Source organism: Ziziphus jujuba, chromosome 2 (assembly GCF_031755915.1).
Source record: "Ziziphus jujuba cultivar Dongzao chromosome 2, ASM3175591v1".
Taxonomy (NCBI): domain Eukaryota; kingdom Viridiplantae; phylum Streptophyta; class Magnoliopsida; order Rosales; family Rhamnaceae; genus Ziziphus; species Ziziphus jujuba.
In genome coordinates, this window is record NC_083380.1 from 26,903,888 (window position 1) to 26,969,963 (window position 66,076).

Consider the following 66,076-nt stretch of genomic DNA (forward strand, 5'->3'; position numbering starts at 1 on the left):
TTAAGATAAATTTATGTTTATTTTTCATTGACTTTTCATGTTTTTACTTAGGTTTACACTAAGGATATTTTGATTTGTTCTTAAATTATTTTTCATAATTTTTTGGAAGTCAAAACCATTCTTCTTCTTGGGTTTGAATGGGGAAAATTTTGCAGCACCACCATTGCAAACCAATTGAGTTTTTTTTACTATATTTGTGAGTTTTAGACCTTATAAACCACTCATAAGCAAGTTTCATTGATTATCTAAATTATCAACAAACCTAAGTGGTTGAACCTTGTATACATTGTCATGTAAAAGCCCATGTAAAAAGGCATTATTGATATCCTATTGCCATAAAGACCACCTTGATGCCAATGCTAGACATAGAACCACTTAGATTGCGGTGGGTTTGACCACGAGGTTAAAGATATCATGCTAATCTAAATTGGGCATTGATTGAACAATTTCTCTATCAAGTAAAAGTTTATACCCATAGAGAATATATTGAGGACGCAATGTTCCAAAAAAGTATCTGAAGGGTTTGAACCACAAAACCTTTAAACAAAGATATTATTTACATAAGAGCATTCATACAACATAAAATATAGGTGGCTCCAAGGAATATACTAAGAATATCCTATTTGATTACAATTGTATATAAAATGCTAATAAAAACAATTGTCTGCCTCGTCATTGTGTTCTAAAGAGTTCTCTAGCTTATCCTGATTATGAGTTTGTTTATCATCTCCTCTCAAGTGTGATGGGGAAGCCATGATAGTGAGCTTGGACTGAAGAGAGTGAAATAGAGAAGTTCATAGAGATTTAGTAAGTACGTCCACAATTTCCTCATCTATGGAAACATAGTAGACTATAAGAGCTTTGCTAAGCAACTTTTCTTCAACAAAGTGAACATCAATTTCAATGTGTTTGGTGTATTCATGTTGAACAAGATTAGAAACAATACTAATTGCTTTGCAGTTGTCACACCATAAAACTAGCCAAGTAGGCAAGCAAACATGAAATTCTCTTAAAAGTGAATGAAACTATGTGAATTTAGCCACACCATTAGCAAAGGCATGATACTTCGATTTAGTGCTCGAACAAGACACAACTTGTTGTTTTTTGGAAGACCAAGAGACAAGATTTAGGCTAAGAAAAACATAATAACTAGCATCCATAATACTATGAGCATCACTTGATTAGAGGGATGGAAAATCAAACCACTGGTGATAATACATTACAAGTAATAAAGAATTCGCTTGCGATCTTGCCAATGGGGAAAATGAAGAGCTTTGAGAAATTGAGTAAAGCGACTGACAATATATGCAATATCATGATAAGTTATCATCAAATATTAAAGAACTTCAATGGTGTAGTAGTAGAGAAAGGCTTGTTAAGAAAGATCACCATTATGCACAGATATGTTTATGATTGGACTAGTCGGAAAGGGGCCAGACTTGGCATTGGATACAATGGTTTTATGAAGTAGATCAAAGATATACTTGGTTTGGCAGAGATGAATACTAGAGGGAGACTTATGATCTTCAACATCGAGAAAGTAATGAACATGTGACGATTAGTGTAGGTGGGTACGAAGCACTAACAGACTATTTGATATCTAATCCCACATCATCTGGATATAGCTTAAAGGATGATTCAAATATAATAATAGTCACTCTTATAATGCCAAGGCCTTTTCAAAGTGGTTGGTTTTAGGATTTAAAAGAATTTCAAAGTTAAATGTGCTCAGGTGAGAGCAATCCTAGGATGGATAATCTCTTAGGAAACTCTAAACGAAGAACTTTATATCAAACTCGGTGGCTAAATTGGGAACAAGAGAGTGATAGCTTTGCCAATGAAGGTATGGTGTTACAAATGGTATAAAAGCTTATACCCAGTTGAAAATGTGCTAGTAAGGATGGTAGACCTTAAGTGGGGTGGATTGCGACAACTAGTGTGGGCGAGTATGGGGCACGAACATGCTACATGGTGTCCAATTATACAATGCTATGGTGTAGATCAGGGAATGATTCAAATGTAATAATAGTCACTCTCATAATGCCAAGGCATTTTTGGAGCGGCTGACCTTAGAATTCGAAAAAACTCTAAAATTAAGCATGCTTACGTGAGAGCAATCCTAGAATAGGTGATATCATGGAAAGTTATGGACAAAAAGCCCCATAATAAGTGCGGTAGCTAAATTACGGACAATATCGAGAGTAATCCTAGGATAGGTGATCTCCTCGGAAGCTGTGAGCAAAAAATCTTATGCTAAGTGTGGTAGCTAAATTGGGGACAATATCGGTAGAGTATGAGAGGTCTGCTAGTAGAGGCGGTTCTTATAAGGCAAATATGGCTTCATTAGCATAAATAATGAAATAGAGCAGAGTTAAACTTGAATGAGAAACAAATAAAGATGTGTCGAACTTTGTGTTAGTGAAGGCCCAACAATGAAAGACAGATGAAGTTTTCATGCCAAAAAGCCCTATGGTCGACGCATAAGACTAATTCATGAAGAACACAATTTAAAAACGTATTATTCACATTTAGTTGCTTAATAGGCCAATGTCGAGACACAACAAGAGATAAAATAACTCTGATAGTAGATGGTTTTATTACAAGAGCTAATGGTATCACAAAACTCTATCTCCAAAATTTGGTGGAAGCCTTTCATAAGCAACTATACCTTGAGGCATTGAATAGTGCCATCAAGGTTGTATTGTTTTTTTTAATGCCCACATATTCCCAATGATATTAAGATTAAGATCAAATGGAACCAATGTCCAGGCCTTATTACATTGTAATGCATGAAGTTCCTCCTCTGTGGTTTTTTTTTTTTTTTTTTTTTTTGTAGGAGCGATAGCTGGTGAATGGAAATCTCCAAGTGTCAAAGCTTTTTCAAATATGTGAGACAGTTTCACGGGTACTTAGTTGCAAAGGAAATCAAATCCTAATTTTATGGTATGTATGGTATCATAGATCTGCAAGGATTTTGGAAAATAAGTAGTGTAGTTGAAAAAGAATAATGAAGGTCAGTGGTGGTGGACTTTGTCTTTTGAAAATTGTGGGGAAAACTAAAATTAAAGGAAACGAGTCCTTATTAAAAATACAATTTTCTGAGATAAAATTTTTACCATTATGGTGAACAAAATTAAAACTCTTTATGGGATAAATTATATATGAGAAACACGTAAGCATTATCATGAATTCTAAATTTATGGTAATTATGTAGACAAAACTGGGATAGTATTCATACTAAAAAACATGCAACAAAATAATCTGGTTTAATTTCAAATAAATGATGGAAAAGAGGTATCTTGATTGAGTTCAAGTGTGGGAAGCCATTGATGAGATGAATCAAAGTTAACAAAGGTGCCCACCAATAAGTGAGAGGCATGCCAGCATGTGCTAAAAAAATAAGTCTCATTTCAACAATGTGGTAGTGCTTTCTCTTAGCACAACCATTCTATTGATGGATATAAAATTATGGGTTGGTTCAAGAAAAGAAGCAAAGATTGATACTCACCTCTCCGATCAGTTTGAGACATTTAATTTTTCAATTAGGTTGATTTTCTACCAAAGTTTTAAATTGAACAAATGTTGTGAAAACTTCTAATTTAGTTTTGAGTTGGAAAATCCAAGTGAAACAAGAATAGTCATCAATAAAATGCATATAATATCTAAAGCCTTTGATGGTCCCCAAACATCTTAATGAATTAACTCTAACTAAGCTTTGCTTTTAGTTTTAGATACCGAGAATAGTTAAGAGTACAACTTACCATATTAACAAGCTTTGTGGAAAGAAAGATGTTGATTGCCTATCAAAACGCTTGTAAAATTTATGAATACAAAGTTTGGAACTTTTTTACTAGGATGGTAACTTCTTCGGTACCATTGATTAACATCATATTTTCACATAAATAGGCACTAAAACATGGTTATCTAAAGTCAATTGTTCTACAATAGTATTGTTTTTAACAATAGGAAGGGCATATAAAATATTGCCAATATGTAGAGAACATAAATGAAAGGATAGAAAAGAATTCCCAAAATGGTAAATTTTTAAACCTTTTCCATTGCCACCTATAAGCTTTTTGATAATCAGTTTTTTGTTATAAGTTTCCTTGTTCAGAGGTCACATGGTTTGTAGCTCCACCAGCCACAAACTAAGTTAGATCAGAGACAAGCTCTCCATAAGTAGCAGCATGGGTTTCAAGAGGATTTTGCAAGGAGTGGTAAAAGGGATGGTAACCTTTCAAAGTAATATGGGCTAGAATACCACAAACTTAGCAAATTGGTTGATTGCAGGCTGGGGTTTCTTTTCTAGGTTGATGGCCTCAATTTGCTACTCCACTGCTTCCTACACGTTCAAGGTTGGTGATGGTGCTGTTGTTAACCTAAGTAGTTGCTTATGGCTAGGTTAGTAATAGTTTTTATTTCCTTTGCCAATAGTTTTTTTTTTTTTTGGACCAAATTAGTTGTTGATGATTAGGTTAGTAAGAGCACTAGAAAGATGCAACATAGATGAAACACTCAAATGTTTAAGCCGAATTTCATGACTCAAGAAAATAATAAAGATATCCTGTAAAAAGGGAAAATAAACTCTAGATTTTACTCTAACCACTTTTAGGTCATACTATACACCCAAACCAGCAAGAAAATAAAGAATGAGGTCATTCTCGAAAATTTATTAGCCAATTACAACAAGAATATATGCAACTCCCTTCATTTAGCAAAGTAGTCATTGATATTGAGGGAACCTTTCTTGCTGGTCTGGATTTGGATTTTCAGTTGTTAAATCCTTGTTTTGGATTATGACACATAGAGCTTTTCTAGCATTTCCTACACCTTATAGGAAGTTTTGTGGTGAATGACCAATATGAGCACATTAACAGTCATAGAAGAGTGTAACCAACCAAGAATAAACTAATCCAATTGAATCCTGTTGATATACTCTGGGTTTATAGTGGGATTGACACCTTTTGCAGAGGTTGCAATATCCTCAATAGGAAAGTTAAAAAAAAAAAAGAAAAAAGAAGATAAAGTCCCATAGAGAAACCTTCAAGCCATGGCCTCTAATAATAGGAATGACTTGTGACTTTCTCACTTGAAAGTTTGAATGATCCAATCTTATTGAGAGTTGTAATTAAAAGGACTAGAATAAGTAGACATATTAAGGCCTTGGGAAGTAGTCGCTGAAGGAAGAAGGGTTAAAGTTCTTGTAGACATGACCTTGGTCAAATATGGCTCCAAATCCATAACAAGGTTTATACTCACTAAAAAAATACTGACAGCACAATGTTCAAAGAAGGTGTCTGTAGGGTTGCAACCACTAAATCCTCAAACAAAGACTTTATTTATACAATTTAGATCATATTAAAATAAATATTGTATTAACTTCTAAACAATATAAAATATCAAATTTGATCTCCTATGAGACATGCTATAGACTAAAATTTGTCCATGTCACTTATTCAATAGGCTATCCTCTGCGTTCACTTACCCATATTAGCTTTTAGTTTTAAAAATATACAAGAACAACAACAACAACAATAATAATAATAAATGAATGAATGAATAAATAAACGATCAACATGTAAAACAAAGTAGGCTAGAAAAAAAAAGGATTAATTGCATTTTATTATTTTTGTACTTTGAAAATGTTGCATTTTCGTGAAGTTATGCATTAATATTTTTACCAGTGTTTAAATCGTTACTAGTTTTTATCATTTTCTTGGACCCAAGTCTATATATATACAAGGGAACCCATGTTTAGGGGTTAACAAATTTCAAAATGCCCATCTTGCCTCTCAAATCGTGTGAAACCTGAGAATCCTTCCCCTTAGCTAGTGGTAATTATAATAGCACAAGTCATTATACTGACTGAACTTTGATTCAAAATTGCCCCCAATTATGACCTAATTGATCATCATCACCATGCCAATAAAATATCTGTTGAAAGGTCAGCTTAAACCTAAAAGATCTCATTGGAATCTTACCCCACATGCCAAGATCATTTGATTTCCCTGCAAAAGGCAACTTGCTATGCTTAGCAAAATTTGATAGGTTTCAAGCCTTGGCATAGGTTCCTTTCCTTTATTTTTGACCCTTTGAGTTCAAACATGATGTACCCTTTGCTTAACTCCTCACCATTTGAGAGATTTATCAACTTGAAGTTTGGTTAAAACTTTTTGCCAAGATTTTAGCCAACCACAAATTGGCTAACAGTTTTTTATTAACATTTAAGTATATTTTCGTTTTTGATCCAATTAATTCAATGTGTCAAAAATGTGTTTTTAGATATTATTAGAATCTCCTAGAAGGTTTAATATCATAAAATTTGGTTTCAGGTGAAAAATCTCAATTTTAGGTACTAGGTCTAAAGTTTCGCAATATAATTAGACATTTTGGGGTCTAATGATTTAATCTTAGAGTTGTATATAAATTAAGATACTTGATATGCATCAATGTCTTCGATTTAAATTTTGGAGCCTAAGAAGTATTTTATTATATTATAGGCACCCGTATAGTGTTCGAAGACGATTCTATAGAGGAGAAGGAGTAATCATCAATGGTATCTGCAAGTGGTTTTATATGTTAAATGGTTTTGGGCATATTTGTATAATAATTATGTGGTTTGAATATTTTATATGGTTTCAGAAATACTTATCTATGCATATATGGTTATTTATATTTACATACTTTTGTTATTATTTCATATAATTTTTAGAAAGATTTTAAATTGTTCCAAATTCCAATAGGTTCATAGTGAACTTGTGAATTTGATATTTAAGTTGATGTTTTCATCCAATTAGAAAATAAATGGTTTTGAGCAAGTGGATTGGAACTAGTATATTTTTAAACATATTTAAGTATTTTAAATTTCAAAGTACCTAAAATGGTTTATAGTGATATATATATTTCATTATTGGTATTTATGCCATATATATGTATGTACGGTTTAAGTATGAAATTATAAATTGGAACCTTTGAAATGTTTAAATAAATAGTTTGGTTTTTGGATACTAAATTTTTAGTTTATGTTACAGTACTCATTTTGAGAACGAAAAAGTATGATATTAGGAATATTGTTTATAAATAATATACCATTGAGTTTTTATTGGATAAATGTATTATACAGTACTGGTAGAAATATTGGATATTGGCTATGACAACTGTACATTTATTACCCATTTTCTATTGCAGAGAGTGATGACAGTGATTTTCCCCCACGATGCCTTTAGGATGCTAAAAAGTCATGGAAAGCTTTTCTCCCTCCCCCTCTAACATGCTATGCCTTGGAATGCTAATGGTCACTCTACACATTAAGTGTATCGTATGGTTTATAGATCTTAAAAATAGATTGAGATTTATAATGATATTCTATTTATGAAATTATCTATGATTTTGATTGTGAATTTGGCCATGAACTTGACTATGAATTTATAAAAGTTAGACTTAGTTTAATTTTGGATTTAAAAATATGAATTTATAATTTATTTTGGTTGGTAAAAATTTTGTTTTCACATGCCGTAGATTTAAAGAAATGCTTGGATTATGGTTTTAAAGCTAATGATCCAGCTGCATGTGTTACAATGATAGATAATAATATGGACTATAAGTATGTTTTAAACCCCTAATTGGCCATAAGATAGGAGAGTAATATATATATATACTCATCTTCTGCCTTGATTGTGATGCAAAGCTTGCGACCTTTGTTCCCATTAGTTATGTGATAGAAGGACGATATGTGTACTCATCCCCTACCTTGTTCGTGTTAAATACCTTTACTTGGTCATGTGACAGGAGGGTGAAATGCATACATATCCCCTACTTTGATCACATGATAAAAAGAGAGAGTTGTATGTTGATCCGGTAGTTGATATGACACATAGGTTTTTATATCAATCTTGGTGTTTGTTTATGATGATTTTATTATTGATATATTTACATTTTTAATTAATTTAATTATGTTCATTAGATTATATGGCATAATATTTTAATTAACATTAATTGTCAGATCTTAAATAATTTGGTGTCCAAGTTATACATTGTTTTCCACATCTTATCATGATGGTTAATGGCGATTATTAATTAATTCATTTGAATTATTTTTTTATTATATCAATCAATCCTTTGGCCAGTCAATTGTTTAAATGAAATATATTTTTGTTTTCATTTATAGTATTATATTGCAATTCTACCCATAATTTTAATATGTCGAATGATTTTCGGAGCATAATTTGGGTTTTTGAAATGATTTTAAAATGGAAACTTTTCAAAAGAGTGGTAATGTGAGGACTTGAGAGAAAATATTACAAGAATAAATTATTATTTTCTTATAATATCATAACACTTCTTGAGATATCTTTATCCAAAGTTTTATTTGTTTTTAACTCGTTCCCTTAAGTTCAACTAGTTATTGGATAGCCTACCTTGCACATCACTTATTCGTTTCAATATCCTGTAATATCAGCAGTATTTATATTTCCCTTGTTTTATCTTTATCTTACTAGACTCAATCCTTGGCTGTATAACCTAAATTTACAATTAATCTTAGAATGATCTTATTTAAATTATGGATACAATAGTGACTGTATTTATATGTGTGGTAACGATCTATAGTATGATTGGCTGTAGTTGTTCACTATAGTATTAAGTTTTGCATGTTGAGTGGATTTATTTTATTATATTGGAGTGTTGCTTTATTTGCATATCTCAGGACCCTCTTAGAGTTATCTATCATTAGGATAGCTTCGACTAGGAAAAATTCTGCCCGAAATTCTTCTTTAGAATGGTGCCCTGGTCAAAATGAAATTTTTTTAGTAGCAAAAAATCAACTATGGAATCCACCTGGTCAACCGGGTCAACTCCAATCAAATTTGGTCAAAAATTCAAATTCGAAGTATTTTCTCGAATCGGGCTGTTATAGCATGCACCCGGTTGTCCATGATTTTGGTGATATTCTGTTGAATTTTCCTTAAAGATTACTTAGTACAACTTCCCTAAATGGACTACTCGGGATACCTGAATGGATTTTTTGGACGGATCATATAATTAAAACTAAAAGGCCTAAATTATAACAAAATTATATTTACATATTAGTTAAATTTGATGAAACCATAAATCACCACTAACCAAAAAATTCATTTATATCAAAATGCAACAAAATGAAATTTTAAGTGTTGAAATAGGAAAGTTGTAAATTTAAAGGCCCAAAAGTTCTCCAAATTATAACTACTACAGTGCAATTAACATTAAAAAATAAGTAAACGAAAAATAGATCATTATGCGGCTTAGACATCATAGCATGACTTAATATAAACTACATATCTCAAAGAAATTACTTCAATGTAAAGGAGAAAATAAAAGGATATGCCAATCATTTGCATAAAAATATATGAATTTTTTATTTTTTATTTTGTAAGTAAAAAGATTTCACTTAAAATAAATATCGTATTCCTATATAGACAATAAGTTTTCAATTAGGCCAAACTGACAATATTATATTGCAAGATCAATTATATATATGATTAGGTTTATATCAAGTCTATTTGATGGTTTAGCATCAAGTTTTTCTTTATTCGCTATTAGATCACTTCAAAATGTAAGATTTCAAAATCAATTAATAGTTTAATATGGATTTAATAATATACTAAAATTTTATTTAGAAAAGTAAATTTTATAAGACTTAATAAATCATAAATACATTTTTAAATCTCAACTTTTATCCAATATTTAATAAAGGTAGCCTTGATAGTGAAAACATTATATTGATATAATGTAAACCTAGTTATATATATATATATATATCAAAGGACTCCAATGAGGACATCCTTAATATAAAATGTGAGGCCAATTGGTTAGAGGGTAAGGATAGCATGATTAATTGGTTGTGAGTCCTATGGATCATGGCCACACTACGTGAGTAGAGACCGATGAACATCATTTGGACAAGCGGGGGCTATATGATCTTAGCCTTTCGAAGATTGTCATTTTTTTGGGGCTATTTGGACTATTCTAGTTATGTCGATAAGTGGGTATATTACCACTTATTAAATTCAAGGACTTTCTATTTATCCTCAAATGCTTGAATTCATTTATCAACTTATTAAATTAAAAATGTTTTCATTGAAGCTTCATTGTATAGATATATATTTATCATTAGACTAAAATAGATGCAACTAAGTTTTTTCATATTTTATATATATATATATATATATATAAAATAGTAATTTCACTAATTGATCAAATGTTATCTTGTTTTATTTTAGGACAAATTCCATTTAAACTCTACCAGTTTTGCCATAATTATAATATATCCATTTTTTTGGAAATCATCATTAATTTCTCTTTAGATTCATATTAGTGTTAAGCTCATGCGATGCACCGTAATCGTAATAGATGATTTCGATAATTGTCAATAAAAAGTTAATTAATTATAATCAAATCAAATATTAAAGTATTGTATAAATCGTGTTTCACAAATAAAATTTTTAATTGGAATATATGTAAATTTAAAAAATTATAAATTAATATAACTTTTGAATCTTTTGGCATGATAAGTATGATAACTTAACCATTAATCTCACATAAAAATTCACCCACAAAATATATTTAAGTTTGTTTTATTTGAAAAAATGAAAAAATATATATAAAAACTTGTCCAATAATACATGCAAATAAAATTATAATTTAACATTTAAAATAATTATGGATAAAATAACCTCTGACTCTGAAGCATAATATTAATGAACTTGCTCGCATTTTCATAAGATTCTTAGCACTTAACATTGATTTTAATAACAACCTCTTCAATCAACAAAATTGACCAAAAAAACAAATCAATTATAGAAACATAAAGTATTGCATAATCAACTTTATACTTATCAAACAATCCGTATTCATCATGTTTAATCACACTTAAAATATCCACAAACAATTTGAAGATAAAATTTTATATCAGAAAATCTTCATCTATAGTATCGACAACTTTAGACTTTTGCATAATACCTATATCTATATCAATATTTTTTTCTATACTTTTCCTTTCTTCCTTTTTTTTTTTTTTCACTCTTTCTATTCTTTGTATTTTAAAATTTTTTCTGCTATTTTTCCAACATTTTTTTCTTTTTTGGTTTCTTCCTCTATTCATAGAGTTGTGAGATTTTCAATAAAACATGATTTTGAATTACAATTTTTTTTTAATTCAAATTTTAACTTTTAAATTTTGACTCTTGAAATTTATATTTTAAAATGTAAACTTAAAATTTATCTTTATTTCTCTATCAAAATATAAATTTCAAATATACCTTATTTTTCCATATAAAAGATTTAATTTGATTAGATGAAGAATTCGATTTAAATGGAATAATTATATTCCCAAAAATCTTTTCCGTTATCTAATATATTTTTTCTTTAATTTTAGGGATATTTCTTTTTTATATATATTTTAAAATGTTCTTAATAAAATAATTATTTTCATTAAATTTTTTTACTCATTGTTTATATTTACAATTATTTGTACCATATATAGAATGCTTTACCTTGCACATATTAGTCAAATCTGCATAAATATGTATATTCATGATTAATAATAACCATAACTTGATATATTTTCTAGCAAATCTTCAATTATTTTTTATATTAAATATTAGATATTAGATAAGTTAATATTGAATATTAAACATTAAAATCATAGATAATTATCAATTTTTCAATTTAAATTTAAATTTAAAAAATATTATTATGATTCAAGTTTATCTATTTTTTATATTCAAGAATATAATAATATAACTAATTAATATTATCATTATTGTTAATAAAATAAAATTAGCATGGGATAACAATCAAGATTTGAGATCATAAAAATCAACTGTCACAATTACAAATCAAATTGATGGTCATTAATCTTATATAATTTTCATTATATTGTGTAGTTACACAAAAAAATTACATTACCTTAAACGCTAAACCCTACACCCAAAATCCAAAAATATTCAATTATACTTTTTAATATGAAATCTACATTTTATATAAACTCGATTTTATATTACTCTACATTATTGAAATCTTGTCATATATATATATATATATGTACATTTTGAGAACTTTTTGAAAAATATAGAAAAAATGCATTATTCATTATATAATGTTTTTTTTTTTATCTCACCTTTAAAAAATTCAAAAAGAAACTAAATAAGGGGAAAAAAAATATTCCTCTTGCAAAGTTTCATTCCATCACCAAAAATAAAATCTTTATACCCACATAATATGGAAATTTTAAAAAATGAAGATCAAATTTTTCCTTCCAAGCTTTATGAATATATATATATATATATATAAATATATAAGTACATGTAACACCCCGTACCAAAAATACACATAATTAAATAAGTTTGACTAAGTTTGACCAAGTGAACAATATATGGGTCCGACTTGACTTTTTCAACAGTTAATATTTTTGGTTTGACTGAGGTACCATTGTATAGATCTCGTCGTTACAAGTTCATAGATTGGTGGCACGCCAAATTCCGAGTTACGGATAAAAAGTTATGGTTCTGAGAAGTTTTAAACATAAGTTTTATATCAGTGTCCAAACCAGTCCCCAATTTTTGTCTGTTAGTGATTTAGGCTCTATATAAGCCTTGGTAAGTGTGCCAAACAGGAAGAAAAGCCCAAAAATACCCATTTCCTCTCCAAAAACCCGAGAAAAAAACACCCCATACCCACGGGCTCCAACCGACCGTTTTAACCTCCAACCGGGTTTACGCCGTTTGACCCATCTGTGGCCACCACCTTGCTACACGTGCCGGACAGAGAGGAGTGGGGGACAGAGGTAAGCACGGCCGCAAAATTTCACAGCCATCGATCGCCGGACGCGCCCAAATTGGGCCGGAGAAGCCCGATGGCCGGAAATTTTCTCCCTCCTCTTTTCTTATGTTTTCTGGCCAACCCAGCTCAACCCATACCTCTATCCCGCCATTTTCGACCCCTTCTGAGTCCATTTCCGTAGTTAGATTACCCAAAATCCCCACCATTTGAGAGATCTCTCAAGTTCAAGTTCGGCCGAACCTTTACGTCAATTTTTCGGTCACCGGACCAAGACACTCAACTTGAGCCTGGAGGTGATCCTGTAGGGGAGCAGGTGTGAGCATCTACAGTACTGTGAGTGGTTATATTATTTTTAAATTATTTGGGTATATAGTATAGTATATATGGGGTTTAAATATTTTACGTATATATCATTTGATTGAAATGTTGTTTTATGCGTATATAAATATTTGCTTCACATATATGTGTTATCATTTTATATGACTTTTGATAATATTTTAAGTGATTTTAAATTTTAATGGGTCCATAAATGGACTTGTGGTATTTAAATATCTTGGTAATTAAATTGAGATTTTAAATCATTTTGGAAACTATTTGGTTTGAGAAACAAGATTGAAAATCATATAATTTTAAGCACGATCAAATATTTTATAATTTTATGTGCTTAAAATTGGTTTATGGTGAATATATTTCACTGTGGTATTTCTGGTTTTCGTATGAAATGATGTTTTGAGATTTTGAAGGATTTAATTAAGTGGTGGAAGTTTAAATGTTAAATTATGATTTATGATACAGTATTGTTTGGAAAAGTATATATACAATCTTACAAGATTGTTTCATGTATACTGTATTGGTTATTTTAAATTGATGTACCATGTAATGCCAATACCTTGGATCAGTATTATATTATATTATATTATCGCACGCTGGGTTTACCACGGTGCCGTGAGGTTGGTTTCATCCAATGGTCATCTATTATTACCACGGACTGTGAGGTCGGGTTTATCCAACGGTTTATTATTATTACCACGGTACCGTGAGGTTGGTTTCATTCAACGGTTATCTATTATTACCACGGACTGTGAGGTCGGGTTTATCCGACGGTTTATTATTATTGCCACGGTGCCGTGAGGTAGGTATCATCCAAAGGTTTATTATTGCCACGGACCGTGAGGTTGGGTACGTCCCAACGGTTATTTATTATTTCCACGACACCATTCATATATTGAGGGTCGTGAGGTGGGTGTATCCAACGGTTTGTATATTTGTACATTGTATGGTACATTGTATATGTTTGTATATATTGTTGATTTACAAATATTGTGGTGATTTCTACATTTTCATATTTATTTGGTGGAACTGTATTTATTATAGTGTATGCTCAAATGTTTATATCTTGATTTGAAACATTTCAGAATATTACAATGATCGTTCATTCATATTGTTGAGCATCAGTTTTTATGATATTAATTGGGGTACAAGTTTGGATTTTGGTGAAATGATTTTAAACGGAGAACTTTTCAAAAGAGTGGAACGAGAGGTCTTGAGAGAAATATTTTTCAGAAGTAAATCATTATTTTTCTATTATACTATGCCACTCACTGAGATTCTTTATCTCATGTTTTTATTATTTTAAATTCGTTCCCCTAGGCCCAGGCAGCTAGTAGCAGTCTACCTCGCGCACAGCTTTCCGCTTGTTTCCTTCCACTACAACAGTCGTATTTATCCTTTCTTTACCTATTGTTATCTTCTAGACTTATTTATTACTTATTTGTACTCATAGACCTTGTTGATACTTTTAGAATGCTCTGATTTTAAATATGGAACTCAGTAGAAACCATAGTACTCATGTGTGTTGTTATGGCCTGTACAGTAGGTCGATTGTGGACTTATTTATATATATATTTATATGTTTGAGGTATTAATGTTAATGCTGGTGTTGATTATCTACGTTGTAAGGTGAGGTTCCATTGGATATTTTCTAGAGATTGTCCAGTGGGACTTTACTAGGCGGGATCATCAGGGAGGTCCTGAAAGGGTTTCCGGGGCGGGTCCTGTTATACATTTTGAGCACTTTTTGAAAAATATAGAAAAAATATATTATTCACTTTCAATTTCTGATAAAAAGATTAATCTTATTATTAATTATTATATATTAATCTTAGTATTTTATAATAAAAATGTATTAGTATATGGAGTTTTTGTGTAAAATATATTTAATAATAATTATATATTTTTTTTTATCTCATCTTTAAAAAATTCAAAAAGAAAACAAATAAGGAGAAAAACATTCCTCTTGCCAAGTTTCATTCTATCACCAAAAATAAAATCTTCGTACCCATATATTATAAAAATTTTGAAAAATCAAGATCAATTTTTTTTTTCCAAGCTTTATGAAGTTTGTGGAACTATTATTTACGAATTATTTGTGGAGTTATTATTTATATAAATTATGTTAAAACCGTTGTACACATTATTGCAAAAATTTATAGCCAAATCTTGATAATACTCACATGTTATAGAAATTTTCAAAATCAAAATCAAATTATTTCTTTCAAGTTTTATTAATATTATGAAAATTTTCAAATAATTTTATTTTTGGATTTTAACTTTTTCGTAATGCCTTTGGAAGGAGAAAAAAAAAATGAATATAAGGATGATACATGGTAATGATTTTAAGATTGTGGAATTTTTAAAACAATTTCATTTTTAAATTTTAGTTTTTTTTTTTTTTTGGTAATATTTTTAGAGGGAAAAGAATGAATATAATGATGACATGTGGTAAAATGTTTTGCTCACTATCTTACTTTAGATATCTATCAAAACAGACTCATATATAAGTTTTTACTTGTTAATTTGAACATTTAAGTATTAAAAGGATAAGTAAAAAAATTAATATTTTATGATTAAATAATATTATAAAAATCAACATTTTAATTTTGATTTTTAAATTTTTAAATTAACTAGTAAAACCTGACATATAAAAATTAATAATGATTTTTTTAAAAAAATATAGATTGAAATTTAATTAGGGCAAAACTGAAAGAGTATGAACCAAACTTTCCCCTTTATTTTATCAACAACCTAACAACCAAGGCATTATTGATTGAAAAAGCATCTTGAAATTATAATTAAAGCTAAGGCCATCAATGGCGTACGTAACGAAGAAGAAAAGGTCTTTATACAGTACAAATAGAAACTAAAACCGGCCGGTAGGGATAATGAACTCATACTGAATCAAAACAAATTACATATATACCAAATACATTCAATTTTAGAAGAATGAATAATTTTAAAGGAAAGTCAGGTATTAAAAATGAATAATTTTTTTTGGGAGAAAAAATTACAATTAATTAATGATTCCTTTTGAATTGGGGTAATTATTTGGTTAATTAAAATCATTAAAAGTGTAAAGAATTATTTGAGATATATATTTATATAAGAGCAAATATATATATATATATATATATATCTATAAGTAACTCATCTTCTTTAAACATATATATAACAAAATTTCAAATTCTAGTACTTTCTAATATTTTAAGGAACATATTTTTCAAAGAAAATAAATCTAACCATGTGGTTGGTAATATTGACTCATAAATCGTACGTTTAAAAGTAGGCATACAAACAACAAGATTGTGTCCTTTACGTACCGTTCAGTATCCAAGTTATTATTATATTTTTAATTGTAGAAGTTAACTCAGATTTTAGTTCGAATAGTCTTGAGGATTTTCAACATTTTGGTTGAAGAATATTAATTATGATTGGAAAAACCCATTATTATTTAAGCTTAGGGTACATGTATTTTTTGGAAAGCAGAGTGCATGTATTTTAGGGACAATATTTTCTTCTTCTTCCTTTAATTTTGGCAGGGCTATATTATGTTACATACGTTAATATTTACAGGTCCAAATTCGTACGAAGAAATTAGAAATCAATACATTATTTTAAATGGAGAAATCGTATCAAGACCTAACATATTTAAATTCACGGTACGTTTTGATGTCGACTAGAGCTAGCTGTAAACAAAGAAAATTGTACCACAATATAATAAAACACTAACCAAGTCCCTTAAATATATGTCAAATAACATTATACAAAATAATGAACCTCTTATTTTTTTTACAAAAAAAAAAAAAAAAAGGGAAAAGATAATGAAATTATTAGATTCTTATAAATTTTCTATACCTTTTCTTTCTCGTCCAATATAAATTAAGACTTCCATGTAAATTTCATTTTTTGCGATCGAAGATATTGTATAGTTTTTGATAGTTTACCAGCTTTTTGAAGCATAATTAGAACATAATTTTTTACATAAAAATTTATTATTTGTGTTAACTTATAAATTAATTTTCAGATAAAGCTTTGGAGTCTTTTTTTTTTTTTTCTTCTTCGCATTGAATAATGAATTGTAAGTATGTATATGAGTTCATATGAAAAAAGCTAAAACCAAAACCCATCCGTATGAGTTCACCTAGATATTGGCTTTTAATATTTACTGACCAGGGGAGTTTTATTAGAATATCCTTATATTTTTTCGTTAACTATCATTTTTTTTATTAGATTATTTTTTTATTATTTTTTTTGATTAAGTTTTACTTAATAAATTTGGAAAAATTTATTCATACAGGCTATAAACAATGAAATAAGATAGGATAAAAAATATTGAAATAAAATTTTTTTTCTTTATTCTAAATAAATTTAGTTAGATGAGATATGCATAGCAATGTTACATATATTTATAGAGATATACGAGGATTTTTATTATTATATGGCCTTTATAATTTAGAACGTAAAGTCATTATATATCGATGAAAGAGATTCACCAAAAAATAAAAAGATCAGAGAAAGACCATTGATAATATTATTGGCAAATTTTTATTTTGTTAATTAATAGATATTAGCTAAGAAATAATTAAAATAAAATACATTGTATTATTCTTTTTTTAAATCTTTCTTAAAATCCATGTATAACTATTTCAAACAACTGATTTTTTGGCAAATTTACTAGAATAAGTTTATATACATTGGTTCCCTCATCTGCTCTCATTCTCTTATCCACAAAATCAAACAAGCATAGATTGATTTTCATTGTTTCTTTACATATTTTCTTTCACATTTTCTTTTCTTCCACCCATCGAATTCCTTGTACGAAAATTAATTGGAAGATAAATAAATAAATAAATAAACTAATACTTTTTTTTTTTTTGGTTTTTCTTTTTTTAAACTTAAATGTTAAAACCACTCAATAATCATGTACGTAATATGAACCCCGCGTGGGAATTAATTATATATTTATGGCTTTTATTTTCATTGTCTCTGTACGTATAGTAGCTAATGTGTACGTATAGGTAGTTGTATCATATCAAGGTTTGTGTATTGAAGAGATTCATCTCTCCCAATTGTGGTTGTAGGTCTCAATCACTTTAATCTATAAAAATTAAAAATTAAAATGAAAATGGAAGAAAAATTGAGTGAGGCAGACAGATATGATATAATAAATTATACTCTTTTGCCAGAACATTTACAGACCTCTGTCATGGATTTAGAAAAGACATGCTCGTGTCATGCACCACATACGTTACCTTACTAAATACTTCACTTATGGTGTCTATTTTGTATCTTCTAATGAATCTTTTTTATTTCAACACCTGCTCCATACAATTTTATGTGTTCATTGAAAATTCATGTACTCGCTTTCCAAATCATGTCCCTTTTGTATTTATTATTATTATTATTATTATTATTATTATTTTTGTGGTGTGTGTGTGTGTGTTTGTTGGGGGGGAATCAAATTATTTCTAGGTTTTTACAAAGAAATAATAACAATTAAAATTTTATGCCAACTACAAGGATATTAAGAAAATTACTAAAGTAACATCAGGATAAATAGATAACAAGATGATTAAAAAAAAATAAAATCAAGATAGCTAGTATATTTACTTTCTTTCTATTAATGAAGTTAATTCATACTTCAATCATATACAAGCATTACAAGCATTAAAAAAATTAAAAAAATAAAAAAGAAGAAGAAGAAGAAGAGGAACATATATAGCCTTGGTATACAAAATCTTGAATGTTATCATCAATCTTTTTCTATGTTAGTAATTAATTTTGATATATTTGTGAAATTAACAGATATTTACTTGAAATTTTGGTTTGAGTTGATCAAGACGGTGGTAAATTGGATTCATTCATTATTTATTTATAAATAAAATAATGCCACATGATTTAGTATCTAAAATTTTGGTACCAAATTCGGTGACTCTAGCCAGCATTATTGCTACAAATTTTTCAAAAATTTGGGAGTGGTAAGTTGGAATTTGAATCTTCATTGGTGCAAATAGTTGGTATAAATTAACCAGGAAAGGAAAAACAAACATTATATTAACATTCCAGTTGCCGACAAGAGAACGCAAAGGGAGTTGGAATGTGCAAAAATGATGAAACCAACCAATCCAATCAATTCAATCAAATATTATTAGATCAATCTAATTATATTGGAATTAACTGGAATGAAAATTTTCAAATCTAATTGAATTGAATCAGTAATTGATTTTGGTATTTTAATATAACCAATATCCAAACGAATCAACCAATATGTTTAAAAAAAATTTAGGTATATTTATTCTATTTATATATATATATATATATATATATATATATATATATATATATATATATATATATATATATATATATATATATATATATATATTTGTAGTATGTGATTGTGTTGATGTAGCAAAAAATTCGTTGAATGGTTATTGGCTGTCTATGATTTAGCCTATTTGGACCATATTCTTATTGTTAGCTTATGTTGGAATAAAGTAATTCTGATAGTATGTGTACGTTATTGATATATTAACTTATGTGTTTGTTATTTGAACCGTTTGATACTTCCTTTTCTAAAAGAAAATATTTAATTTAGATTTTAAAAATTTTTTATAGATTTATTTTAATTAGAAACTTTTGTAGACTTCATTACATTTTGTAGAGTTTGTAAAGTATGAATGATTTCGAGTAACTTTTGCAAACTTTCTTCGCAAAGAAAATAATTCAATATAAGTTTACAAAAGTCACTCCAAATCATTTATATTTTTATGAACTCTACAAAAGTTCATAAAAAGCTATTAAAGTATACAAAATTCTATGATTAAAAAAAGTGTATAAATTTTTTTAAAATTTATATTGAATGCACCCCACTTAGATGTCTTTTCCTCTTCTCTGGAAAGTATTTTTGAAAGTCTATGAAAGTTTTTAGAGAGAGTGTAAAACAAATTATAACACTGCATATATATACCACTCATCCAAAAATCTAAAGAAATCTATAAAAGTCCATTCTCTACAAAAATAAAGTTTAGATTGAATACTTTTAGACTTTGTAAACTTTTTAAAAGTTGTAATTGAATATCTCAAAACTGTTCAAGACTTTTTAAAAATTTATAAAAGTTAAGATTGAATACATCATAACTTTAAAAAAGTATTTAAAATGTTTAATTAAATATACCCAGACTTTTAAGTTTATAAAAAATTTTCAAAATTTAAATTAAATACATCTTTAAATCTTTTTCCATCTATTATTTTATTTAAACTGTTGGCAAAGGAAGCTAGTTACAGCCCCTCTTTTGTACCACGTTTTAGGCCTCCTTTTATACTTTTAACGCAATAATGTTAGATTTACCAAAATATTCATTAAATTTATTTATCAAATAATGTAACTGATAATAAGGCAACATTTAATTGGTTTATTTATTTTTTTTAATTTATTTATCCATTTAATGATTTACTTTTTTATATTTAAGTTATATGAATATACTAACTAATAATATTTTAACACATAATATCTATAGGATTACTGTACTTTTTATGTATGTTATCATTGGTATATTATCTAATTTGTAGACTTATATACATATATATATATATAGATATATATATAATTAGGCTCATATTAAAACGATCTGATAGTTTTAATATAAGGCCTTTATTTATTAGCTCTAGAATTTGAAACTCAAAAATCGATAAAATAAGGATTTAATAACATGCTAAAACCTTATTTAAAAAAAATGAATCATATTGGTACTCGGTGATTAATAAATATAATTTTAAATAGCAGATATTGATGTGATATAAAAGCTGAAAAATAGAAATTTTGATTTTAGCTTTGATATTAACAACCTTATTTGGGTCTAACTATATATATATATATATATATATATTAGAATAAAAGTTTACTGGTGATGAAATTTTTGGCATAAAATTTATTCAAGTTTAAATATTGAATATTTGATTGGACTAGATAAAAATTACATTGAATCCACATCAATAAAAATGATCAATCCAAATGAACCAAGGCTGGATTGGATTTTTTTATTACACTTGAATTAGATTGAATTAAAATATCCAAAAGCCGACATATATTAGATGGGTTAGAATATTGGCTAAAGTGATTGGATTTGTTCTAATGTACACCCTTAATTAAGAAGCATCCTTAACAGGGCTACATTTTTTTATTTTTTCTTAACAATCCTTAACAGGAGTAAGGTGGCTCACAGTGGGGATTACTAAATTCCTAATTTGAAAATGCATTAGTTTTGTGCTATTTCAATACTTTGTTTTTTTTTTGGGGGGGGGGGGGGGGGGGGGGGGGGGGGGGGGGGGGGGGGCGGGCGGGGGCTAATTACAATTTTACACCTTGACTTTAGGTTTTGCAATTTGAATCTTTAATATTCAACTCAGCAATTTAGATGTTTGATTTTTCAATTTGTTACAATTTGAATCTTTCTAATTTTTAACTAACAAGTTTAACATCCCTTCTCACATTACTAATATTATATTGTGTCAAATTTTAAATTAGAAATTACGAAGGAGCAAAATTTTAAAACTAAATTTGCATTTTGATATCTAATAATTTACAATTTGATACAGTTCAATACAATTATATAAACTGCAACAATCCTTTTTCAAAACTAAAGGTTACTAAAATTTATAATTTTAATATTTTGTACTTTAGTACATTTAGTTTGAAAATCGATACAATTTAATATGAGCCATGTGAGATGGCCATTAAATCCAGCAGTCAAATTCAAGTAGGACACAAATTGTAGTAAATTGAAAAATTGAGATCCAGACTGTGAGTAGAAAAGTTGAGAGCCTAAATAGCTAAACCATGAAAGATAAGACACTAAAATGTAATTAACATCTTTTTTTTTTTTTTAAGTAACTTTATTATTTTGCTATTTCAATACTTGATACGGAAATATAAGCAATTATGACACCCTATTTACTACCAACTTTCAAATCTTTTTGTAGACCCTTACAGTAAAGATATTTTATGTGGCAAGCAATGTTGTTTATGTTAATTGCCATAGAGAATAAATAAATTATTAATCATATTTAAAAAATATCGAATTAATTCTATATAACAATTATTGGTGAGTCCCATGAAAACTTGGGTAGTTGTTACTTTTGCAGTTAGGGTTTATTTAAAAACAATTAAAACATGTTTAAATGATGTATTATTATTTAGATGATTTTTCTCCCATAATGTCCTTACTCTAAAGTTGTTACTGTGTTCTTATTATTATTATATATATACAGTTTTGATCTAGTGGACTATTATACTTACCACTTTTTTTAATCAAAAAAAAGAAAAAAAAAATTGCCCCTTGGTAGTATCATAGGTATCAGACCAACGACCCTGCCATGCCGCATTGTAGCATGGGACATGTTGAGCCAATAGTTGGGAAAACCATGGCTCAAACCACAACTTTTGAACTTGTAAGTGATGGTTGAGTCTTTTTTTTTTTTTTTTGTGAAGCTATCACCTTTCAGTGGTATAACCTATTTTATGGTGTGTGATACTAATGTGGTACAAAACTAAGTCTGGATAGAAAAGATAAAGAATAAACTTTTATTTATTTTTTAAAGACAAATCCTATAGGGACCTAAACACCATATACCAAGTTAATTAGCCATAACTAAACTAAATGATTCACTTTTCTATATAAGGTTTCTAATATTAAAAAATAAAAATAATGATACATTGCTTTAAATTAATATTACCATCTATTGCTTATTTTACCTTTTTGTCATACACCATAAAGTAAGCTAAAGTAGCTCACTAGATTATAATTGCATGTTATAGCATCTCTAATAGCTCTATCAATTAGTACTTTTTTTTTGCCATATCAAAAAAATAGATAGTCATTAAACCAAAAAAAAAAGAAAAAAAAAGAAAAAAACACTCCAATAGGTTTTGTCTAAACACCATGTTAAGCTGATGTGGTCCAGAAAAGAAAAAAAGAAAAAAAAAAAAAAACAGGCATTGTCAAGGTAAATTTCTACTTTTGGAGGTTCACATCCAAAAGTAATCTACTGTACTCTAAACAATATAAGATTTTTGCTCAGACTTCTCAGGGGATCATTCATCCTTGAATCACTTCCATTGAAGCATACTTAACTCCAAATTTCTTTCGAACCCTAAAGTCAATCCCTCTAAAAAGATATTGCTTATTAAGAGAGTGACATTTGAACCATTACCATTCCATACTCAGGGATTGTGGGATTACTCATTGGTCTTACCCTTTTTTGTTTCATATCCTTCAGGATTCACAAGCCTTACAAGCCCCCTTCTAATCGCTCGTTAATCTTGCCTCTTCTTGTATTGTATTATTTAGAGCTCACAAGTCATACAATCTACATCTTTTAGGACCAACATCCTCATTGACACATTTTTGATCAAGTACAAGCTATAATATCATATGTAACATCCTACCATTCTAGCACATCCTATCACTCTCTTACTTCATCTATATTTTCTCCAATTTATCCACCTCGCATCCTTCAAAGCCCACAGATCTTACAATTTACCTCTTTTAGGAGCCAATGCACATATTCTCTAGGGGCCAATGTCCTCATCGGCACATTTTTGGCTGGGTATAAGCTCTGATACCATTTGTAATGTCCTGCCACTCTAGTGCGTCCCATCAATCTCTTACTCTATCAATATTGTTCTTAATTTATTCATCACAACTCGGATGGTATGGGGATTTTGTTCAAACTTTCCACGGGGTCACCAATCTTAGGTTTGCTTCTGTTGAAGCATGCTTAGTTCCATAGTTTTTTTTTAACCCTGAAATCAACCTCTCTGTAAAGGCTTTAGTTGTTAAGAAAGTGACTATCTTTATATTTAAACTATTACCATTCCATACCTTGGCGATGTGGAACTACTCACTGATCTTGTCGCTTTTTGCTTGACATCCTTTAAGGCTTTACAATCCACCCCTTAACTACTCACTAATCTTGGCCCTTCTTGCCTAACATCCTTTAGGACTTGCTGGACTTACAACTTACTTTATATACAATGGGCAAGATGAGGGTAAATTTGGTACATCATGGATGACAATATTAATTTTGCAGCATTTATTTGTATTTTTATTTTTTAAATATTAAACATCTAATATAGAAAAGCAAACTCTTTAATAATAACAACTAAAGCTACTATATATATAAGTTTTACAAATTAAAAATGACAAAAAAGGTATAAGATAGCTACATATATAGTCATTTTCCTATCAAGAATTGATGGTTTTTCCATCAAGATTTTTAATATTTGCCGTGCTGATATTTAAAGACGTTTTAGTAGAATATATGAGTTTGGTAAAATATTGAAAAGCAATGCTACACTTACTAAATTTGTCTTCTAAAATCTTGCTAAACAATGACGCGATAGTATATGGGTGATTTATATATTATTTATGCCATATAATCATGGAAGGAAAAACCAATTGTATACTGTCATGTTATTGTTTACCAAAATTTTAGTAACGTAGAATCACTGAATAATAAAATGCTTAGAGGCCAAAATAAAACTTATATTGACTCATTTAAACTTTAAATATATCTTTAAATCTTAACCCTTAAAATAGTTTAGAGACTGATAAGTGAAGTCCCAATAGTAAAACCATTAAGACATCCGAATAGAAAAAATTCAATATATATATATATATAGAAAGAGAAATAAATCAATGATGCTTTTATAACAAAAGTTTAACTATTAGATAAAGTGACAATTAATATTTTAATTCAAATCTAAATTCTAAATGAGATGTAGTAATTATCATACAATTATCCATTATTTATTAAAGTTATGGAATCCTTAATAAGAAAATTTTTTTGTATATATATATATATTATATATAAACAATTTTGATATGGCAAAGGACTTATAATAAGGGATTGTGAAAAATAATCATCCATAGCTGTTAGCCGTTAGATTTGCATGATATATACATATTTATATATATATATATATATATATATATATATATATATATATGCAATTTTGCTATTACGGAGGATATCGACCAACTCCTGGTAGGAGATGACCGTTAATTATGTGCAGTTATGTATAGTTATTGTTAGATCACACTTAACTGCATTGATTGGACAATGATAGATAGTTATTGCCCACTATATGATGGGGGATGTTTCCCATGGTTATATATGTGTATATATATGTACAGAAATAATATGGTAAATGATTTATAGAGAAGGATTGTATGGCACAACATCCACAGTAGTCAAATCTGTATAATTTTTGTAATCTGACAACTGTGAATGACTATCTTTTATAGTCCCTTTCTATAAGTTCCTTACATGTTAAAACCTTATATATGTATATGTAAATATGGGGTAAAGACCTTATAGTAAGGATACCCTATATGGAAGGCATATCATCTATGTTGATTGCCACATAGGAAAAATAAATTATCAATCAAATTTAAAAAAATCCAATTAACTTTTTATTACAATTTTTAGTGAGTTCCACACAAATCTAATAGGGTTTTTACTTTCTTTTTATAGATTTGATTAAAAAAAGCATATTTAAATTATGTGATATTAGTTAGATGATATGGCTTGCCATGTAACCTATCCTTATCATAAGATCCTTACCGAGTTCATAATATATCAAAACTGTAGTGTGTATATATATATATATATATAGAGTCAGCTTTAGTTATGGTCTAGTAATCTACCTAGCTCACTTTATGATTAGCTATATAACAATAGTATAGGCAAATTATAGATAATAATGTTAATTTTCAATATTTTTTATTTTTTAATACTAAAAATTAAATAAGAGAAAATTAATCCTTTAATGATAGTCAATTAAATTGCCATACAATTTGTAGATCACAATGGATTTTTCTTTTAAATAATTAAAACTTTTATGCATTTTATTTTTTTGTCTCCAGTCAGTATTGTGTCACTTTATTATAATACATCATAAAGTGAGCTAGGTGATTTACTATATCAAAATTATATATATATATATATATATATATATATATATATATTACACGGAAATTTTATAGTGAAGACGGTCCGTATGAGAACCGCAGTATTAGTGACGGTTTTTCATAGTATTAACGACGGTTTCTTAAAAAATCATCACCAATACTGTGGCTTGCATAAGGACCGTCCGCACTATAGACGGATTGATATATTATATATATGAAAAATTTTGTGTGTGGTTTATATGCTTGACTCTTCTCGAACGTGTGATATAGCGGTCACAGCTGACCCACTTGACCACCGGAGTTGAAGGTTATGCTATATATATAAAAATGTTATTTGTCACTAATGATGGATTAATTATAGAATTTAGTGACAATTTAAATAGTTATAATTAAGGGGTTAATTTTTTCTTTTCAAAATTTTAATATTAAATAAATAAATAAAATTAAAAAACTTCCAATTAAAATTTGTCATACAAGCTACAATTTCACCATTAATTATCACAAATAATGATTACAAGTAAAACCCTATATACATATCTATTGCTGTGTCAAATCTTCTTAGACATTTTTTTTTTTTTTTTTTGTTTTTGTTTTTTGGGACATGCACTAAATTGCAGAATAAGACTTAACGCTTGGTTTAATCCAGAATATGGTAGTTTTCACATAGGCAAACACTTTAAATGGAGGCCGTAAAGGTTCAAGAGTCGAGGTGGTTGTCCACCCGATTGTTGAAACTTTACAGTTAGAGATGAATACTGAAATAGTTTTTCGAATAATATTATGAATACTACCTTATTCACCAAATTTATCAATACTCTTTTATTTGAACTCGAGTACGATCATTCTATCAGACCAACAAAAAGGCAAAGGATACAAAATATACGCAGTTTCCCTCTATTTGTTGTTCATCTTTTTGACGCCGCTGGTCTGCTCCTATACTCAAGAACCCCAGTTTGATCCTGAAAGTTCATTAAAATTTCTTTTGGCAAAAACCAGAATCAGAATCCATTGCACTTCTTTTTATTTAACCACTAATACTATTTTGGCAAAAACCAGAATAAGCATCCATTACTTAAGTACTTCACTTTATTTTACCACTAATCCCAATGGTAAACACTAACACATTTATCAGAATGTCCTGTGCAACTCAGCAATGAAGTTAACTATAACAAAAATGTCTTTCACAATGTTTTACATCAACTGATTGAGGGACTTTCAGTCCAAACCTCAAATCATGTGAAAAGAAAAGTTGAAAATTTTCCCGAGTTGTTATGCATATAAATAAATGTTTACACAGATTCTTATTCTTCAACATACTGTTTCCTACGGGTATAAGTTCTAGATTTGAAGATTTTATATGACAATGGGAGTAGAATCAAATTAACTTGAGTATAAAAAGTGTGGTGTCTACAACCTGAGCGAAAAAGTATATGTAGAAAGCAAACCTAAGCCCTAGAGTCGAAGTTTTCTTGCAAGAACCGGTAAAGTTCTTCTGCAACCTTGATGGGATACTCCTCTTGTGGAAGAAGAGCGCCTGGAATTTCAATAAACTTGCTCACACCCTTGGCTCCCCTGAGAGCTTCCATCTCGGCTTTTGACCTTTTTGGAGATCCCTCAGTTGATAAAACCGCAACTGGTATCTTTCCCTCCATAGCTGCAAAGAGATCAAGAAACTCTTCTCGGGACTGTACAGGGTCAAGTAGACCAGTCAAGAATGCTGCAGGTGCATAGCGAGCACCTTTCCGTTTTGTTAATGCATATCTGGTTTCAATAATGTCAGGAGTGACATTTTCAGGATTTGCATACACATGGGATTTGTATTGGGATTCAATGGCCTTCTCATTGCTGACAAGCATGTTATACATCATCCAGCCCACAGCCGGAGCCCTTAAGGTGCCCCTAAGCAGTCCATACCTGGTCAGTTTGATAAGAAATGGGAATGAAAGATCATTAGAATCAAGATCATCGACCCAAAAATTCTGGTGCTTAGGCCAGGAAAAGTAGCACCTTAAATATATCTATATTGCTATCTAAGTGATGGACCAACAAAAGCACAAAGCAAAGGTTATTAAGATCACGAGATAGATATAAGATAGTGGAAGGGCCTATCATCTAGCATGATGGTCAAATACAGGCACAAATAAGTTCTAATGACTCTGAACTGTTTTTGTTCTGCACTAGAGTTCAATTACTCCGAATTCGGTTTTCCAGTAAGGAAAGAAGTACGCATTCACCATTCAAAATCACTTTGGAAATTCAACAATTACAAAGGAGGTATTTATGTTTAGAATACCTTGTTTCCATGCTTGAATCTCGACCAAACACAATGGGAAGAGGACCAGCCCAGGTGGGTGCAATGGCAGCGATTGCTTGTGGCTTTAGGAAACCCTGTTTTGCAGCACGAATAGTAAGTGTGGCTGCATGACCTCCTCCAAATACCACCAAGTCATTTTCTGGTTTGAGATAAAAAAATAATTATTCAGAGAATTAATTTTTCAATTTAAAATAAAAAAATGCTGGATGATATTACTATTACATGTCAAAGTCAAACAATTCGTAACAAAGTAAACAACCTAGAAAGATATTTTTTACCCATATTAGATAGGGCTAAGGAAAGATGTTTGAGGGTTTCAAGCACAACCATCCGCTAAGAGTCTTTACTACCATAACATACAATTTGTAGAGATAAAAGTAGCCTAAATTATGTGAACATAATACAGATCGAAAATGTGATAAAATAAATGCAGGAGAGAGGGGGAAAAAAAAAAAAAAGAAAAAAACAAGGGGAAAAAAAAAAAAAAAAAAAGAGTGTGAAATACTCGTCTTCTGTTTTATGGCCTGCCTATTTGTTCACATATCTTTTACCATGAATGGAAAAGAATCCTAAGAACCCTAAGGGTAAAACATAAGAGTTTATTTATTTTTAATTTTTTTAAGGTTCATAGGAAAATAAAGAAATAAAAGGAAACAAACACTCAGAGGCACCTTAAGAGAGAGAACTAGCCAGTCTCAAATGAACAGTAGGAAGTTGCACTAGGAATGTGTCATATTGGGAATATTGGATAAGTTTACAACAAAAAGACTGAAGGCACTAGCATGCACAATGGTTGCCCTGTTTTACGCCCCTCACCAACTTCTCATTCCAGAAACGTAGTATGGGCACTAAAAGGCGCGTCCTACAGACAAGAGAAAATATGGATGGCCAGAAAAACAAAATTGTATTACAAGGACAAAGAGAATGACTGCATCCTTCAGACTTCTCAATAATCAGGTGAAGCTGTACCAGAATGAGGCGTCCATTGGACCACTCTAGAAGAGTCATATCCTACTAGGGAAGTTTGGCCCCTATAGTAATGATGACCATTGGTGGGCCCGTCAAACCAGAAACCTTGAGACATTTTAACAAGACATCTCAACCCTTAACCTTGTCAAGTACGAAATATTTACTCATGGGTGGGGCAAGCTCTTCTATTCTGGTTCATGGTTTCTCTTGGCTATATGGTTCATCCGGGGGAGAGATTGAGCTTCAAGAAATAGTGAATGGTCTTATCAATACACAAATGTATAGCTCCCCAGGAATTTCAATTTTGCTTATATTCATCACTGTAGGAAAGGGTCTGACAACTGAACAGAAGATGGAAAGAAAAAAAAAAAAGGGGGGCCATTTCAGGTGTAGGCATTTCTGCTCTAGAGAGTTGGGGGGTGGCCCCTTGTGGTAGTGGCCCTCCTAATAGGTTGGAAATGTACAAATAAACAACAGAAGAGGCAACTGGGACCCTCATAAGTTTTGGCCCTAGAGGACCCACAACAATGACAATGACAATGACATGGGGGTGGTGAGAGTTGTCTTTAATTCATTCATTTCCATCATCTCCTTGTTCTTTGTGTTACACCATTCAAGTGTAAATGTGTAATCACTATTCTATGATTCTATCCTTAACAAATGACCATTTCTCCCTTAACCAAGTCTTAATACTTTGCATGCCGAGTGGCTCTAAGATCATGTATATCGTTTAGCAGCCTCAACTCATGTTAACAAGTCTGAAAAGCATAATGAAGATGTCTTTGGATATCTATTTAAAGTTACAGGTAATGTAGTCTAAGAAACTAGAGCAAGAGAAAACCCCAGTACCTATAAAAAAGTAGAGTAAATAGTAATCCATAAACCTCCAGATGAAGAATCAACGACTCAATAACCAGCAGTGTAAAGAATGATAGTTTAATATATATGTGGTAGAGAGGCAAGAGCTGGAGAATAAATAACAAAACAAATGCCTATCTAGGATTATAATGCCAAATAAACGCAGGTGGAACTTTTGAACCACAGTTAAGGCAGATGAGTATCAGGGCACTGAACAAAACACCTGATGATTTGTTCCATGAAATGTCTTAGGAACACGGGCATCACAACAAGAAAAAACATATTTTCTTTCCTTTTCGCAGAAGATTTGAGAGGAGGGGGTGCTGTGAAAACAAGCACAGGGATGCTTTATGGGTGGGACAAATAATAATGGTGCAATAAGATTTACTCTTAAAAACTATTGGCACAAACAAAAATGAGACTATATTAACAAATGTATACACATTATTAGTGGGAATTTTAATAAAAAGAAAGAAAAAAAAAATACTTAGTTGAATATCATATCATTGTTAATCATTTCCATGAATAAACATTAAATATGAAATTAAGTAAATATGATGATTAACAGAGATATAATCATATAAACACAAGAATAGTTGCTAATGTTACTTAGACTATTCAATCTATCCCACCATACCCATGTTGGATACTTGGGCACTGACAAGGGTATGGCTGTTGGAAACTCCAAATACGTGGAAAAACTTTAAAAAATAGACGGATCCAACACTTGGACACATATCCACACCTGACACTGCACCCAAGTCCGAGCAAACATAGGTTGCCATACTCACCTAAGCCATTTATAGGACCATCAGGTGCATTGATGAAATCGACCAGGAATTTCTCCATCACATCAGCATTGTACTCCAGCTTAGGTCTATCTGAGTACCCCAGACCAGGCCAATCAACAATGGTGGCTCGCCAATTGAATTTACCAACTCGCTGAACTATGTCTCTAGCTACTGATCTCCACTCTTCAACAGTGCTAACATCTGAAATGGTTGGTACCATAAGGATATTTTTCGAAGAATCATTGTTGTACTTTTCATGCTCCTCATAATAGATGTTAATCGTATTGTCTTTAAATTTCCACTGCCAATTATTTGTCTGAAACAAAATGTAGTCACTTGTGAAACAAAATGACAAATATAGGATACACATACTCAGAGAAAAATTTTATTAAAAAAACAAAGACAACAAATAAAATAAATAGAATAGTTTAACAAATTCTATTGACAATATGATGCTTAAAGTCAAGCCTTCAGAGACCCCTACACCCTTAAATCTCACTTTGCATACAAGGCTGCTAACATACATCAATTATCGAGCAAAACCTCTCCCACAAAGGGATGTTGAAAAATTGCAAGAAGATGGATTCCCTTTTTCATAAAATTATTAGTAATAATATCTTAATTTCAATTCAAATGAACGTCTTTGGTAGCACAACAGTTGGAACTTATTCAAAATTTCTGGCATTCATTCAAATATTTACTAATCATCTGATGTTCCTCTGCTTTCTTCACTACATATCCATACATCAATCAAAATATAAGAATAAAAAGTCTAGCCAAACCAAATCAAATATTTCATATGTTTTGTGATCTGCCATGACTTAAATCACACGTTCAATTAATTCCCTCGTATACATCAGAATCCAATACGTCAATTATTCGTACATATAGAAGCATATAACCACAAAGATAGAGTAAGTTTCATACCCATATGCACACGAACGAAAATTACATCGAATAAGTGAAAAAGGCAATAGTAAAAATAAAATGGCAACAAAAATAAACTATTTTTAGAAGTACCCAAAAAGTAAATAAAATGGAGAATTTAGTGGGTAACCTTTGTTGGGGCTAACGCTTTCTCGTCTACAGAGACCTTGGAGTAGTCCAGAGTGGATGAAGCTTTGACAATGAGAGATTTTGAGAAGTATGCAGCATGAGAGAAAATGGGTCTATGGGTTTTGCAATGAAGAGTAAGGGAAGGTGAAGATGTGTAGAATATTGCAGAGAACGCCATGGAAATGGTGCAGAATGGGATGCTGACAAAGGAAACGAGCTTGGGTCAAGATTTTTGGGCAATGGCGTAGAGTAGTTGAAGACGCTGACCACTGGCTCAAACTGAGATTTTTTCGTCTTTGTAAAATATCAGAAAAGCTCAGCTAACCAGGTTCATGAATTTCAGTTTCCACCCCCTCAGTTTTTGAGAATATCGAATAACCCATCCTTAAATTTATTTTGCTAATTTTAGTCTTGTCAATTTTCTTTTTCTTCTTGTAGAAATATTATCGAAGAAAATGGAGTCTGATGAGTAGAAAGGCTATTTTTTAAATTTAATAAATATTCAATATAAGTATTATAGAATATACTATAAATAGACGATGAGATATATTAATATTTTTTCAAAGTATGTCGAAATCAAGCATAATTAATTATTTTATTTCTCATATTTTCCTAATAATGATCTCTAATTAACTTTCAATTCGATACACATATACTGTTATATGGTAACTATTTTAACATTAACCAACAATAATTTTTAAAGTTTAAAATTTATTAGCTTTCCATATTGCTTATTCTTTCAAACATTGTCCGAGCACTTTATGAAATTGATATTCACAGTTAGCAAAAGAATGATTTTATGAGGAATATTCTACAGTCGAGTCAGCAATAATTTACAAAGTTCACAATTTATCCATTCACATTAGCAGCCAAGTATCATTACTTTCCCTTCTGTTCTTCAGGGCATTGCTTCAACATTCTGTAAATTTAGAGGAGATTTATACTATTCCAAATGCTTCATCAGTCTATTTACCAGTAATCTCTGCATGAACAATAGCCATCTCTAAAAGAGTGAAACCGACTTCTATCTCTCACCACTATTTCTAATCCATAAACCTTAGAAATTAGCTTCATCACTGTATGACAATCACCACAAACGCGCAAATTCTTTACTATTCTTATACTCTTTCCTTCACGCAGTCTTGCCATTCCAAAAGCTACGGCAAGTTTTTCGCTATGCCTGGTCACTGAATCTTCCTTTTCCTCCTCTTCTATATCATGGTAAACACTCCCAACCTGAGGAATATATCCTCCTTCAATCCTAAGCTTCGTCATTATTTCCCTCAGCTTCTCATAAGCCTCTTTTGTTATCTCATTTTGTTTCTCACCAGCCACAAAGCTATAAATTAGCTTGTCAACTTCAATCATGCTCCATCCCGGAGTTTTTCTGATTCTCTGCTCATTCATTGACCTTCTTACACCAGCAGCATCCTTCCATTTTCCTGCAGTGGAATATATATTTGACAAAAGAACATGGTCACCACAATTGTCGGGATCCAGTCTAGAAAGTCTTTCCTTCACTTTCTCAGCCAGCTCAACATTTCCATGAATGCTGGAAGCCCCAAGAAGAGTCCTCCAAATGATAGCATTAGGGGGTATTGGCATTTCACATGCAAATTCATAAGCCTTTTGCAGTTCACCAGCTCGACCATACAGATCAACCATACAACCATAATGTTCAATGGTGGGTTCAATTCCATAATCTCTCATCTTCGAGAAATATTGACATCCTTCTTCAATCAAGCCGGCATGACTACAGGCATATAGAATTGAAATGAAGGTGATCCCATCAGGCCTAGTTCCAGAATCTTCCATCTCATTGAAAAGTCGAATGGCTTCTTCACCATAGCCATACATGGCATGTGCTGCTATCATTGATGTCCAAGAAACAATACTTTTTTTCTCTGGCATTCTTTCAAAGACCAACCTAGCCATGCCCACATTCCCACACTTAGAGTAAGTATCCAAGAGTGCGTTATTCACTGAAACGATCCAAAGAAACCCAGCCTTTTCCATGAATCCATGGATAATTTTTCCAAACTCGAATGCTCCAGCCTGTGAACAAGCGGAGAGTATCCCTGTCAAACTTGTCTCATTTGGCCTCATTCCCACTCTATGCAGCTCCCTAAAAAGTCCAAAAGTATCATCAAAACAACCATGCTGGGCAAACCCAACAATCATTGTACTCCAAGACACGTCATCTTTCACGGGCATCCTCGAAAACGCCTTCCTTGCTAACTCAACTTCACCTGCTTTCATATACCCCGAAAGCACCACATTCCAAGATGTCAAATTCCAAAAAGGCATCCGCTCAAACAATCTTTCTCCATTCTCTACATCCCCACACCTAAAACATGCGTTGACAATCGCATTCCAAGCTACAACATTTGGCTCCAACATTTCCTCAAACACTTTCCTCGCAAAACTGACACACCCACATTCAGCATACATGCTTATAGTTGTCGTCCCAACAAAGATGTGGGTGTCAAGCCCATGTACAAAACCTTGACAATGTAGCTGAATCCCAGCTCTGAAAGACCGCAAATTTGCCGCCGCCTTAAGTAAAAACGCAAAAGAGAAGCTGTCCGGAGGGGCAATCGCTCTCCGACGCATATGGGCGAACACAACGAACGCATTCTCTGGGGTGTCGGATTCGGCGAGTCCTCGAATAAGCGTATTGTACATGAAAACATCCGGTTTCGGGAACCGAAAAAGTAGGCGGCGAGCGTAGTCGAGAGCATCGGAGACCGTGACGACACAGTGGAGGAGAAGTTTTCCGGCAACGAAGGGATCGGTTTCGAGGCCGGTCTTGCATACAAAGGCGTGGATTTGCTTCACGGTTTTGAGAGTCTTGCTCTTGTTCAACACCGAAAGACACAGCTGTTCTGCAGCGACGTTCATTTTTACGGGGTTTTTACCAAAGGCGCGAGATAAGTCCACGGTTTTTTATTTTAGATAACGTACCCATCCCGTAAAACCTCAAAACGAAGTCGTTTCGTTCAAATTAAAAGGCCAAAAATTAAAGATTAAAAAAGAAATATAAAAAATTAAAACCACCTTAGGAACAAAACGTAGAGAAATCTGAACCTTTAAAAAAGATAAAAGAGAGCACGTGAGCACCGTAGGATCTAGGGCATGTGGAGCATGCGAGAGGCTGTTAACATTACTACAAAGAGCAGCTCAGAAGCAAAAACCACACTAATAATTGTGCTTCTGGTTGTGGTTGGAGATATAGATTGATAAAGGGATTTCAAAAATGGTTCAGAGACTCACATACCGTAAACGCCATAGTTATGCTACCAAGTCCAACCAGCATCGCGTCGTCAAAACCCCTGGTATGTTTACCTAATCATTCACTCATATATATATATATATATATATATATATATATGTATTACTATTAGGCAATGGTTCGGGTTTGGATCACTTTTTTGTTATGGTGTTTCTTGTTGGATGAATGTGTTCTTTCAAGTGTTAATGGTGGCTTAATATGGTTCATATCTGGTCTGTAGTTTCCTAGGGAAATGACATCTGTAAGATGGGAAATTACCCAAAAACAGAGTCAAGTAATCTCCCTTTTTTTTTTCCATTTATTCTATTGCCTTGCAAATAGAGTCAACAACTTGTATGAGCTTTGGAACTTCTTGTGTTTGCTGATTACAGTTGGAATTTGTAATATATTGAGAAGTATTTGAAGGGAATTTTCTACTTGCATTTAGAGAATATGAATTGTTTAAAATAATTGCCATTTTTAAAAAATGAAAATAATTATTTTAAGCATTTTTTAGTTACACATTAATATATCGGTCTGTATTTTTAATTTATAGTTTAAAAAAATAACTTCTTCTTTTTCCCCCTTTGAAATGGTATGCCAGATGTTCCTTTTTTAGTTTATTTTGCAAAGATATAAACCTGCATTTGGTTTGAAATGCATGTACACTATTAGTTCGCTCATGTGGCTTTTGTGATGGAAAACGAAGGACTTTGGAATGCCTATCTTTTATGAAAAAATCTGTTGTCTAATAATGTTAGTTTATGATAACTGATGTAAAATTGTATAAGACAACTTTGCAATTAAGTCTAAACATATATTATCGTTGTATTTTATGTTCCCCTTGTACTAATTATTTGTTTTTCTGGTATTTTTAAGGTTTGTATTTTATGTTCCCCTTGTACTAATTATTTGTTTTTCTGGTATTTTTAAGGTTAACCATATATTTGAGTCATGGCCTTCAAATTAGGATTTGATAACAATGTAGGACTGTCAAAAACGACATTAATTGGTTCATACAGGAAGAGTAGCAAGAGGGTGAAAGGAACAAAATAAGGACAGTGGAACAGAGAGAAATGTGGCAAACTGAATAAACGAGTGATATATAAATATATTCATCTAAAAGAGATATAAAGATAAATGAAGATAATGGCTTTTTTTCCTAGTTCTTTTGTCTTTCTACCCTATCTTCTCTCTCTCTCTCTCTCTCTCTCATTTCCTTTTGTTATTGGTTTTTAATTATCCGTCATTTAAATCACATTTTAATTTGAAGGTGTTGTTTGGAATTTTTCTTATTTTGGAACAGGGGAAAATTAGACTGTGTTTATGTGGTTAGTTACGTTTTTTGTTGTCCGAGTTTCATATTATTATGGGTTTTAGATTGATAAGCTATGTTTGTTGTTATATGTTTAGGTGGGAAGCTTGTGTACCAGACCACTAAGAAGAGAGCAAGCGGACCCAAGTGTCCTGTGACTGGAAAGAGAATCCAAGGGGTAAGCTCTGTTATTTAGGACAGGAAAATGTTTAATGCTTATTTTGAAGTTGTCACAACCAAAAAATATTGCTTTGAGGATAATGTTGGTGCAGTAAAAGCTAAATTGTAAGCTGAAGTTCGCTTAAAAGTTGTAGTAAACTGATTATGTTTTAAAACTCGCTTCTTATTAATATCTATAGTTGTCAAAAAGAAAAGCGTAGTTTGATGAACTTTAATACAGGTCCCACCTTAATGATTGATGTTGATTTGAAATGTACGAGTCTTTTGTTTGAGGGGTTGTATTTAATTTAAAATTTAATGGCTTTAAAATAAGTTATAGATTTTAAAAGATTTGATGGATTGTAATGGAATTCCATAGATTTCATACAAAATTTATAAGAATCCAACGAAATCATTGGGATTAAGGCATGATTTTATATTGATAATTTTCTTCATAATTTCACTGTTAAAATCTTTTTAAATCCATTAAAATCCACCATTTTTTAAAATCTTTTAAAATTAATGACTTTTACAATATCATTAGATTTTAAAAGAATTTTATAAAATTCTAATTGAATACATCTGGATTTTAATGGGTTTTAATAAAATCCATTAAAATTTGAATTGAATATCATTGGACTTGTACATACTCCTTTAAAATCTAAATCAAATACCTCCAAACTTTTAAGCATTTTTAAAATTCTTTAAACTCTAAATTGAATTTATCCTTCTTAGTTTTTTTTCTCATTACAATTGATTTTCTTTGGTACTGAATGTCTCTGATGTTTCTTTTCTCATTACAATTGATTTCCTCTGGTACTGAATAACTCTGGTGTAAGTAATGTTATTTGCTGATGATAATTCCCTATAGATCGTAAAAATGTTTTAGTCTTGTAGAATAAAATTTATTAAGGTTGGAAATTCCATATTGAATTTCAGCATTTTATGGTTGGAGTACTCTCCCATTTTGTGGTCACATATACTATTTTAATTAAATTTTGTTTGGATTAAACTCCTGTAGTACCATATGTTCTTCTAAAATCTGTTTGACATCGAGAGTTCAGCATAAGTTTTGTCTTCAGTTGCTTGTGCATGAGTTTCCATGACCTCCAGCTTTTACATATGTCCTTTGGTAGTTCTTATTAAATCTTGTTTGCAGATTCCGCACTTGAGACCTGCTGAATACAAGAGGTCTAGACTATCTAGGAACAGAAGAACTGTGAACCGCGCATATGGTGGTGTGTTATCTGGTGGAGCTGTTAGAGAGAGGTTCGTTTACTAGAGTTCTGATCATAAAATTGTTCCATCAAATATTTTTGCACTTTATTGTCTTGTAAATTTCAACATTTTAATTTTAACTTTATTTTTGGTTCTGCAGGATTATTAGAGCCTTTTTGGTGGAAGAGCAGAAGATTGTGAAGAAGGTTTTGAAGATTCAGAAGGCAAAAGAAAAGCAGGCATCTAAGAGCTAAGATGTGACACTAAGAAGCTCATTTAAGAGCTAAGATGTGACACAAAGAAGCTTTCTTTTTGTGTTTTAATTTGGTAAAATGTGACAGAAAGAAGCTTTCTTTTTTGAGGTGATTCTGAATTGTTCAAAACCATATTATATTGAGTTGTTTTGCTATAATTTTGAAGGAGTTTTTAGTAGGAATGTATTTTGGAAGTCAACATATGGTTTCTATAACACATTTTATTTCATCTTAAATTGAATGAATACGAAACTCGTATCTGTGGTATCTGTATCTTGTACTTCCTGAGTGCCTTGATTTGTTTATTTCTTAGGTTGATTTGAAAAGTATGGGCTAGATTTGTCTAAAGGCTTCGTTGCTTGAAATGGGTGTTTATATTGACTGGGAACATTTTCTAATTGGTGGATCAGAAAGGTGTTCCTTTTTCTTTCTTTCGTGTTTGTTTTTTTTTTTTTTCTTGTGTGTTTTGTGGAATAGAGTTTTTATGCCCGCTAAATGTTGTAACCTTCTTTTAAGACCTATTTGAAAACGATAAGATTATGCTTCTTTTTTTTTCTTTTTTTTTTTTGGTATGTTTTCAAACAATTTCAATTCAAACTGTTCCTGTTTGATGTTATGTTTTATGTAGCGAAAAGGTGGGAAATCATGGTAAGGTGTTTGCAAAAGACCATTACCAAGTTATTCTTCTCCAAAACCAACACCCAAGTCATCAAAAACGTAAACCCGAACAACGAAATAACCCTAAAAAAACAAAACTCCAAAAGGGCCAAAGGCGATCCCCAAAACTATTATTCCCATGGTGGGATTATACATTTAACATAAAAAAAAATAAAATAAAATAAAATAAAACTTTATTGTGTTTTCATTACATTCCAACAACATGGAGCGGAGGCCAACATCTCTTAATCGCGTGGAGGGATTATACTATTATAAGGGAAGGAAAAAAAAAAAAAAAAAACTTTATTGTATTTCCATTAGAGTTCCAATAACATGAAGCAGAGGCCGACAACATTCTATTCAAATTCACAAACTAATCTGAAGAGACAGTCGGATTCTGTCTAATAAACTGAAGAAGTCCGACAAGCTTGTCGTGAGGAGGGTTTGTCTCTTTCACCAAAGGGTGCTCCTTCAATGCTGTCACCCATGAGAACAATAATGGATTCTTTTCTGGGTTCAGGATTTTTATTCCTAATACTTCTTCTTGAGCTTCATGGGGGCTAAATGTTGCACTCATCAATATGTCAAGTAATCCTAAGTTCTCGCCATTCGTGAACGAAGAACCATCCGGGAAAAATTCTTTAATTCCTACTTCGATCACGTTTAGTTTCTCCATCAGTTCTTTGAACACTTTCTCTTGTGCTTCCCCTTCACTTGTGAACATTTTGCCCAAGTTCTCAAACAACTACATAAAAAAATTTAAGCAAAGTCTAGGAATGGTTAGTTGAAATGAAATGAGTAAAGAAAAAAATCAAATCACTTTTTATCATGGAGAAGTTGAGGCCAAATCACTTATAGTTACCAAAAATTGGCCATAACCAAAAATGTTCTTATGGCCACAAACGATTAGAGAGCATAATTAGTTGTGACCAAAACTTTTTATCCATTAATTTATTATCACAATCTGATCATGGATATTCATTGCTACTATTAATATGTTTAATCATGAAATTTTACAGTGAGCACAAAAATGGTAGTAATAAGGAAAAGCTCAAAAAACAAAAAAGATGGAAAGAAAATTATCAATTTCTATGACTGACTATACGAGGTAATATAAAAATTCTTGACCCAAAAATAAAAGAGTAACATAAAAATAATATTAGACCAATGACAAAATGGTGCTAAAAATAGCATTTCTCTAACCTGTTGCTGAATAAAACTAGCCCAGAATCTGACTTTGGCTCTTCAATAAGCATCTTCAGGTAGGAGCTTGGGAGAATTCTTCCAGGTTTCATCAATATATTCAAGGATGACATATGATTCGGCGATGGGTTTTCCATTATGAACAAGTACAGGGACTTTCTTATAGACAGGGTTATATTTGAGGAGTAATTGACTCTTGTTGCTTAGATCTTCTTCTATATATTCATAAGCTATGCCTTTGACTTTGAGGGCTAGTTCAACCCTCTTAGAGTATGTGCTAGCCCACATTCCATGTAGCTGTGCTACTTGGTGTTTTTCTCCCATTTTGTTCCCCTCAAGTTTTGCCCTAATCTTTTGAATTATGCTTGTTATCTGATACTCATATATATCAAATTATTTTGGTCTTATTTATTAAAAAAAAAAAAAGAATGGTCATTCATCTTTGAATATTTTATTAAACACGATTTCATGACGTTTATTGAATTGAGCTATGATTGGTAGCTTCTTACTTGATGAATAAGTAATTAATTTTTTTAGGATTATGGAGAGCCAAATTAGAGAAGAATTGCTTTACAAGATTATTGCACAGATTTCCTTGTTTCCCAAGAATATATACATGGTCAAATATCACGGAATGATTCAACTTTATATTGCAAGTTGGAATTAATATTTGTTAGAATTAATAATCACCTAATATTTTCATTTTAAAAAAAAAAAAAAAAAAAGGGCCATACAAAAGGCTTTTTCCATTCTCTTTGTTCTCATCTTCTTGAATTTGGGCTAAGTCATAGTCAAACTCATGCTCAAACTTAAAAAAGAAAAAAGGAAAAAGAGAACTTTACAGAAAAATATGTGTATGTTGATGATAAAATTTATATCGATAGTCAGTCAACATCCATATGTTTAACTTAAAAGAATATAATATTGGGAAATTCACGAATAATATAAAAATAAAGTATAAATATTCAATAAATATTTAATATGATGTACAATAAAAAAGAAGAGAAGAAATATTAATATACAGCAAAATAAAATAAATTAGAAAAACCTGTGTTGAAGAGTTGATAATAGAATCTTACTTGTAGTAATGTCCTAAAGATAATATTTCTCCCCTTCTTTGTGCTTGAAGTTTTGTAGGAGATTGCCTTTCAAGTTTAAACTATAAGATATTTGAAATTGAGCACTCAATCCCAAACCCAATACTAGAACAAAAATATTTTTTTCCTCTCTAAATGTTTTACACAGATTGAATATATTAAAAAAAAAGAGAAATGAAATCTATCCTTTGTTTATAGGATAATTCGTACTCTTTCATAAAACAATACAATTCCATGAAAAAGTGGAAGTTGTAATAGGAAATAACATTTTTTCCTCTCTGAATGGTTTACACAGATTGTATATATATTAAAAAAAAAAAAAAGAATGAAATCTATGCTTTGTTTATAGGATAATTCATACTCTTTCATAAAACAATACAATTCCATGAAAATGTGTAAGTTGTAGCAAGAAATAATTTATGTTTTCCTGAAAACGTTTTCTAAAAAAAATTAAACTAAAATAATATTTTATTTTAATAAAAATATGTATACCTTTGATTTTATGTAATTAATGGGTAATTAGGTAGGCCCATGTTGGGAGCCCATGTTCAAGTTTAAATGTACATGATGGGTAATCAAGTAGGCCTCTATTAAGGAATCCATGTTTAAGTTTAAACCACATCACTTATGCTTATAAAAGTATATAGGTTTCTCTTAAACTTTCTATGTGGGACTATGTGTTTTTGTTTCAAAATACTCATAACTTCAACATTACCCCATATTTTGAAATAAAACATTATAATGTAATGAATGTATGCAATGCAACCAAAGAGGAAATAGATGTGTCATTCTTCAGGAAAAGTGTCTTTGGACTTGAACTTACCTTAGTGATACACATTCGATTTACACAGTGACACAGTGGATATAAAGGATCTTGAACTGTTTTCTTTATTTAATAAATCAAGACAATATGTTTCACACATAACATACCCTAAATATTTTTTGTTTGTTCGTTTATATTTTTTTTGGTCCTGAATATATCCAGGTATTCATGATAGCTCTAGAGAATTCAACCATTAATTCTCATAAATGCAACCCCACATTTACTCTCATATAGGTGATTTTTAATAAATCATTAAATGCATAGCATAGCCTAAACAACTATATAACATATTACCAACATACCAATTTTTCAAGAATGGATTTGTGTGTTTACCTTTTAAGTTTCTCCAAACCAGTTTGCCTATTGAACCTAGAATCAACTAGGTTAAGTTTCTGCCCAGATTAACTCATTTTATTGGCTTTCAACCCATTCCTCTTGTAGTATATCCCATCTGCTCTCTAGGTAGGCCTTTTGTCAAATGATCAATGATATTTTCTTTGGATTTCACAGATTGTATGGAGATTACTCCATTAGAGAGCAACTGCTTAATAGTATTATGTCTACGCCTTATATGTCTTGACTTACCATTATATATATTGTTTTTGGCTCTAGTTTGTGCTGCCATACTATCATAATGTATACAAATGGCTGTCACTGGCTTAGGCCACACTGGAATGTCTTCTAAAAAATTCCTTAACCATTTTGCTTCTTCAACAACTTTGTCAAGTGCTATAAATTCAGATACCATTGTAGAACGTGCTATACACGTTTGCTTTAAAGATTTCCAAGAAATAGCAGCACCACCTAATTTAAATATATATCCACTAGTTGATTTGGTTTTTGTGCTATCGGAAATCCGATTAGCATCACTATATCCTTCAAATATTGGTGGATATTTCGTATAATGTAAGCCATAGTTTAAGGTATATTTTAAATACCTTAAAACTCTAATTAATGTTTCCCAGTGATCATGTCCTTGACAATAAATGTATCTACCGAGCCAACTTATTGAATAAGCTATATCTAGTCTATTAGAATTCATTAAATACATTAGGCTTCCAATTATTTATGAATATGCTAATTGAGAAATTGCATCTCCTGTAAACTTCTTTAATTAACAACTTGTATCAAAGGGAGTTATAGCAATCTTACAGTTAGACAGCCCAAATTTATTAAATATTTTTTCTACATAATGGGATTGTGTGAGAATGTAACCATCATTATTTCTTTTAATTTGAATTCCTAAAATGACATCTACCAGACCTAAGTTTTTCATGTCAAAATTAGTGTTCAACATTTTCTTAGTTAACATAATCACATCTTTATTGGTTCCTATTATTAGCATGTCATCAACATATAAACATACTATCACATAAAAAATTTTATAATTCTTAATGTATACGCATTTATCACATTCACTAATTTTAAAACCATGTGATAACATTGTATGGTCAAACTTCTCATGCCATTGTTTTGGTGCTTGTTTAAGTCCATATAAAGACTTAACCAATTTACAAACTTTATTTTCTTGACCTTTAACCACAAAATCTTTAGGTTGTTCCATATATATTTTTTCATCTAATTCTCCATATCATATAAAGATGCTATTGCAATTAGCATTCTAATTGATGTTATTCTCAAAACAGGAGAATAAGTGTCGAAACAATCCAATCCTTATTTTTGTCTATATCCTTTAGCAACCAAATGTGCTTTATATTTGTCTATAGACCCGTCTGTTTTAAGATGTGCTTTTTATCTGTTATAACCAATTGACTTATTACTAGGTGGTAAATCAACCAATTTCCATGTATGATTTTGTAAAATGAATTCCACTTCACTATTTATAGCTTCCTTCCATAAAGGTGCCTCAGGTGAAGACATAACTTCTTTATATGTTTGTGGTTCTCAATAGTCATGTATGTCATAAAGTCTGGTCCAAAATTCTTTGGCATTTTAATTCTTTTACCTCTTTTAGGTTCCAAGTCTTGATCTTGCACTCCTGAAGTAGAAGGTTCCTCAAGAACTCTCTTCTTTGATACATTAATCTTATTTTCATTATAAGGAAATATATTCTCAAAAAATTCAGCATCAATAGATTCAATTATTGTATTCACATATATATAAGAAATTTCAGATTTATAAACTAAAAATTTATATGCAACACTAGCATTGGCAAAACCAATAAATACACAATCTATAGTTTTAGGATATAGTTTAGTTCTCTTAGGTAATGGAGCAAGTACTTTTGAAAAACAACCCCACATTTTCAATATTTTATATGATGGAATTTTTCTTTTCCATATTTCATACGGTGATTTATTAGAATTCTTCATTGGAATTCTATTTAATATAAAACTAGCAGTAAGTAATGCTTCCCCCACAAATTGTGTGGGAGCGCTGAACTATTCAACATGCAATTGATCATGTTTTTAAAAGTTTTATTTTTTCTTTCTGCTACACTATTTTATTGTGGTTTATATAGAGCCATTGTTTGATGTACGATTCCATGTAAGACACAAAAATCTGAAAATGCAGTTGATTCATATTCTCCACCTCTATCAAATCTTATTATTTTGATTTTCTTTTCCAATTGATTTTCAACTTCTGCTTATATGTCTTAAACATATTCAAAGCCTCATCTTTGATATGTATTAAATATACATAACAATATTTACTGCAATCATCAATAAAAGTTATGAATTAACTTTTTCCACCACGTGTGGAAATAGACTTAAATTCACATAAATCACTATGAATTAAACTAAACAATTCATTTGTTTTTTCTTGTATAGACTTAAAACTTTGTCTAGCAAATTTAGATTCAAGACATACTTCACATTTATCAATATAAAATTTTGGTAATAACTTTAAATTAACCATTTTATATAAAGATCTATAATTAACATGTCCTAATCTAGAATGCCATAAATCAAAAGAACCAACAATATAAACAGAAGCATTCATAACTTTATTATTAGCATTGGTAACCATTACATTGAGTTTGAATAAGCCATTAGCCAAGTAACACTTTCCCACATACATCCCATCCTTAGTGAGAACAAACTTATCATATTCAAATACAAGTTTGAAGCCTCTCTCACTTAGTATAGAATCTGAAACTAAATTCTTCCTAATGTCAGGAATATATAAGACATTAGTAAGAAATACAGATTTTCCAAAAGTAAATTTAAGCACCACATTGCCTTTACCTTTCACCTTTGATGAAGATGAATTCCCCATATACAGATTTTCTTATTCAGAAACTTGTTTATAATTAGAAAATGAATTTTTGTCACTGCATATGTGCATTGTGGTAACTATATCAACCCACCAACCCTTTGCATTTGAAATCATGTTCACTTCATATACTACTGCAACCAAATTCTCATCAGATTCATGAACATTGCTTGATAATTGTGTGTAGATTTCTGGTCCTTGCAGGTTGCAATAGTCTTGTGCTTTGTGTCCTATCTTTCCACAAACCCAGCAACTTCCTTTAATTTTCTTGAAGTCTTTGCCTTTTGGAGCATGTGGATTAACACCCTTCACAGCAATCTTCTTGTCTTTAAATTTCTGGAATTTAGGCTTTGAAGATCCCTCAATGATATTGGCTTTCTCTCCATCAACTTTGTCTCCCTTTCTGTGACCTTCTTTTACTCAAAGCCTTAGATCAAATCCTCCATAGACATCTCTCTATGTTTGTGCTTTAAGTAAATTTTAAAGTCATTCCATGATGGTGGCAATTTCTCAATAATTGCTTCAACTTGAAATTTTTCATTGATAGAACATCCATCAACATGTAACTCATGAATCAACACCTGCAATTCTTCAACCTGTTTCACAACAGTTTTAGAGTCAACCATAATAAACTTGAGAAATTTACCAATTACAAATTTCTTTGGACCAGCATCTTCACTTTTGTACTTCTTTTCAAGCATCTCCCAAACTTCCTTTGCAGTCTTATATGAAGAATAAATATCATATTCATATAAGTCATTCTCTAAATAATTCAAAATATAGTTTCTGCATAGGAAGTCAGATTGTTCCAAGCCTCAATGGTCATTAATGATTCCTTTGAAGGAGAATCGCCATCTACCTTGGGAACCTCTTCCTTGACTATGTGTGCCAGATTCAAGGTTGTTAGATAGAAAAGCATTTTTTGTTGCCATCTCTTGAAGTAAATACCATTGAACTTCTCAAGCTTCTCATCAGAAGGATTCTTAGAAACATTCACAAGATTTTTCACTATCCTTGCTTGTGAATTCGCCATTAGAAATACTATCTTTAGAATGTTGGGAAATTCACAAACAATATAGAAACAAAGTATAAATATTTAATAAACATTTAATATGATGTACAATAAAGAAGAAGAGAAGAAATATTAATATACAGCAAAATAAAATAAATTAGGAAAACCTATATTAAAGAGTTGATGATAGAGTCTTGCTTGTAGTAATATCTTAAGAATAGTATTTCTCCCCTTCTCTATGCTTGAAGTTCTGTAGGAGACTATCTCCTAAGATTAAACTATCAGATATTTGAAATTAAGCACTTAATCCCAAACTCAATGATAGAACAAAAATATATATTCCTCTCTGAATGTTTTGCACAGATTGTATATATATATATATATATATATATTTATAAATGAATGAAATATATCTTCTGTTTATAGGATAATTCGGACTCTTTCATGGAACAATACAATTATATGGAAATAACTTCTATTTTCCTATAAACGTCTTCTAAAAAAAAAAATAAAATAAAACAAATTTTATTTTAATTAAAATATGTATGTAATGGATAATTAGTTAGACACCATTGGGAACCTATATTCCAGTTTAACCTACATCACTTATACTTATAAATCACTTATGCTTATAAAAGCATATAAGTTTCTCTTAAACTTCCTATATGGGACTATATGTTTTTGTTTCTATATGGGACTATATGTTTTTGTTTCAAAACACCGTAACTTCGTATAATTCAAATTAACATAATAGATTTAAAAACTTATAATACCCATTAATTTTTTTTAAAGGTTAATTACACTTTTTTAATCATGACGAACTACTACATTATATATATATATACAAATTTTAAAGTGTCAGTTTGTCGTTGTATTAATACTTACTTACCACATTACTCCAATTACGTAGTTTTGTATAATACATTTGGCAAAATTAGGCAAATAAATCGGTCAAAAAAATGAAATAAAGCAGCAGCAGTTTTCCAAGAAAGCTATATATGTTGTATGTGGTTAATGTTATGAAATTTAACTATTAAAAACGCATAATTAGATTAAATTGACAAATAATAATAATAATAATTTAGAGGGACAATATAAGAATTTTTTAGGTCAAGAGCATCGGAGATCATGATGACAACACAGTGGAGGCACAGTTTTCCGGCAACCAAGGTGGTCGGTTTTGAGGGTGGTCCTTCCATACAAAACACAGTTTTGGTTTTGAGAGAGAGGGAGTCTTGCTCTTGTTCAACGGTGAAAGATACAGCTGCTCGGCGATGATGTTCATTCCGTGCGATTTGGATTTGTTAGTTCGGAGTCCAAAGGCGCTACGTAAGTCCACGGTTTTCTAATGACAAAGTCACGACGTCGTTTCACTATTAACTAAAAAAAAAAAAAATTTAAAAGAAAAAGTAGTAAAAAATAAATAAAAACACCCAAATATGAAGGAATCTGGACCGTTAAAAATGCGAGCACGTGAACGCCGTAGGATCTAGGGCATGTAGAGCTTGCTAGGGCTTTAACATTAGAACTAGCAGCTCCCCCATTGTGCTTCTGGTTCTGGTTAGGGTTTGGCCTCTCGCCTCAAAGATTGAAAATTTGCAAAATGGTTCAGAGACTTACATACCGTAAACGCCACAGTTATGCCACCAAGTCCAACCAGCATCGCGTTGTTAAAACCCCTGGTATGTTTACATAATCATTCACACATTACCCACGATACCCACACTCATTTATATATATGTGGTGTGTGTATATGTATGTGCATATATAATGATTAGGGTTTAGATCTCTATTTTGACTGCAGGCGGATTAATGCGTTTATGTTAGCTTGATATGTTTCATCCATTGTAGTAGTTTCTTAGGGAAATGATAGTTGTAAGTTGGGAATTGCCCTAAAACAAAGTCAATTAATCTCCTTTTTTTCTTTTATTTTATTTATTTATTTGCATTTGGGTTGATTTTTACTAATATTAGAAAATATGAAATAATTAAGATAATATCCAGTTTGTCTTTACCGTTTTGAGCATTTTTAGTTCCACATCTGAAATAATTTGAATTTAAGTAGAAGTTTCAATTCTATATATCTTTGTATTCTATTATATCAGTTTTTTTTTCCCCCTCTACTTTATATCCAAAAATAGTGTCTTTTTTCTTTGAAATGGTTCTTTTGCTTGCTATTGTTAATGGAAACAGAGTGCTTTGGATTTCTCATTTATCAATATGCTGTCTAAATCATGTTTGTTTGTAATCACTGATGTCAAACTGTTGAGACAATTGTCAAATGCATTTCAAACATATATTATTGTTTTACGTTAGGTGCCTTATTTAGAGGTTATCACCATCCATTGGAGTCATCTATTTTGTCCCAAATTCTGATTTAGATTACAACTTTAAAAGCTTTCAATGCCTTTAAATTTGGATTTGATTACAATAGAGGACGGTTGAAATGGACAAACATGGGTTCTATAGGAAGGAAGAGGGAGATTTTGAGAGAAAAAAGAGAGAGGGAGAAAGAAAATAAGGACAAGAGAACTGAGAGCAATGCAGTGAACAGACTAAATTATAAAGATAGATGAAGATGATGACTCAGCTTCCTGTTTCTTCTCCTTTTGCTTCTTTGCACTTTCTTTGTGTCTTTTTGTAAATAAGCCAATATAAATATCCTTTATTCATATCGCTTTTAATTTGAAGGCCTTGTTTTGTTAAACTTGACAGCCTACTGTGGAATATGGGCAAATATGCTGTGATTATTTAGTTAGTTCTATTTTTGTTTGCCCTGGTATCATATTATTCTCAATTTTTGGATATATAAGTTATATTTATTGATTAATTTTTAGGTGGGAAGCTTGTCTACCAGACCACTAAGAAGAGAGCAAGTGGACCTAAGTGCCCTGTAACTGGGAAGAGAATCCAAGGGGTATGTTCTGTAATTTTGCTTATAAGAAATATTTTATGCTCATTTTGCAGGTGTAGCAACTAAAAATGATCGTCTTTAGGGATAATGGTATAATGTTGATACATTTGAAAGATAAATTATAAGTTTAAATTCACTTGGAAGTGAATTCAGTATCTTTTAAAACTTGCTTCTTATTAATAATTATGGATAATTATAGTATAGTCTGATCAACTTATCCTGTGTTGAGCTTTAGTATGAGTTTGAAAATTTATGAGGGGCACTATTTTATTTATTTATTTATTTATTTTCATCACAATTTATTTCCTCTCTTACTGAATAACTCTAGTTTGCATAATGTTATTTGGGAGTGATAATTCCAAATGGGGTGGAAACAAGTTTGAATCTTGTGGAATAACATTTTTGTAGCACGGTCTGTATTGGAAATTGGCATTACGGTCAGAGTACTCTCTCATTATGTGGTCGCATATACCATTATACATAAATTTTTTGTTTGGGTTAGACTCCTGCAATTCCATATGTTCTTCCAAAATCTTCTTTATGTCAACATTTCTGGATAAATTCTGTCGTGGTATGTGTTTGCATGATTTTCCATGAGCATCAGCTTTCGCATTAACCTTTGGTAGTTCTCAATTCTCATTAAAGCTTATATGCAGATTCCTCACTTGAGACCGGCTGAATACAAGAGGTCTAGACTATCTAGGAACAGAAGAACTGTCAACCGTGCATATGGTGGTGTGTTATCTGGTGGAGCTGTTAGAGAGAGGTTTGTTTTCTGGAGCTCTGACCATCAAATTTCTGTCTCATACTTGTCTTATAAATGTCATCATTTTAATTTTTAGTTTACTTTTGTTTTTCCAGGATTATCCGAGCCTTTTTGGTGGAAGAACAGAAGATTGTGAAGAAGGTTTTGAAAATTCAGAAGGCAAAAGAAAAGCAGGCATCGAAGAGCTAAATGTGATAGAGAGAAACTAAGTTGTAACAGACAGAAGCTTTCCCTTTTTGTTTTGACTGCTTAGAAGAAATTTCAACTTTTCTTTAGGTGATTATGAACTGATGAAATCGTATTATCTGAGTTGTTTTATTGTAATTTTGAAGGAGTTTTAGTGGCAGTATTAAGTTCTCAATGCATGGTTTTTATTATGTCACGTTTTATTTCATCCTAAGTTGAATGGATTCAAAACTCATGTTCCGTGGTATCTATATTTTTTCTCATCTGAGTTCCTCGAATTGTATGATTTTTTAATAATGCCTGCCAGTAAATCAAAACGTAATTAATCACCCAGAACACAATCCAAATAAGAAAATAAACAAAACACTCAGAAGGGCCAAAAAGCACCTCTTAAACCTTCCATTCCCAATTATCAAAAAAAAAAAAAAAAAAAAAAAAAAAAGGGAAAAAAGAAAGACGCTCCTATTCCCATGGAGGGATTAGCTTTAACAACTTCACGTAATTTTTTTATTTTATTTTTGCTTGGACACCTTATTTTACTTCCATTACAGAGTTCCAAATACGTTAAGCAGAGGCAGACAACATATTCTGTTGCAGTTCACTGCCTATGCAGGTTCTGTTTGATAAACTGTAGTCTTCGGACGAGCTTGTCATGAGGAGAGGCTATTTCTTTCACCAAAGGATGTTCCTTCAATGCTGTTACACGAGAACAATAAAGGATTCTTTTCTGGGTTCAGGATTTCCACTCCTAATACTTCTTCGACAGCTTTGTGAGATGTCAATGTTGCACTCATCAAAATGTCTAGCAATCCCAAGTTCTCGCCATTTGTGAATGGAGCACCTCCCGGGAAAAGTTCTTTAATTGCTGTTTCGAACATGGTTAATTTCTCGATCACTTCTTTGTACACTTTCTCTTGTGCTTCCCCTTCACATGTGAACATTTTCCCTATGTTCTCAAACAACTGCATAAAGAAATTTAAGCCAAGTCTGAGGAGGTAAACAATTTTCCATTCACTACAGCCAAAAAATAAGTAAATAAATAAAAAGACTTTTTGTTAATGGTTATTAGTTGGTACTGGATAAATTGCCATGTCGAATGTGACATTTTAGAGTCTTAGTCACGGACCAAAACAGAGGAAAGTTTGGAACTGAATCACTTTCAGTCATGCAGAAGAGTAGAAGCTAACTCACTTTTAGTTAAATGGTTCATAACTGAGAGTATTCATGAAATATGCGTACATTTAGTTAGTAATCAAAACTCTTAGCCATAGAATTTTTTAAGAATCCGATCACACATATTCATTGATATAATGCTGTTAGTATATGTTCCGTCATGATATTTTACACTATACAAAAGATAATATTGTTCCAAGGCATTCACTTAAATAAAAAACAATTTCTTTATGTAACAGACTATACAATGTATTATAATATTAATGTTAGACCACGATTAGTGCTGCCAAAAATAAGATTTCTCTAACCTGTTGCTGGATAAAACTAGCCCAGAATCGAACTTTGGCTCTTCCGTAAGCATCTTCAGGTAGAAGCTTGGGAGAATTCTTCCAGGTTTCATCAATATATTCAAGGATGATATATGATTCAGCAATGGGTTTTCCATTGTGAACAAGTACAGGTACTTTCTTATGGACTGGATTATATTTGAGGAGTAATTGGCTCTTGTTGCTTAGATCTTCTTCAATATAATCATAAGGTATGCCTTTGATTCTTAGAGCTAGCTCCACCCTCTTAGAATATGAGCTAGCCCACATTCCATGTAGCTTTACTTCTTGGGTTTTTTCTCCCATTTTGTTCCTCTCAAGTTTTGCTCTAATCTTTTGAATTATGCTTTTGATACTCCGATATATCCAATTATATTTTGGTCATTGATCTTAGATTATTTTATTAAACATGATTTTGATGATGTTTATTGAATTGGGATGTGACTGGTAGCTTTCCTTTTTCCTTGATGAATAAGTAATAGTTTAAAATTATGGAGAGCCAATGATGATAGCTTTTTCCTTTTTCCCTAGAATACATGGTCAAATACAACGGAAAGATTCAACAATAGTGGCTGGAACTTGGAATATTGTAATAATGCAGAATGAAAAGGAAAATGATGACATACTATAGAAATAAAATCATCAAATATCTTAGTAAAAAACCAGTTGGCCGTAGAGGATTTTTTTATTCTCTTTGTTCTTATCTTTTAGAATTGGGGTTATTTGTTGACATTCTTGAGTATGGTTCATATTCAAACTAAAAAAATTTAATAATTAAAAAAAAAAAATCCGCCAAGATTAAAATGCTCTGTCTTTGATGATACTACTTTATATCATTGGACAGTCGACACCCATATGTGTACCTTAACAATATTATTTAAAGTAATGCAGTAATTTTAACAACTTATAATACCCTTTAAGTTTTACATTTTTGTTCTTATAAATTGTAACTACTGGCAGCTTCGTAGCTTTCATGTGGTTCCTATTATTATTATTATTATTATTATTATTATTATTATTATTTATCCTCTGATTTGGACTAAAACGTCATGTTATTGAACATGGTGGGCTAACAATTTTCATCAGCTTTCAAGTCCTATTATAACCTTTTGAGTTACTGAAGTAGATTAAAATATCCAGGTTTACATACAGGGTAACCACTAAATAGTCTTTGCATAAATTATTTGAAACAAAGATATAACATATATAAATCTAGGGGGTCAAAAAAAAAAAAAAAAATCATATATATTACAAGGACCAGTTGGCCTTATTGCAGCACAAGAAAGTGAACCTTTGCAAGTGGAAAGCAACAACATAACCAAATTGTTTCACACAAAACCATATATAATATACACCAACATATATCTTTAGCACATATAAGGTTAAGAAACAGGGGTTTTAAGGGCAGCATTTCTAAACTACGAAGAAATTCGACAGTCTTGTCATGAGGAGGGGTTAACTCTTTCACCAAAGGTAACTCAGCTAAAGCAGCAATCCAAGAGACTACCAATGGTGTTTTCTCTGGGTCAATTACCTTAATACCAACCACCTCTGATTGAACTTTGTGAGCTCCACACAGTGAAAGCAATACAAAATCAAGAACTCCCACATCGTTGCTATGGATAATACTTCTTCCATCGGGGAAAAGTTCCTTAATCTTTTCCTCAAACACTTTAAATTTCTCATGAAGTTCCTTGGTTGCTTTCTCCTGTGCTTCTCCTTCAGTTTTGTATGCCAACAACACTGTCTCAAACTGTTGCTGGAGAAAACCGCTCCAGAAACGAACCAGCGCTCTCTTGTAGGGATCTTCTGGGAGGAGATTGCGACCATCCTTCCAAGTTTCATCTATGTACTCAAGGATGACCAAAGATTCGGTAATGGGTTTGCCGTTGTGGACAAGTACAGGGACTTTCTTGTGAACAGGATTGTATTTGAGAAGCAATGAGCTTTTGTTCATCAAGTCTTCTTCCACATACTCAAAGGGAATGCCTTTGAATTTCAGTGCTAATTCCACCATCTTTGAATAAGGGCTAGCCCAATATCCATGGAGTGTCACTTTGTTTTCCTCTGCCATATTTCTTTGGTTTGTTGCTGAAGTTTTTCTCTTTTTGCTTGGCTATTTATAGAGGGACTAAAGATCTTGTTTACTTGCTTGTCAAGTCTCTACAAAGAACTATTCGATAAAATAATAATAAATGAAGATATATATATATATATATATATATATATATTGCTTGAAATAATAAAATGAGGATTAAAGCAAGTTATTGTAAATAAGAAAAACATTAAATTTGAATGACTTTAAAGAGAGCCTCCAGCCAATCATATCCGAATGAAGATAAAATTGTTCATCTTTATTGGCCAAGCATGATCGATAACAAGTTGCCCTTTCCTCAAGGAACAATTAGTCAACCTTTTTTTGCCCCCATGTTTTGCTTGTTTTATATGTTCACAGCTCAGTGCTTACCTACATCACTTTCAGAGCCCATTATTTTCCCTGTTTTATTTTATTTTTACAAACCATAAAATTCAAATTACTCACTACTAGAATCGCATTAATAAATGAAGCAATAAATGCATCGCACAAAATAAACAACAGCGTATCGCACGGCGTCATCTAACATCCTGTCGTTAAATCCATAAGACAACAAGTGATGCAATATGAGAGTCGCCTATCTTTTAGTTTTTAGCAACGAATATTGACTTGCATTCTATCAATCCACTTTTAGCAACGCATTATTTAGCGACGCTTCACTACAATGTCGCTAAAAATGTATTAGCGACTGTTTCATATAGAGTTGCTAAATATATTAGTCGCTAATGAGTCGTCTATTTAGCGACGCATTAATAGAGTTGCCTATTTAGTGACGCATTAATAGAGTTGACTATTTAACGATGCATTAATAGAATCACCTATTTAGCGAAGAATTATTTGTTAATGCGTCGCCCCTTCTTTTTTATTTTTTTTAAATTTTGTGAAAAGTGATTAAAATAGTAAAAATATAAAAATAATTAACATACAAAAAAAATGAAAACTAATTTCATCCAAAATAATTAGAATACAAAAATTTAAATTAAATATTTTGTCATAACAAATTAATTATCAAATAAATTAAATATCATCTCATTAACATATTTTTACATAATTTGTAAACTATTGTATTTTTCATAACAAATTTAATATTAATTAAACTTCCATGAATGCATACTCATTAAGATGGAAGTTGACGTCCTCTTATTGACGATATTACACCCTCATATTGCATATGGAAAAATTAAAAAAGTTATTAACACTTATGCAAAATAAATAAAATATTAATCATTATTAAATTTGTAATTTAGTAAATGAAAATTTAAAAAATATTACTATTGTTCTTAAGATTTAGTGAGGCACATTGCTTTCCTCAGAGTCATTACAAACATAGTCACTCTCACATTCATTCTCATTGTTATTTTCATCAATACTTGGCAACTATATGACAAATGAATTGTGAGCTATCGTAGTATCTCCAAGAACATCATCTTCAACAAAAGTACGATGTTGTGGTGAAGTTAAAATAATAGACCATCTTAAATCAAGTTGATCTTCAACATAATATACTTGTTGAACTTAGCAAAACAATGTCAAGCAATATCACAAATAAAATTTCTACAAAAGCAAGATTAATAAAACCCAACAAACCTAACTTGCGGTTAAAATAGAAAAAAAAAAACAAAAAAAAAAAAAACACCTCATGTCTCCACCAAACACAAAGAAAAAAGAAACCCAACTAAATGATGGAGACAAAGAAAGAAGAAACCCAGAAAATCACGCAACACAAAGAAATCCAGCTTCCCTACCAATGACAACGTAGGCAAATGAAAAATGAAATCTAAAATATCTCACTCTTCAAGTCTCTCTTAGATTGCTTCCAAATCTAATATCTATTAGGTAGTGTACTTGATGTAGTTTTAAAAAAGAAAAGGGATTCAAAGGAGTGAATAAAAATTTTAAAACGCGCCAAAAATTTTCAAAAAATGGCAAAAACACGCATTTTCTCCCAATTGCATTTTTTTTCTTTGATTAATTTTTTTATTTTTCATCTACAAACAAAAACTGAAAATATTTCTTAAAAATACGAACAAAATATCAAAGATTGCTGTTTATTTTTCTGTTTTTCAAGTACAACTTTATTCTTTATAAAATTTGCATGTCATTCAAAATTTTTGTTTTTTTTAATTATGAGAACAGGCGACGCATTCTCTTCAAGAATGGTCACCTGTTCTTGAATTGTGGGATCAAGTGACACATTATTGTCGAAAAGGGTCGCCTGTTTCATTTTTTATATTTTTTTTATAATCTTTAAATAATTTTTTAATTGTTCATGCACAAATATATTCATATAGCAATCCAATGAACATAAATTCCATTGATCTAAAAATAGAAAATAGTTTTGTCAATGCTCTTCTCAGTTATTCACATATATGTATATAGATGAGACACAAAATATCTCAAGACCTAATTTGAGATAGGGTTCCGAATATAGAATTCTAATTCAACAAGCATTTATTGACCAATTTATCTACATAAATATGTTAAATGAGCTTAACTTTCATGTATTTGTGGTCAATGATAGTTTACTTATTTTTAAAATGAAAGTCTATTAAATTGCTTTTTTTCTAAAAAAAAAAATTTTAAAAAAATTGAAGAAATAGGCAACGCAATTCCATTAACACGCGTCGCCTATTCCATGTTTTTTTTTTTTAATCTTTAATTAGTTTTTTTGATTGCTCATCTGCAAATTAAAAAAAAAAAAGCATATTTGCAAAATTAAAAAATTACTAAAAACAACTTTCAAATTGAAAAAAAGTTAAAAATTGGCTTGGTGAAACGGCGATGCAGTTGTTGACAAATGCATCGCCTTTTCGTATATTTAGCGATTCTTCCTTAAAAGACTACATCGCCTAATATTATATTAACTAGTATTTGTTGTACTATTACATCCAAGTCATTTGACCTGGTGGTGTGGTGATTCCTTGAGAGTGTATGAGATCCTTGGTTCAATTTTTGTTATGACTCTATTTTGATTTTATTTTTTTTATGGGTTTCTAAATGTTTAAACAAAAAAATTGAAAAAAAAAAAAAAGAAAAGGCGATGCATTTGTTGAATGTGTTACCTTTTCATCTATTTAGCGACGCAATCTTAAAATAATGCATTGCCTAACACTATAATAGCTGGTTTTTGTTATATTATTACATCCAAGTCATTTGACTTGGTGGTGTGGTGATTTTTTGAGAGTGTATGAGGACTTGGGTTCAATTTTTGTTATGGTCCTATTTTGATTTTATTTTTTTTATGGGTTTCTAAATGTTCAAACAAAAAAATTGAAAAAAAAAAGAAAAAAAGAAAAGGCGACACATTTGTTGATGAATGCATCTCCTTTTCATCTATTTGGCGACGCAATCTTAAAATAATGCGTTGCCTAACAATATATTAGCTAGTTTTTGTTGTATTATTACATCCAACTCATTTGTCCTATGGTATGGTGATTCCTTGAGAGTGTATGAGGTCCTGAGTTTAATTTTTGTTATGGTCCTATTTTGATTTTTTTTTATGGGTTTTTAAATGTTTAAACAAAAAAATTGAAAGAAAAAAAAAAAAAAGGCAACGCATTTGATGATGAATGCGTCGCCTTTTCATCTATTTGGCAACGCATTCTTAAAATAATGCATTGCCTAACACTATATTAGCTAGTTTTTATTGTATTATTATATCCAACTCAGTGATTCCTTGAGAGTGTATGAGGTCCTGAATTCAATTCTTATTATGGTCCTATTTTGATTTTTTTTATGGGTTTCTAAATGTTTAAACAAAAAAATTGAAAAAAAAAAAGAAAGAAAAGGTGCATTTGTTGATGAATGCATTGCCTTTTCATCTATTTGGCGACGCATTCTTAAAACACAATATTAGCTAGTTTTTGTTGTATTATTACATTCAAGTCATTTGCCTTGGTGGTGTGGTGATTCTTTAAAAGTGTATGAGGTCCTGGGTTCAATTATTGTTATTGTCCTATTTTAATTTTATTTTTTTTATGGGTTTCTACATGTTTAGACAAAACAATTGGAAAGAAAAAAAAAAAAAAAGGCAATGCATTCTTAAAATAATGCATCGCCTAACACTATATTAGCTAGTTTTTATTGTATTATTACATCCAAGTCATTTGGCCTGGTAGTGTGGTGATTCTTTGAGAGTGTATGAGGTCCTGGGTTCAATGTTTGGCATGGCCTTATCTGAATATTTTTTTTTTTATGGGTTTGTACATATTTAAAAGAACTAAAAAAAAAAAAAACTTTAAAAAAAGAGAACAAGCGATGCACAATCTAAGTAGTGCATCGCCTGTTAACTATATAAAACCAAAAAAACAAAAGCTCAGTTTTGGCGCTCTAATATTTTTACTGATTATTTATTGTTAAAATAAAATTAGACTTATTAAAAGAACTAAAAAAAAAAAGATGAGAAGATAACATGCGATGCACAATCTAAATAGTGTGTCGCCTGTTAACTATATATATATATATATATAAAGCCAGCTCAGTTTTGGTGCACTAATATTTTTACTGGTTATTTATTATTGAAATAAAATTAGATTGGTTAAAAGATCTAAAAAAAAAAAAAAGTGATGAGAGAACAGGCGACGCACAATCTTATTGGTGCATCTCCTGTTACACATATAACACACAAAAAAAAAAAAAAAAAACAGCTCAGTTATGTTGCTCTAATATTTTTATGGGTTATTTGTTGTTAATTAAAATTAGATTAATTAAAAGAACTAAAAAAAATGGAGGAAAGAACAGGCGATGCAGAATCTATATAGTGCGTCACCTGTTAACTATATATATATATATAAAATAAATAAATAAAAAAGAGCTCATTTTTGTCAGCTTAATATTTTTACTGGTTATTTGTTGTTGAAATAAAATTAAATTATTTAAAAAAACTAAAAAAAATTAGAAAGTACAAGGAAGAGAACAGGCGATGCACAATCTAATTAGTGCGTCGCTTGTAACATATATAATAAAAAATAAATAAAAAAACAGCTCAGTTATATTATTATAATATTTTTACTGCTTATTTGTTGTTAAAATAAAATTAAATTGATTAAAAGAACTAAAAAAAAAATGTAAGAGTGAACAGGCAACGCACAATCTAAATAGTGCATCGCCTGTTAGCTCTATTCCCAAAAAAAAAAAAAAAACCAGTTCAGTTATGTTGCTCTAATATTTTTACTGGTTATTTGTAGTTGAAATAAAAGAATACTATTTAAGAGATTTGCAAGAATAAGCTATATAAGAAAAATTATATAATTGAACAACAACCTTGTATAGTTAAATTTTATTATTATGTAAACATAGATTAGTGGTTGGTATTCATTTTTCATGAGTAGCGTTTAAACATAAAATACAATTTAGATCAAATATACACACAGTATTAATGGCAACTCTGGTTAGCCCCACATTCAATGACCCTTAACAGATGTGTCGCGTGTTTTTTTGTTTTTAGCGACCTTTTGAGGTCGACAGTTTTTGGTTGCGTCGTATATTTATTGAATTTTTATTGATGCATTAACCTCTGAGTTGCGGTTTTGTTTTTTCAGATGCGTTTGTTTTGTAGCGTTGCTAAATAAGTGTCGCTAGATATCAATTTTCGCGTAGTGCTTGCTTTTCAAGAAATTAAGGTACGTCACAAGGCCACAGATTCAACATGTTTATAGTATCAAAAGGGCTTCATATCTTGAAGACTTCAAAATTAGTTTTAGCCGGCCTTGATGTATGTTATTCAAACATCCATTACCACTAATATAACAAGTCTTAGAAACAAAAGAAAATATAAGTCCAAGAACTAACTAAGATATAGAAAGCACTATGGTGGAGGAGGTGATGATGACTTAACTAGAACTGTTCAACTGACATGTTGGTGGTGGACGAGATCTGGAACCAGTATTTTTTGATAATAAATATTGCTACCATCTGGATGCTTTAATTTTTTCAACCTTCAATTCCATAGCTTTAATTCTATTATTCATCTCTTGTTCTTGTTGCATAAAATGTTTTACTTTAGATTTCATGTAGAACTCATCATGCGAAGATCCTGATTTGTTGACATTCAGTTTTATTTATTGACAATCTGACAGCTAGATGATGATGATAATGATGATTATGATGATGACATTGATTTCGTCTCAAATACCTCCTGCGCAGTCTCTAATTCAGTTAGTGACTGCGATCCTTTAGGAGCCACTAGACTTTCACAACTATGCATTTGCTCCTGTAAACATAAACATTAGCCAACAATAACAAATAAGCAATCAAACACATTTGAGAATTGAATTTATAAATTAAATCATACTCACAAGTAGAGATGCAGCTATACAGTCTAACAACCCTCACCATCAGGAAGATCCTATATGCGCACTGTTATATATATATATATATATATATATATAAATTATGTAGACTTCGCATAATAAATAACATTTGTACTATTAATGGAATTTACTAACTCATGTACTAGGCCCTTGGACACACTCTCTATAAAAGCTCATTTGGTTTATCTACATTTTTATGTTGATTATATTTATTATTAAATTATTATTTTGATATAAGTTAAAATAATGGATAACTCATGTAACTTACACTTGCTTTTAGTTTTTAAGAGACTGAGGCTTTACTGATCTTTAGAAGCCCATTTGACTTATCCGTATTTTTATTTTTATTATATTTATTATTAAATTATTATTTTCATATAAGTTAAAATAATTGATAAGTCATGTAACTTGCACCCGATTTTAGTTTTTAAAAGGTTAAGGTTTTATTGATAGAGTAAGACAGAAAATACACAGGCCATAATTTCCTTAGGGTTTTGTGAAATCACCTAGATCTATAAGAGATGGACTAGAAAGTAGTGTGTCATTTTAAGCACTGCTATTACGTGTTTTCTATTTTGCAGATTGTATATCAAATTTATCAATGACTGCTTTAGGAGGTTAGTGGTTCTACAATTAATATGTTAATATTGGAATTTATTATGTCTGTAAGATCCCTTTTTATTTTTTACTCCATCAATTGATATCAAAGCTGCACACACAATGAAATTCCATAATCTGTTGAAATTTCATGATCTACTTATTTTGTTGACTGTATATATACATATATATGCATCGTTTGTTGATAAGTGATCCATATATATATATATATATATATATCTTTTCTTTCTCTAAAATATATATATTGGAAATATGCTTTATGGATCGTGTATATAAATCTGTATATATATTTTCTGTTTTGTGAAATAAATCTTTTTTTTATAATTTTTGTGAAACATTTTATTTTGTTAAAACCATGACCTAGGTATTGTTAAATGGTATTTTTTGTGTGGAATGGAATAATTTTAAACCTTTAATTATTTTATCTAAAACAAAGAAAAACTGTGAAACCCATGAAAACGTGGGTAAACCAAGTTGATTGTGCTTTGATTTTGGGTTGAAATTGATTGAAATTGAACTTGGATTTCCTTTTCCCATCATCGGACGATTAGATCACCATTGGAACAGTCGGAAATAGTGGTCAAAAAAGCCTTGTTTAGTTAGGGAAAATTGGGTCGTAAAACCTATTTTGTAGCAACTGGGTTAATTTGCTAACCTGACTATATCTGGAAGAAGAATTAAACAGCATGTCATTTGGTTTGTTGATGTCATCATGCCAACGTCAGCATGACATTAGACCACATGTTGTGGTGATGATGTCAGCATAACATGTTCTACTAATGTCAGCATAACATCAAATGGCACATTACAGGCATTCTTCTAACGTTAGCATGATAATGCCCATGTGACGTGTGTTGCTGACGTCAACATGATGGCATCAGCAGAACTTATTTGATGATGCTAACATAAATTGTATTGTGATAGCCCAGACCACCCGCAGGTAGATATTGTCCGCTTTGGGCCTGGGGAATCCTCTTACAACCCAGCTCTCACGGGTTTAAAATGCATCTCAGTGGTTAGGGGAAATCCTCTTCCAACCCCTAGACCTACCAGTCCCACTGGCCCGGGCCTCCCAGGCCTAACAGAGATATTGTCCGCTTTGGAAGCTAGGTGGTGAGCTCAATCCTACCCCTCACGGTTTTACTTTCCCTCATGGGAACGCGTCTACAAGGGAAAGGTATCCACACACTTATAAGCCATGCTTCGTTCCCCTTTCCAACCGATGTAGGATCTCATAATCCTCCCCCCTTGGTGCCCAGCGTCCTCGCTGGCACACCTATCCGGGTCCGGCTCTGATACCATCTGTGATAGCCCAGACCACCCGCATGTAGATATTGTCCACTTTAGGCCTGGGGAATCCTCTTACAACCCAGCCCTCACGGGTTTAAAACGCATCTCAGTGGTTAGGGGGAATCTTATTCCAACCCCTACACCTGCCAGTCCCACTGGCCTTGGCCTCCCGTGCCCAACCGAGGTATTGCCTGCTTTGCAAGCTAAGTAGTGAGCCCAATCCTACCCCTTACAGTTTTACTTTCTCTCATGGGAACGCGTCTACAAGGGAAAGGTATCCACACGCTTATAAGCCATGCTTCATTCCTCTTTCCAACCGATGTGTGATCTCACAGTATTCTTATTTATTTTTATTTCCTTATTTATTTATATTTTTTTTATTGATTTATATTTAAAAAAAATTTCATTCCAAATTTTGGTTTAAAATACCTATCGTCAAAATTAAATATCTTTGGCTTTTCTTAAAAAGGCTTTATGCCTAGTTTGTATAATAGTGTACGATTTTAAGTACTCATATGTCGTGGGACTCATTTTGTCTACATTATATGTACTAATGTAATATGTGTTGACATAATAAACGGAATTTTAGGTTCTTACCAATCGTAAGACCTAATTTTATCTAATTTATAGGTCTCAATATAATATTGGTATAGTGGATAGGATGTTTTGGTATTTAACTATTTCATAAAATTGCCAATATATTTATTCTCTCCCATTTGTTAACCAAGCTCTATACGGGTAATTAGGCTACCCTATAGGTAGTTTTAATTACTTTGTAAGATGCTCGAAATAGCAGTGGAAGTTGATTGAATACCATAAATTGCAAGTTTTGAGTTACCCTATTGATGATTCAGTTTAATGCATTAGATTGTGGTGATCTGATTGACTGTTCCTAGCCCCGTGTATGGTATCTTTAATTTAATTCTACAAAGACCCTAATGATATTTATGTTCTATATTTTATATTGAGGGGTTAGTAAGTAGTAATTGCATTATATTATATTTTGAATATTTTGTTGTGTTTGCTATTTTCACAAATAGTAACAACCCGAATGTTCTGTTACTTATTGCCATGATAAAGTTGGATGGGACAAATGACCAAAAGTGGAAGAAAACTCTAGTTATGAATCTAACATTTATAAAGTTGGATATGGCTTTGGAGATGGAATCACCAGAGATGTTAGTCAACAAGAGTAATATTACGGCTAAGAAATTGTATGAGGATTGAAAGCATTCTAATAAGTGTTTTCTAATGACGATGGAAAGCTATATGGATGAATCTTAGTATTCCAAAGGTGGACAGTGTAAAGAAGCTTCTTGAGGAAATAGGAAAGAAGGTTATTAAATTGGATATGAATGAGAAGTATCATTACTTGGATCTTCTGAACAATATCAAGTATGATGGAGTTAAAGGAATGAGAGAGCACATTATGTTACTTTCCTCTTATTATAACAACCTTAATATGGATTTTTTACACAAACTGCTTTGGATGGTTATAGGTATTTTATTATCTTTATTGATAACTTCTCTTGTTATGAACCTATTGAGCTTATTCGTGAAAAGTTGGATTCCTTAGTTGCCTTTAACGAGTTTAAAGTAAAGATAAAGTTTCAAAAGAATAAGAAGCTAAAGGCTGTAAAATCTGATAGAGGTGGTGAATTTTACGACAATATGACGAGACTGGACTGAATCCAAGACCATTCTCAATTTGTTTGCATGAGTGCATTATTGATGCACAATATACAATACCTAGTTCTCTTCAGCACAATAGCATAGTTGAGAGGAAAAATTGCACCTTCTTGGATATGATGCGACGCATGTTGGTAAATTCTACTTTTCTAGATTACTTATGGGAGAAACATTGAGGACGACAATTTATATTCTCAATCAAATGCACAGCAAATCAACTCTTAAAACTCATTTTGAGTCGTGGTCAGGAAGAAAGTCTAATATGCATCATTTTCGAGTAGAGGATCAGTGGTTATTTTGTTGTCTATTGTATAGAATCTAAGGGTTTCAGATTCTTTTGTCCATCTCATATTATGAGGATGTTGATTCAAACATGGCTATTTATTTTAAAGATGATTTTGGATTTGATGATAGTAAAGGTCCAACGGAGCTTCAATTCAGAGAAGAAGGTGTTTACATTTTCCAATACTGAAGATCTTGATAGGGAAATTGTTGATCTAGTCATTGATGAATCAATAGTCAATCAAAGTGAATCCATTATTGAAGAACAGGATGTTCCACCAACTACAGATGTTGATATGCCTTTGAAAAAGTCACAAAGGACTCAAAGATCTGTTATTCCTAATGACTATAAGGCATATCTACAGGAGCATAAGTTTGACATAAATGATGAGTAAGATTCAGCCACTTATAAGGAGGCCATAAACAGTTCACACTCAAATTTTAGGTTAGACTCAACGAAATATGAAATGAAATCCATGACTTGGTTGAGTTACTAGAGGGTAGCAAACCAATTGGGTGCAAATGGGTATTTTAGACAAAGAGAGGCTCCAATGGTTAAGTGGAGTGGTATAAGAAAAAGTTTGTCACCAAAAGGCTTAGCAAGAAAGAGGGAATTGATTACATAGAGACACTCTCTCCTATATCTACAAAGGATTATTTTTGAATTATTATAACAATTGTGGCTTATTATGACTTGGAGTTGCATCAGATGAATATCAGAACTACTTTTCTGAATGGTGATTTGTATGAGGACATGTATATGGTTCAACCAGTTAGCTTCTAGCATGAAAGAATGATAATTTGGTTTGCAAGCTTAAGAAGTCTATTTATGGTTTTAAGCATGCATCAAGGCATGGTATTTCAAGTTTGATGAAATTGTCACAAAAAATAAGTTTAAGAAGAATGTTGTCGATAGGTGCATATATATAAAGGTCTCTGGGAATTGCTTCATAATTTTGATATTATATATTAATGACGTACTCTTGGCTACCAATGACACTGACCTATTGACTGAGATAAAGCAGATGTTGTACAACCATTTTGATATGAAAGATCTTGGTGAGGCTTCTTTTGTTTTGGGCATCAAAAGTATTCGAGATAGTACTAATTATGCATTGCAATTTTCTCAGAGAGCCTATATTAATAGGATCCTTAAAAGATTCAATATGTACATTTGTTCTCCTAGAGGTGTGTAGGCCATAAAGGGTGAAAGAATTTTTACAAACCAATATCTCAAGAATGATTGAGAAAGGATGGGGATGAAAATTTTTGCTATTCTACAGTTGGTAGTTTGATATATGCCCAAGTTTGTACATGGTCTGACATAGTTTTTGTAGTGGGTATGTTTGGTAGATTTATGAGCAATCTTGGTCTTATTTATTACAAAGCAGTTAAAAAAGTCTTAGGTATCTTCAAGGTAATAAAGATCATATGTTGAAATATTGATGCACCAGCTTTCTTGACATAATTACTTATAGTGATGCAGATTATAAAAACTGTGTAGATGATAAGAGATCTATCAATGGATATATATTTATCATGATAGGAGGAGCTGTGTTTTGGCAGAGTACCAAGCAATTTGTGATAGCATCATTGACTATAAAGACAGAGTATGTGGAATGTTATAAGGCGACTCGTCATGCAGTTTGGCTTCAAAATTTTATTCATCATTTGAAAGTTGTTGACTCGATTGAGAAGCCTATCAATATGTGTTGTGATAATATTGTAGTAGTGTTTCTCTAATAATTTAAATGGTACTTTTGATGCGAGATATATTGATGTAAAGTATTTTATACTAAAGGAGAAAGTTGAAAAAGGCCTCATTACTATTGTTCATACGCCAACTTACAACATGGTGGTAGATCAATTAACCAAGGCTTTATTGGTATGCATATTTGAAGAGCATGTATCCCCTATAGGATTGTTGAGTAGTTAAAAATGTTGTAGGTCAGTAAGAGTTTATTATGTATTCGGCAATAATGTCCATGTTGATTGTTTATTTATGAGATATTTATTACATATATTGTTGCTTATTATATTCACATGCCTATTTGAGCCTTTTGGTC

General features: G+C 31.0%; 5 protein-coding genes and 2 pseudogenes across 5 annotated transcripts; 2 read left to right on the forward strand and 5 right to left on the reverse strand.

The window, feature by feature from the left end:
- Positions 1–27,262: 27,262 nt before the first annotated feature.
- LOC107405509 (uncharacterized) lies at positions 27,263–32,455 on the reverse strand. Its single transcript, XM_016012577.4, has 4 exons — positions 32,116–32,455; positions 31,059–31,374; positions 28,420–28,579; positions 27,263–28,040 (listed from the first exon to the last, which is right to left on the reverse strand). Exons 1-4 carry the CDS (start codon positions 32,290–32,292, stop codon positions 27,572–27,574), a joined length of 1,122 nt encoding a protein of 373 aa, XP_015868063.2. The 5' UTR covers positions 32,293–32,455; the 3' UTR covers positions 27,263–27,571.
- Positions 32,456–32,621: 166 nt separating this feature from the next.
- Positions 32,622–35,155, reverse strand: LOC107405513 (pentatricopeptide repeat-containing protein At1g74630). Its single transcript, XM_016012580.4, has one exon. The coding sequence runs from the start codon at positions 35,013–35,015 to the stop codon at positions 33,084–33,086; it is 1,932 nt and encodes a 643-aa protein (XP_015868066.3). The 5' UTR covers positions 35,016–35,155; the 3' UTR covers positions 32,622–33,083.
- Positions 35,156–35,291: 136 nt separating this feature from the next.
- LOC107405512 (large ribosomal subunit protein eL34) lies at positions 35,292–38,598 on the forward strand. Its single transcript, XM_016012579.4, has 4 exons — positions 35,292–35,449; positions 36,799–36,878; positions 38,019–38,128; positions 38,238–38,598. Exons 1-4 carry the CDS (start codon positions 35,371–35,373, stop codon positions 38,329–38,331), a joined length of 363 nt encoding a protein of 120 aa, XP_015868065.1. The 5' UTR covers positions 35,292–35,370; the 3' UTR covers positions 38,332–38,598.
- A 356-nt stretch (positions 38,599–38,954) lies between these two features.
- Positions 38,955–40,542, reverse strand: LOC107405515 (glutathione S-transferase U10-like; annotated as a pseudogene).
- A 7,341-nt stretch (positions 40,543–47,883) lies between these two features.
- On the forward strand, positions 47,884–50,473 carry LOC107405510 (large ribosomal subunit protein eL34). Its single transcript, XM_016012578.4, has 4 exons — positions 47,884–48,042; positions 49,198–49,277; positions 49,931–50,040; positions 50,136–50,473. The coding sequence occupies exons 1-4, from the start codon at positions 47,964–47,966 to the stop codon at positions 50,227–50,229; spliced, it is 363 nt and encodes a 120-aa protein (XP_015868064.1). The 5' UTR covers positions 47,884–47,963; the 3' UTR covers positions 50,230–50,473.
- Positions 50,267–52,125, reverse strand: LOC107405514 (glutathione S-transferase U9). Its single transcript, XM_016012581.4, has 2 exons — positions 51,708–52,125; positions 50,267–51,188 (listed from the first exon to the last, which is right to left on the reverse strand). Exons 1-2 carry the CDS (start codon positions 52,029–52,031, stop codon positions 50,877–50,879), a joined length of 636 nt encoding a protein of 211 aa, XP_015868067.3. The 5' UTR covers positions 52,032–52,125; the 3' UTR covers positions 50,267–50,876.
- An 860-nt stretch (positions 52,126–52,985) lies between these two features.
- LOC125418100 (glutathione S-transferase U9-like) lies at positions 52,986–53,889 on the reverse strand (annotated as a pseudogene).
- Positions 53,890–66,076: the final 12,187 nt, after the last annotated feature.

Excerpts from the sequence above, each read along its gene's own strand:
- LOC107405513 (XM_016012580.4), bottom strand. The coding sequence starts at position 35,015 with ATGAACGTCGCTGCAGAACAGCTGTGTCTTTCGGTGTTGAACAAGAGC.
- LOC107405510 (XM_016012578.4), top strand. The coding sequence starts at position 47,964 with ATGGTTCAGAGACTTACATACCGTAAACGCCACAGTTATGCCACCAAG. Across the intron at positions 48,043-49,197 it reads TCGCGTTGTTAAAACCCCTG|GTGGGAAGCTTGTCTACCAG; the intron begins GTATGTTTACAT and ends ATTAATTTTTAG. Across the intron at positions 49,278-49,930 it reads CTGGGAAGAGAATCCAAGGG|ATTCCTCACTTGAGACCGGC; the intron begins GTATGTTCTGTA and ends GCTTATATGCAG.
- LOC107405512 (XM_016012579.4), top strand. The coding sequence starts at position 35,371 with ATGGTTCAGAGACTCACATACCGTAAACGCCATAGTTATGCTACCAAG. Across the intron at positions 35,450-36,798 it reads TCGCGTCGTCAAAACCCCTG|GTGGGAAGCTTGTGTACCAG; the intron begins GTATGTTTACCT and ends TTATATGTTTAG. Across the intron at positions 36,879-38,018 it reads CTGGAAAGAGAATCCAAGGG|ATTCCGCACTTGAGACCTGC; the intron begins GTAAGCTCTGTT and ends TCTTGTTTGCAG.
- LOC107405514 (XM_016012581.4), bottom strand. The coding sequence starts at position 52,031 with ATGGGAGAAAAAACCCAAGAAGTAAAGCTACATGGAATGTGGGCTAGC. Across the intron at positions 51,189-51,707 it reads CTAGTTTTATCCAGCAACAG|TTGTTTGAGAACATAGGGAA; the intron begins GTTAGAGAAATC and ends TTCTTTATGCAG.
- LOC107405509 (XM_016012577.4), bottom strand. The coding sequence starts at position 32,292 with ATGGCGTTCTCTGCAATATTCTACACATCTTCACCTTCCCTTACTCTT. Across the intron at positions 31,375-32,115 it reads AAGCGTTAGCCCCAACAAAG|ACAAATAATTGGCAGTGGAA; the intron begins GTTACCCACTAA and ends ATTTTGTTTCAG. Across the intron at positions 28,580-31,058 it reads TGGTCCTATAAATGGCTTAG|AAAATGACTTGGTGGTATTT; the intron begins GTGAGTATGGCA and ends ATCTCAAACCAG.